This window comes from Squalius cephalus, assembly GCF_949319135.1.
Source record: "Squalius cephalus genome assembly, chromosome: 11".
In the NCBI taxonomy this organism is placed as follows: Eukaryota; Metazoa; Chordata; class Actinopteri; order Cypriniformes; family Leuciscidae; genus Squalius; species Squalius cephalus.
Genome location: NC_137132.1, coordinates 40,428,071 through 40,500,159, shown reverse-complemented (window position 1 = coordinate 40,500,159; position 72,089 = coordinate 40,428,071). Strand labels below are relative to the sequence as shown.

The following is a 72,089-nucleotide window of genomic DNA, read 5'->3' as shown; positions in this document are numbered from 1 at the left end:
AAAAAGCAGTCTCTGTCATTTGGACACATTTTGGCTTCAGTAAGGATGAAATCGAACAAAATGAAGTCAGATGTAGACACTGTAGAAAAACAGTTTCGACGTCCAAAGGTAACACCACCAATTTGTTTCAACACTTGGAGCACAATCACGTTACTGAATATGAACAGTGCATGGCTCAAAAAAATCAAAAAGAGACTGACTAGCGCCCAGCAACAAGTGCCTCCGCAAAGATTACCTCATGCAACAGTGTATTTTCATTACAACAATCTGTTGTTTACATTGATACATTGCACATTAAAATATTTGTTTACAGTATATGCAAGAAATGCACTGTTTAAAATATTATTTACAGGATATACAAGAGTTATTTTATTTAGAAGAGATACTGCTTATTTTCTACTTTTAATAAGAAAAACGTTGAAAGTAATTTATTTTGTTTCCAAAAGTGCAAGTTATTTATTTTTACTTTTTTATAAGAACAAAGTGACTGTTCGTTTAAGCCAATGTGTGCTTTAATTTAAGTTGTTTAACATTGATGTTCAATAAATAATCATAGATAGTAGATAGTGTGTGTTTCCTTCAATTATTTTAAAATCAAGTAATGCACCCTTCATTCAAAAATCTCTCACTTGTAATATGTGAGCATATTTACTGTAAAAAAACTTGTCAGTGAACCATGAGGGCAAAAAAATAAAAAATAAATAAAATAATCGTTCATTAATCGTAATCGAGTTAAAATGTTCAATTAATCGAGATTTTGATTTTAGGCCAAATCGCCCAGCCCTACTATCAGTCTATCTGTCTATCCATCTCTCTCTATCAGTCAGTCTATCCATCTCTCTATCAGTCTATCTGTCTATCCATCTCTCTCTATCAGTCTGACTGTCTATCCATCTCTCTCTCTCTATCAGTCTGACTGTCTATCCATCTCTCTATCAGTCTGTCTGTCTATCCATCTCTCTCTATCAGTCTGACTATCCATCTCTCTCTATCAGTCTGACTGTCTATCCATCTCTCTCTCTCTCAGTCTGACTGTCTATCCATCTCTCTATCAGTCTGTCTGTCTATCCATCTCTCTCTATCAGTCTGTCTGTCTATCCATCCCTCTATCAGTCTGTCTATCCATCTCTCTCTATCAGTCTGTCTGTTTATCCATCTCTCTCTCTATCAGTCTGTCTGTCTATCCATCTCTCTTTATCAGTCTGTCTGTCTATCCATCTCTCTCTATCTGTCTGTCTGTCTATCCATCCCTCTATCAGTCTGTCTATCCATCTCTCTCTATCAGTCTGTCTGTTTATCCATCTCTCTCTATCTGTCTGTCTGTCTATCCATCTCTCTCTATCAGTCCGACTGTCTATCAATCTCTCTCTATCAGTGTGACTGTCTATCCATCTCTCTCTATCAGTGTGACTGTCTATCCATCTCTCTATCAGTCTGTCTGTCTATCCATCTCTCTTTATCAGTCTGTCTGTCTATCCATCTCTCTCTATCAGTCTGACTGTCTATCCATCTCTCTATCTGTCTGTCTGTCTATCCATCTCTCTCTATCAGTCTGACTGTCTATCCATCTCTCTATCTGTCTGTCTGTCTATCCATCTCTCTCTATCAGTCTGACTGTCTATCCATCTCTCTCTATCAGTGTGACTGTCTATCCATCTCTCTCTATCAGTCTGACTGTCTATCCATCTCTCTATCAGTCTGACTGTCTATCCATCTCTCTCTATCAGTGTGACTGTCTATCCATCTCTCTCTATCTGTCTGTCTGTCTATCCATCTCTCTCTCTCTATCAGTCTGACTGTCTATCCATCTCTCTATCTGTTTGTCCATCTATTATATGTGGTCTTGACTCTTACACACTGTTTCTAGTGTAATGTACTTTGTGGGGACCTGTATTGTCTCAGGAATGCCATATAAACCCCTCTGTGATTAAATACACACACTTCCTACAGGTTTAGCGTAATGGGGACCTTGTCTGATGAGTATCAATTATAACTCATTTTTTTAACTCTTTTATTATAGGCTACATGCACGGATGATGAAGACATGATGACAATAAAGAACTGCTCTGGGGATTCTGTTACAACTGCTGGCATTTCACGACGTACAGTTGAGGTACATATATTTAATATCTATGTCTATCCATCTCTCTCTCTCTCTATCAGTCTGACTGTCTATCCATCTCTCGCTATCAGTCTGTCTGTCTATCCATCTCTCTTTATCAGTCTGTCTGTCTATCCATCTCTCTCTATCTGTCTGTCTGTCTATCCATCCCTCTATCAGTCTGTCTATCCATCTCTCTCTATCAGTCTGTCTATCCATCTCTCTCTATCAGTCTGTCTGTCTGTCTGTCCATCTCTCTCTATCAGTCTGACTGTCTATCCATCTCTCTATCTGTCTGTCTGTCTATCCATCTCTCTCTATCAGTCCGACTGTCTATCAATCTCTCTCTATCAGTGTGACTGTCTATCCATCTCTCTCTATCAGTCTGACTGTCTATCCATCTCTCTTTATCAGTCTGTCTGTCTATCCATCTCTCTCTATCAGTCTGACTGTCTATCCATCTCTCTATCTGTCTGTCTGTCTATCCATCTCTCTATCAGTCTGACTGTCTATCCATCTCTCTCTATCAGTGTGACTGTCTATCCATCTCTCTCTATCAGTCTGACTGTCTATCCATCTCTCTATCAGTCTGTCTGTCTATCCATCTCTCTTTATCAGTCTGTCTGTCTATCCATCTCTCTCTATCAGTGTGACTGTCTATCCATCTCTCTCTATCTGTCTGTCTGTCTATCCATCTCTCTATCTGTTTGTCCATCTATTATATGTGGTCTTGACTCTTACACACTGTTTCTAGTGTAATGTACTTTGTGGGGACCTGTATTGTCTCAGGAATGCCATATAAACCCCTCTGTGATTAAATACACACACTTCCTACAGGTTTAGCTATGTCTATCTCTCTCTATCAGTCTGTCTGTCTATCCATCTCTCTATCTGTCTATCCATCTCTCTATCAGTCTGTCTGTCTATCCATCTCTCTCTCTATCAGTCTGACTGTCTATCCATCTCTCTCTATCAGTCTGACTGTCTATCCATCTCTCTATCTGTCTGTCTATCCATCTCTCTCTCTATCAGTCTGACTGTCTATCCATCTCTCTCTATCAGTCTGACTGTCTATCCATCTCTCTCTATCAGTGTGACTGTCTATCAATCTCTCTATCTGTTTGTCTATCCGTCTATCCATCTCTCTCTATCAGTCTGACTGTCTATCCATCTCTCTATCTGTCTGTCTATCCATCTCTCTCTATCAGTCTGACTGTCTATCCATCTCTCTATCTGTCTGTCTATCCATCTCTCTCTATCAGTCTGACTGTCTATCCATCTCTCTCTATCAGTCTGACTGTCTATCCATCTCTCTCTATCAGTGTGACTGTCTATCCATCTCTCTCTATCAGTCTGTCTGTCTATCCATCTCTCTATCTGTCTATCTGTCTATCCATCTCTCTCTCTATCAGTCTGACTGTCTATCCATCTCTCTCTATCAGTGTGACTGTCTATCCATCTCTCTATCTGTTTGTCTATCCGTCTATCCATCTCTCTCTATCAGTCTGACTGTCTATCCAGCTCTCTATCTGTCTGTCTATCCATCTCTCTCTATCAGTCTGACTGTCTATCCATCTCTCTATCTGTCTGTCTATCCATCTCTCTCTATCAGTGTGACTGTCTATCCATCTCTCTCTATCAGTGTGACTGTCTATCCATCTCTCTCTATCAGTCTGACTGTCTATCCATCTCTCTATCTGTTTTTCTATCTATTATATGTGGTCTTGACTCTTACACACTGTTTCTAGTGTAATGTACTTTGTGGGGACCTGTATTGTCTCAGGAATGCCATATAAACTCCTCTGTGATTAAATACACACACTTCCTACAGGTTTAGCGTAATGGGGACCTTGTCTGATGAGTATCAATTATAACTCATTTTTTTAACTCTTTTATTATAGGCTACATGCACGGATGATGAAGACATGATGACAATAAAGAACTGCTCTGGGGATTCTGTTACAACTGCTGGCATTTCACGACGTGCAGTTGAGGTACATATATTTAATATCTATGTCTATCCATCTCTCTATCAGTCTGTCTGTCTGTTTGTCTATCCATCTCTCTATCAGTCTGACTGTCTATCCATCTCTCTATCAGTCTGACTGTCTATCCATCTCTCTATCTGTCTGTCTGTCTATCCATCTCTCTCTCTATCAGTCTGTCTGTCTATCCATCTCTCTATCAGTCTGACTGTCTATCCATCTCTCTCTATCAGTCAGTCTATCCATCTCTCTCTATCAGTGTGACTGTCTATCCATCTCTCTCTCTCTATCAGTCTGACTGTCTATCCATCTCTCTATCTGTTTGTCCATCTATTATATGTGGTCTTGACTCTTACACACTGTTTCTAGTGTAATGTACTTTGTGGGGACCTGTATTGTCTCAGGAATGCCATATAAACTCCTCTGTGATTAAATACACACACTTCCTACAGGTTTAGCGTAATGGGGACCTTGTCTGATGAGTATCAATTATAACTCATTTTTTTAACTCTTTTATTATAGGCTACATGCACGGATGATGAAGACATGATGACAATAAAGAACTGCTCTGGGGATTCTGTTACAACTGCTGGCATTTCACGACGTACAGTTGAGGTACATATATTTAATATCTATGTCTATCCATCTCTCTCTATCAGTCTGACTATCCATCTCTCTATCTGTCTGTCTGTCTATCCATCTCTCTCTCTCTCTATCAGTCTGACTGTCTATCCATCTCTCTATCAGTCTGTCTGTCTATCCATCTCTCTATCAGTCTGTCTGTCTATCCATCTCTCTCTCTATCAGTCTGACTATCCATCTCTCTCTATCAGTCTGACTGTCTATCCATCTCTCTCTCTCTATCAGTCTGACTGTCTATCCATCTCTCTATCAGTCTGTCTGTCTGTCTATCCATCTCTCTCTATCAGTCTGTCTGTCTATCCATCCCTCTATCAGTCTGTCTATCCATCTCTCTCTATCAGTCTGTCTGTTTATCCATCTCTCTCTCTCTATCAGTCTGTCTGTCTATCCATCTCTCTTTATCAGTCTGTCTGTCTATCCATCTCTCTCTATCTGTCTGTCTGTCTATCCATCCCTCTATCAGTCTGTCTATCCATCTCTCTCTATCAGTCTGTCTGTTTATCCATCTCTCTCTATCTGTCTGTCTGTCCATCTCTCTCTATCAGTCTGACTGTCTATCCATCTCTCTCTATCAGTCTGTCTGTTTATCCATCTCTCTCTATCTGTCTGTCTGTCTATCCATCTCTCTCTATCAGTCCGACTGTCTATCAATCTCTCTCTATCAGTGTGACTGTCTATCCATCTCTCTCTATCAGTGTGACTGTCTATCCATCTCTCTATCAGTCTGTCTGTCTATCCATCTCTCTCTATCAGTCTGACTGTCTATCCATCTCTCTATCTGTCTGTCTGTCTATCCATCTCTCTTTATCAGTCTGACTGTCTATCCATCTCTCTATCAGTCTGACTGTCTATCCATCTCTCTATCAGTCTGACTGTCTATCCATCTCTCTATCTGTCTGTCTGTCTATCCATCTCTCTCTATCAGTCTGTCTGTCTATCCATCTCTCTCTATCAGTGTGACTGTCTATCCATCTCTCTCTATCAGTCTGTCTGTTTATCCATCTCTCTCTATCTGTCTGTCTGTCTGTCCATCTCTCTCTATCTGTCTGTCTGTCTATCCATCCCTCTATCAGTCTGTCTATCCATCTCTCTCTATCAGTCTGTCTGTTTATCCATCTCTCTCTATCTGTCTGTCTGTCTATCCATCCCTCTATCAGTCTGTCTATCCATCTCTCTCTATCAGTCTTTCTGTTTATCCATCTCTCTCTATCTGTCTGTCTGTCTGTTTATCCATCTCTCTCTATCTGTCTGTCTGTCTATCCATCCCACTATCAGTCTGTCTATCCATCTCTCTCTATCAGTCTGTCTGTTTATCCATCTCTCTCTATCTGTCTGTCTGTCTGTCCATCTCTCTCTATCAGTCTGACTGTCTATCCATCTCTCTCTATCAGTCTGTCTGTCTATCCATCTCTCTCTATCTGTCTGTCTGTCTATCCATCTCTCTCTATCAGTCCGACTGTCTATCAATCTCTCTCTATCAGTGTGACTGTCTATCCATCTCTCTCTATCAGTGTGACTGTCTATCCATCTCTCTATCAGTCTGTCTGTCTATCCATCTCTCTCTATCAGTCTGACTGTCTATCCATCTCTCTATCTGTCTGTCTGTCTATCCATCTCTCTCTATCAGTCTGTCTGTCTATCCATCTCTCTCTATCTGTCTGTCTGTCTATCCATCCCTCTATCAGTCTGTCTATCCATCTCTCTCTATCAGTCTGACTGTCTATCCATCTCTCTCTATCAGTGTGACTGTCTATCCATCTCTCTCTATCAGTGTGACTGTCTATCCATCTCTCTCTATCTGTCTGTCTGTCTATCCATCTCTCTCTCTCTATCAGTGTGACTGTCTATCCATCTCTCTCTATCAGTCTGACTGTCTATCCATCTCTCTATCTGTCTATCTGTCTATCCATCTCTCTCTCTCTATCAGTGTGACTGTCTATCCATCTCTCTCTATCAGTCTGACTGTCTATCCATCTCTCTCTATCAGTCAGTCTATCCATCTCTCTCTATCAGTGTGACTGTCTATCCATCTCTCTCTATCAGTCTGACTGTCTATCCATCTCTCTATCTGTTTGTCCATCTATTATATGTGGTCTTGACTCTTACACACTGTTTCTAGTGTAATGTACTTTGTGGGGACCTGTATTGTCTCAGGAATGCCATATAAACCCCTCTGTGATTAAATACACACACTTCCTACAGGTTTAGCGTAATGGGGACCTTGTCTGATGAGTATCAATTATAACTCATTTTTTTAACTCTTTTATTATAGGCTACATGCACGGATGATGAAGACATGATGACAATAAAGAACTGCTCTGGGGATTCTGTTACAACTGCTGGCATTTCACGACGTACAGTCGAGGTACATATATTTAATATCTATGTCTATCCATCTCTCTCTCTATCAGTCTGACTATCCATCTCTCTCTATCAGTCTGACTGTCTATCCATCTCTCTTTATCAGTCTGTCTTTCTATCCATCTCTCTCTATCTGTCTGTCTGTCTATCCATCCCTCTATCAGTCTGTCTATCCATCTCTCTCTATCAGTCTGACTGTCTATCCATCTCTCTTTATCAGTCTGTCTGTCTGTCTATCCATCTCTCTCTATCTGTCTGTCTGTCTATCCATCCCTCTATCAGTCTGTCTATCCATCTCTCTCTATCAGTCTGTCTGTTTATCCATCTCTCTCTATATGTCTGTCTGTCTGTCCATCTCTCTCTATCAGTCTGACTGTCTATCCATCTCTCTATCTGTCTGTCTGTCTATCCATCTCTCTCTATCAGTCCGACTGTCTATCAATCTCTCTCTATCAGTGTGACTGTCTATCCATCTCTCTCTATCAGTCTGACTGTCTATCCATCTCTCTATCAGTCTGTCTGTCTATCCATCTCTCTTTATCAGTCTGTCTGTCTGTCTATCCATCTCTCTCTATCAGTCTGACTGTCTATCCATCTCTCTATCTGTCTGTCTGTCTATCCATCTCTCTATCAGTCTGACTGTCTATCCATCTCTCTCTATCAGTGTGACTGTCTATCCATCTCTCTCTATCAGTCTGACTGTCTATCCATCTCTCTATCAGTCTGTCTGTCTATCCATCTCTCTTTATCAGTCTGTCTGTCTATCCATCTCTCTCTATCAGTGTGACTGTCTATCCATCTCTCTCTATCTGTCTGTCTGTCTATCCATCTCTCTATCTGTTTGTCCATCTATTATATGTGGTCTTGACTCTTACACACTGTTTCTAGTGTAATGTACTTTGTGGGGACCTGTATTGTCTCAGGAATGCCATATAAACCCCTCTGTGATTAAATACACACACTTCCTACAGGTTTAGCTATGTCTATCTCTCTCTATCAGTCTGTCTGTCTATCCATCTCTCTATCTGTCTATCCATCTCTCTATCAGTCTGACTGTCTATCCATCTCTCTCTATCAGTCTGACTGTCTATCCATCTCTCTATCTGTCTGTCTATCCATCTCTCTCTATCAGTCTGACTGTCTATCCATCTCTCTCTATCAGTGTGACTGTCTATCCATCTCTCTATCTGTCTGTCTATCCATCTCTCTCTATCAGTCTGACTGTCTATCCATCTCTCTATCTGTCTGTCTATCCATCTCTCTCTATCAGTCTGACTGTCTATCCATCTCTCTCTATCAGTCTGACTGTCTATCCATCTCTCTCTATCAGTGTGACTGTCTATCCATCTCTCTCTATCAGTCTGTCTGTCTATCCATCTCTCTATCTGTCTATCTGTCTATCCATCTCTCTCTCTATCTGTTTGTCTATCCATCTCTCTCTATCAGTCTGACTGTCTATCCATCTCTCTCTATCAGTGTGACTGTCTATCAATCTCTCTATCTGTTTGTCTATCCGTCTATCCATCTCTCTCTATCAGTCTGACTGTCTATCCATCTCTCTATCTGTCTGTCTATCCATCTCTCTCTATCAGTCTGACTGTCTATCCATCTCTCTATCTGTCTGTCTATCCATCTCTCTCTATCAGTCTGACTGTCTATCCATCTCTCTCTATCAGTCTGACTGTCTATCCATCTCTCTCTATCAGTGTGACTGTCTATCCATCTCTCTCTATCAGTCTGTCTGTCTATCCATCTCTCTATCTGTCTATCTGTCTATCCATCTCTCTCTCTATCAGTCTGACTGTCTATCCATCTCTCTCTATCAGTGTGACTGTCTATCCATCTCTCTATCTGTTTGTCTATCCGTCTATCCATCTCTCTCTATCAGTCTGACTGTCTATCCAGCTCTCTATCTGTCTGTCTATCCATCTCTCTCTATCAGTCTGACTGTCTATCCATCTCTCTATCTGTCTGTCTATCCATCTCTCTCTATCAGTGTGACTGTCTATCCATCTCTCTCTATCAGTGTGACTGTCTATCCATCTCTCTCTATCAGTCTGACTGTCTATCCATCTCTCTATCTGTTTTTCTATCTATTATATGTGGTCTTGACTCTTACACACTGTTTCTAGTGTAATGTACTTTGTGGGGACCTGTATTGTCTCAGGAATGCCATATAAACTCCTCTGTGATTAAATACACACACTTCCTACAGGTTTAGCGTAATGGGGACCTTGTCTGATGAGTATCAATTATAACTCATTTTTTTAACTCTTTTATTATAGGCTACATGCACGGATGATGAAGACATGATGACAATAAAGAACTGCTCTGGGGATTCTGTTACAACTGCTGGCATTTCACGACGTGCAGTTGAGGTACATATATTTAATATCTATGTCTATCCATCTCTCTATCAGTCTGTCTGTCTGTTTGTCTATCCATCTCTCTATCAGTCTGACTGTCTATCCATCTCTCTATCAGTCTGACTGTCTATCCATCTCTCTATCTGTCTGTCTGTCTATCCATCTCTCTCTCTATCAGTCTGTCTGTCTATCCATCTCTCTATCAGTCTGTCTGTCTATCCATCTCTCTCTATCAGTCTGACTGTCTATCCATCTCTCTCTATCAGTCAGTCTATCCATCTCTCTCTATCAGTGTGACTGTCTATCCATCTCTCTCTCTCTATCAGTCTGACTGTCTATCCATCTCTCTATCTGTTTGTCCATCTATTATATGTGGTCTTGACTCTTACACACTGTTTCTAGTGTAATGTACTTTGTGGGGACCTGTATTGTCTCAGGAATGCCATATAAACTCCTCTGTGATTAAATACACACACTTCCTACAGGTTTAGCGTAATGGGGACCTTGTCTGATGAGTATCAATTATAACTCATTTTTTTAACTCTTTTATTATAGGCTACATGCACGGATGATGAAGACATGATGACAATAAAGAACTGCTCTGGGGATTCTGTTACAACTGCTGGCATTTCACGACGTACAGTTGAGGTACATATATTTAATATCTATGTCTATCCATCTCTCTCTATCAGTCTGACTATCCATCTCTCTATCTGTCTGTCTGTCTATCCATCTCTCTCTCTCTCTATCAGTCTGACTGTCTATCCATCTCTCTATCAGTCTGTCTGTCTATCCATCTCTCTATCAGTCTGTCTGTCTATCCATCTCTCTCTCTATCAGTCTGACTATCCATCTCTCTCTATCAGTCTGACTGTCTATCCATCTCTCTCTCTCTATCAGTCTGACTGTCTATCCATCTCTCTATCAGTCTGTCTGTCTGTCTATCCATCTCTCTCTATCAGTCTGTCTGTCTATCCATCCCTCTATCAGTCTGTCTATCCATCTCTCTCTATCAGTCTGTCTGTTTATCCATCTCTCTCTCTCTATCAGTCTGTCTGTCTATCCATCTCTCTTTATCAGTCTGTCTGTCTATCCATCTCTCTCTATCTGTCTGTCTGTCTATCCATCCCTCTATCAGTCTGTCTATCCATCTCTCTCTATCAGTCTGTCTGTTTATCCATCTCTCTCTATCTGTCTGTCTGTCCATCTCTCTCTATCAGTCTGACTGTCTATCCATCTCTCTCTATCAGTCTGTCTGTTTATCCATCTCTCTCTATCTGTCTGTCTGTCTATCCATCTCTCTCTATCAGTCCGACTGTCTATCAATCTCTCTCTATCAGTGTGACTGTCTATCCATCTCTCTCTATCAGTGTGACTGTCTATCCATCTCTCTATCAGTCTGTCTGTCTATCCATCTCTCTCTATCAGTCTGACTGTCTATCCATCTCTCTATCTGTCTGTCTGTCTATCCATCTCTCTTTATCAGTCTGACTGTCTATCCATCTCTCTATCAGTCTGACTGTCTATCCATCTCTCTATCAGTCTGACTGTCTATCCATCTCTCTATCTGTCTGTCTGTCTATCCATCTCTCTCTATCAGTCTGTCTGTCTATCCATCTCTCTCTATCAGTGTGACTGTCTATCCATCTCTCTCTATCAGTCTGTCTGTTTATCCATCTCTCTCTATCTGTCTGTCTGTCTGTCCATCTCTCTCTATCTGTCTGTCTGTCTATCCATCCCTCTATCAGTCTGTCTATCCATCTCTCTCTATCAGTCTGTCTGTTTATCCATCTCTCTCTATCTGTCTGTCTGTCTATCCATCCCTCTATCAGTCTGTCTATCCATCTCTCTCTATCAGTCTTTCTGTTTATCCATCTCTCTCTATCTGTCTGTCTGTCTGTTTATCCATCTCTCTCTATCTGTCTGTCTGTCTATCCATCCCACTATCAGTCTGTCTATCCATCTCTCTCTATCAGTCTGTCTGTTTATCCATCTCTCTCTATCTGTCTGTCTGTCTGTCCATCTCTCTCTATCAGTCTGACTGTCTATCCATCTCTCTCTATCAGTCTGTCTGTCTATCCATCTCTCTCTATCTGTCTGTCTGTCTATCCATCTCTCTCTATCAGTCCGACTGTCTATCAATCTCTCTCTATCAGTGTGACTGTCTATCCATCTCTCTCTATCAGTGTGACTGTCTATCCATCTCTCTATCAGTCTGTCTGTCTATCCATCTCTCTCTATCAGTCTGACTGTCTATCCATCTCTCTATCTGTCTGTCTGTCTATCCATCTCTCTCTATCAGTCTGTCTGTCTATCCATCTCTCTCTATCTGTCTGTCTGTCTATCCATCCCTCTATCAGTCTGTCTATCCATCTCTCTCTATCAGTCTGACTGTCTATCCATCTCTCTCTATCAGTGTGACTGTCTATCCATCTCTCTCTATCAGTGTGACTGTCTATCCATCTCTCTCTATCTGTCTGTCTGTCTATCCATCTCTCTCTCTCTATCAGTGTGACTGTCTATCCATCTCTCTCTATCAGTCTGACTGTCTATCCATCTCTCTATCTGTCTATCTGTCTATCCATCTCTCTCTCTCTATCAGTGTGACTGTCTATCCATCTCTCTCTATCAGTCTGACTGTCTATCCATCTCTCTCTATCAGTCAGTCTATCCATCTCTCTCTATCAGTGTGACTGTCTATCCATCTCTCTCTATCAGTCTGACTGTCTATCCATCTCTCTATCTGTTTGTCCATCTATTATATGTGGTCTTGACTCTTACACACTGTTTCTAGTGTAATGTACTTTGTGGGGACCTGTATTGTCTCAGGAATGCCATATAAACCCCTCTGTGATTAAATACACACACTTCCTACAGGTTTAGCGTAATGGGGACCTTGTCTGATGAGTATCAATTATAACTCATTTTTTTAACTCTTTTATTATAGGCTACATGCACGGATGATGAAGACATGATGACAATAAAGAACTGCTCTGGGGATTCTGTTACAACTGCTGGCATTTCACGACGTACAGTTGAGGTACATATATTTAATATCTATGTCTATCCATCTCTCTCTCTATCAGTCTGACTATCCATCTCTCTCTATCAGTCTGACTGTCTATCCATCTCTCTTTATCAGTCTGTCTGTCTATCCATCTCTCTCTATCTGTCTGTCTGTCTATCCATCCCTCTATCAGTCTGTCTATCCATCTCTCTCTATCAGTCTGACTGTCTATCCATCTCTCTTTATCAGTCTGTCTGTCTGTCTATCCATCTCTCTCTATCTGTCTGTCTGTCTATCCATCCCTCTATCAGTCTGTCTATCCATCTCTCTCTATCAGTCTGTCTGTTTATCCATCTCTCTCTATATGTCTGTCTGTCTGTCCATCTCTCTCTATCAGTCTGACTGTCTATCCATCTCTCTATCTGTCTGTCTGTCTATCCATCTCTCTCTATCAGTCCGACTGTCTATCAATCTCTCTCTATCAGTGTGACTGTCTATCCATCTCTCTCTATCAGTCTGACTGTCTATCCATCTCTCTATCAGTCTGTCTGTCTATCCATCTCTCTTTATCAGTCTGTCTGTCTGTCTATCCATCTCTCTCTATCAGTCTGACTGTCTATCCATCTCTCTATCTGTCTGTCTGTCTATCCATCTCTCTATCAGTCTGACTGTCTATCCATCTCTCTCTATCAGTGTGACTGTCTATCCATCTCTCTCTATCAGTCTGACTGTCTATCCATCTCTCTATCAGTCTGTCTGTCTATCCATCTCTCTTTATCAGTCTGTCTGTCTATCCATCTCTCTCTATCAGTGTGACTGTCTATCCATCTCTCTCTATCTGTCTGTCTGTCTATCCATCTCTCTATCTGTTTGTCCATCTATTATATGTGGTCTTGACTCTTACACACTGTTTCTAGTGTAATGTACTTTGTGGGGACCTGTATTGTCTCAGGAATGCCATATAAACCCCTCTGTGATTAAATACACACACTTCCTACAGGTTTAGCTATGTCTATCTCTCTCTATCAGTCTGTCTGTCTATCCATCTCTCTATCTGTCTATCCATCTCTCTATCAGTCTGACTGTCTATCCATCTCTCTCTATCAGTCTGACTGTCTATCCATCTCTCTATCTGTCTGTCTATCCATCTCTCTCTATCAGTCTGACTGTCTATCCATCTCTCTCTATCAGTGTGACTGTCTATCCATCTCTCTATCTGTCTGTCTATCCATCTCTCTCTATCAGTCTGACTGTCTATCCATCTCTCTATCTGTCTGTCTATCCATCTCTCTCTATCAGTCTGACTGTCTATCCATCTCTCTCTATCAGTCTGACTGTCTATCCATCTCTCTCTATCAGTGTGACTGTCTATCCATCTCTCTCTATCAGTCTGTCTGTCTATCCATCTCTCTATCTGTCTATCTGTCTATCCATCTCTCTCTCTATCTGTTTGTCTATCCATCTCTCTCTATCAGTCTGACTGTCTATCCATCTCTCTCTATCAGTGTGACTGTCTATCCATCTCTCTATCTGTTTGTCTATCCGTCTATCCATCTCTCTCTATCAGTCTGACTGTCTATCCATCTCTCTATCTGTCTGTCTATCCATCTCTCTATCTGTCTGTCTATCCATCTCTCTCTATCAGTCTGACTGTCTATCCATCTCTCTCTATCAGTCTGTCTGTCTATCCATCTCTCTATCTGTCTATCTGTCTATCTGTCTATCCATCTCTCTCTCTATCAGTCTGACTGTCTATCCATCTCTCTATCTGTCTGTCTATCCATCTCTCTCTATCAGTCTGACTGTCTATCCATCTCTCTCTATCAGTGTGACTGTCTATCCATCTCTCTATCTGTTTGTCTATCCAGCTCTCTATCTGTCTGTCTATCCATCTCTCTCTATCAGTCTGACTGTCTATCCATCTCTCTATCTGTCTGTCTGTCTATCCATCTCTCTATCTGTCTGTCTGTCTATCCATCTCTCTCTATCAGTCTGACTGTCTATCCATCTCTCTCTATCAGTGTGACTGTCTATCCATCTCTCTCTCTATCAGTCTGACTGTCTATCCATCTCTCTATCTGTCTGTCTATCCATCTCTCTCTATCAGTCTGACTGTCTATCCATCTCTCTCTATCAGTGTGACTGTCTATCCATCTCTCTATCTGTTTGTCTATCCAGCTCTCTATCTGTCTGTCTATCCATCTCTCTCTATCAGTCTGACTGTCTATCCATCCCTCTATCAGTCTGACTGTCTATCCATCTCTCTATCTGTCTGTCTGTCTATCCATCTCTCTCTATCAGTCTGACTGTCTATCCATCTCTCTCTATCAGTGTGACTGTCTATCCATCTCTCTCTATCAGTGTGACTGTCTATCCATCTCTCTCTATCAGTGTGACTGTCTATCCATCTCTCTCTATCAGTCTGACTGTCTATCCATCTCTCTATCTGTTTTTCTATCTATTATATGTGGTCTTGACTCTTACACACTGTTTCTAGTGTAATGTACTTTGTGGGGACCTGTATTGTCTCAGGAATGCCATATAAACTCCTCTGTGATTAAATACACACACTTCCTACAGGTTTAGCGTAATGGGGACCTTGTCTGATGAGTATCAATTATAACTCATTTTTTTAACTCTTTTATTATAGGCTACATGCACGGATGATGAAGACATGATGACAATAAAGAACTGCTCTGGGGATTCTGTTACAACTGCTGGCATTTCACGACGTACAGTTGAGGTACATATATTTAATATCTATGTCTATCCATCTCTCTCTCTATCAGTCTGACTATCCATCTCTCTCTATCAGTCTGACTGTCTATCCATCTCTCTCTATCAGTCAGTCTTTCCATCTCTCTATCAGTCTGTCTATCCATCTCTCTCTATCAGTCTGACTATTCATCTCTCTATCAGTCTGTCTGTCTATCCATCTCTTTCTATCAGTCTGACTATCCATCTCTCTCTATCAGTCTGACTGTCTATCCATCTCTCTCTATCAGTCTGACTGTCTATCCATCTCTCTCTATCAGTCTGACTGTCTATCCATCTCTCTCTATCAGTGTGACTGTCTATCCATCTCTCTCTATCAGTCTGACTGTCTATCCATCTCTCTCTATCAGTCTGACTGTCTATCCATCTCTCTATCTGTTTTTCTATCTATTATATGTGGTCTTGACTCTTACACACTGTTTCTAGTGTAATGTACTTTGTGGGGACCTGTATTGTCTCAGGAATGCCATATAAACCCCTCTGTGATTAAATACACACACTTCCTACAGGTTTAGCGTAATGGGGACCTTGTCTGATGAGTATCAATTATAACTCATTTTTTTAACTCTTTTATTATAGGCTACATGCACGGATGATGAAGACATGATGACAATAAAGAACTGCTCTGGGGATTCTGTTACAACTGCTGGCATTTCACGACGTGCAGTTGAGGTACATATATTTAATATCTATGTCTATCCATCTCTCTATCAGTCTGTCTGTCTGTTTGTCTATCCATCTCTCTATCAGTCTGACTGTCTATCCATCTCTCTATCTGTCTGTCTGTCTATCCATCTCTCTCTCTATCAGTCTGACTGTCTATCCATCTCTCTATCAGTCTGTCTGTCTATCCATCTCTCTCTATCAGTCTGACTGTCTATCCATCTCTCTCTATCAGTCAGTCTATCCATCTCTCTCTATCAGTGTGACTGTCTATCCATCTCTCTCTCTCTATCAGTCTGACTGTCTATCCATCTCTCTATCTGTTTTTCTATCTATTATATGTGGTCTTGACTCTTACACACTGTTTCTAGTGTAATGTACTTTGTGGGGACCTGTATTGTCTCAGGAATGCCATATAAACTCCTCTGTGATTAAATACACACACTTCCTACAGGTTTAGCGTAATGGGGACCTTGTCTGATGAGTATCAATTATAACTCATTTTTTTAACTCTTTTATTATAGGCTACATGCACGGATGATGAAGACATGATGACAATAAAGAACTGCTCTGGGGATTCTGTTACAACTGCTGGCATTTCACGACGTACAGTTGAGGTACATATATTAACTGTGGCATTTTAGTAAGGATGATGTAAAGTAAGCCCATCATTGTTGGTAAATAAACCCTGACATGATCAGGACCCTAAATTGGAGTTGTCTTATGGTGCTTCAAGAAAGTCTTAAATAATTTGCCCTAAACTGTTAGGACAGTTTTTCAATTTTTTTTTTCTTTTTCTTAACAGCCTTTGGTTGATTACTCAGACAGTGAAGATGACATTTCGTGTTCTAAAATGATGACATCTTATAAACAGGTATTTATTTTTCATTGCTATTACCATTTCTTTTTAATTGCCTCATACTTCAAAAGCACTTTTTTTTTTAAACTACATAATATTGTATTTTTATTTTTCATTATATGATAAACATAGTTCTATAAGCATATATTTTCCTAGTTTATTTGAAGGCTTGCCATTCTGACGTTTGTCTAATTTGTCTTTTTTAGATGAGACCTGCAACTCATGAGGACTCCGATATTTTTTACTCTGAAAATTCCAGTGGAGATGACAGTACAGACATTCAAGATGACATCAGACTGAAACATACACCATTTGCAATGAGTGAACAACATTCCACTTGTGCCACAACATTCAAAAGACCAAAAAACACCAGAGTAAGTGGGGTTTTTTTTGTTTTTTTTTTCATTTTATTTATTAATCTATGAAAGAGGATTAACTAAACTGGATGGTCATTGTCTTTCAAGGCTAGAAGGAAGATTGCTGAGCACTCAGATGTTTTTGATTCGAGCGAAGATGAGTTATCTGAAGTCAGTGAGGAAGAGTACATCCCTGACACATCAGAAGAGAGTAGTGCATCAGATAGTAGCACAAGCCTTACTGTTTCACCTAAAGGTAAAGGAAAGCTCCAGACTTTGCCAGTCCAGTGCAGTTCAGCTGAGAACAGAAGTACAAACTACAATCCTCAAAGCAGCTGTGACTTAGGGAGCTTCCAGAGCCATGGTGCAGCCTCAGTTCCTGACAGCACAAGTTCAGTGATTATCCCAGCTATCATTAAAAAGAGGGATGGACTGAGAATGTATAGCAAGAGACAACATTGCTTTTTTTGTGACAGTGCTTTTACGAAAATTGCTAGACACCTAGAGCGCAAGCATAGCAATGAAGTAGAGGTAGCAAAGGCTCTAAGTCATCCAAAAGGCTCCAAAGAAAGGAGAATGCAGCTTGAGTATCTACGCAACAAAGGTAATTTTGCTTACAATGCTACTGTTATTAATACAGGCTCAGGACAGATGATTCCACGGAAACTGCCTAAAAAGAATTTGGATGGGGAAAAATTCATGCATTGCATTTACTGCCAAGGACTCTTCTTAAAGAAAACCCTGTGGCGACATGTGAAAGTTTGCAAATTCAAGCCTTCTGACGTGAAACCCAAACCTGGAAAAACCCGTGTGCAGGCTCTCTGTAGCTTTGCACAACCTCCCCCACCAGGAGTAACTCATGGTGTTTGGAAGCTGTTAAATGCTATGAACCAAGACCAAGTGGCACTTGAAGCTAGAAATGACTGGTGCATTTTAGAGCTGGGAAAGCATCTTTACAACAAGTATGGATCAAGAGTTAAAATGCATGAATACATCCGTCAAAAGATGAGAGAGCTTGGAAGACTCCTCATATGTACTAGAGAGGTAACACCCCTTACATCTATTAAAGAGCTCATCCATCCCACAAACTTCATGCATGCCGTTAATGCAGTTAAAAGAACAGCTGGATACATTGAAGAGACCAATGTGTATGAAAAGGCTAGTGTTGCTGTGAAACTTGGTCATAGTCTGAACAAAATCGCAATGCTTATTGAGAGCCATTCTACAATCAATGGAGACAAAGCAAGTGCAAACTTTGCGAGCAGCTTCCAACAGCTGTATCAAACCCGATGGCCCGAGTACATTTCTTCAACAGCACGGCGAACAATGGAGGAAGCCAAGTGGAACTGCCCACATTTGCTCCCGTTCACTGAAGATGTCAAACGTCTCCATGTGCATCTTGATGAGCAAGAGAAAGTGTACCGCAAACTCTTGTCAACACAGCCATCATCTCAGCATTGGTCAAAATTGGCAAAGGTTATATTAACTCAGGTTATGCTTTTCAATCGTAGGCGAGAAGGGGAAGTGTCACAAATGCCTTTGTCCGCATACACCTCCAGCAACCAAACAGAAGCTCATCCGGATATTAGCATGGCCCTCACAGAGTTGGAAAATAAACTGTGTCAGTACTTCAAGCGTATAGAGATCAGAGGCAAAAGAGGCAGAAAAGTTCCAGTGCTTGTTACTCCTTCAATGCAAGAGTCGATCAGCCTGCTGATTAAAAACCGGAGCAAGTGTGGAGTACTGAATGAGAACCCTTTCCTCTTTGCACGTCCTTCTGCAATTACCTTTTTCCGTGGCTCTGACTGCATCCGTGAATTTGCAGGTGCATGCAATGCTAAGAATCCTCAAACTCTAACTTCCACCAAGTTGAGGAAACAGATTGGTACCCTCTCTGAAGTGTTAAATCTGAGCAACACTGAGCTTGATCAGCTGGCTGACTTCCTAGGCCATGATATTAGGATACACCGTCAGTTTTACCGCTTACCTGAGGGGACCCTTCAGCTGGCCAAAATGAGCAAAATTCTTCTGGCCCTCGAAAAAGGACGCTTGGCAGACTTTAAAGGGAAAAATCTTGATGAAATCATCATTGATCCAGAAGGTACTATACACTGTTACTGTGACCATTGTCTGAATTGAATTAATTTAGAGATATTGGTTCCGGTTTTTTTTTTTTTTTTTTTTTTTTTTTTTATTCTGTAATAGTTTACATAAATTGTAATATAGGTTTTTGGGAATGCTTTGGAATAATATGCATGTATTACCTTGTGTTTTTAAATTAAATGTTTATTTAAAATTTAAATAAGTTAAATGATTAATTTCTGTGTTTTCTACCCTCAGAGAACGTTACAGTGGACAGTGATTTAGAGGAGTCTACTTCCAATCCGAAAGGTAACAATTTCATTTAGCCAGTTTGTTCCAATTTATTTTTGCCTAATTCTAAATTGTTGTTTCTAGGGATGGCAAATTGGTTTGAAATGGGTGGTTCATCTTTAGATTATTTTTCTCACTTTCTACTGACTACATGCACAAATTACTTTAGCATGTTGCTTAGGCATTTCCAGTTTAGTTTTTTCCCTCGTGGTTTGCGCATGAGCCCGCACACACCCCAAAACACTTTTGCCAACTTCTAAACCCTGCTCAAAGTTGCTTTATGTTGTTAAATGACATCATAAGCTAATTAGCATAATCATTACATAATTTATATATTAATATTTGTCAAAATACAACACCAATTGAGATTGAGAGAGCGGCTTTATTCGCTAGACTTAAACCTAAAAATACTCCTGTATATATGGTGTATTTGGAAAATGCAGTGTTTTAAAATTATCATTCTGCTTTCTATGCACAAAATACAGATTATGTGTGTTTATCAACCAGTATAGCTATTTTCCTTAAAGGATAATTCTGGTATTTAGCACTTTGAGTCTCTTTTCTGGTTTGTTTTGGGTGAACTAGAGTGGTGGACACAGAAATGTTGACGATGGGTCCTGTCTCGACTTTTTGACTCGTTTAGAATCGCCTTTGACCGCTTCAGAGTGGCTGTCTATGTATGGGCCTGCACGAACATCCTTAAAACAACCCTTAACGTTCGTTTTCAAAACTGTGCAACTCACCGAGTGGTTAGTGGTGTTCGTTGATGTTCCAAAACAAGTAGCGTAGCGAAATACAGTTTCTGTCGTGTTTTATTTGGCATTTTGTAAAATCCCATTGATCTCTTTTGGAGGACTCATTGCTCGTTGATATTACTGCGCTACCGGGAAAGGAAAAGATGCTTCAGACTCAAATAGCGAGCGGAAGTTTATACTCGGTTGTGAGGTATCTGAAAAAATAGTTCCACTATAGCAAACAATAACATGGATTGAAATCATACATTGCGCTGATATATTTGTTTTTAATCATCAACGAACACCACTAACCACTCGGTGGGTTGCACAGTTTTGAAAACGAACGTTAAGGGTTGTTTCAAGGACATGTTCGTGCAGGCCCATACATAGACAGCCGCTCTGAAGCGGTCAAAGGCGATTCTAGAAGTCAAAAAGTCGAGACAGGACCCATCGTCAACATTTCTGTGTCCACCACTCTAATTCACCCAAAACAAACCAGAAAAGAGACTCAAAGTGCTAAATACTGGAATTATCCTTTAACACGCCCATCTTGGTTTTGGTACAGGAATGCAGTCAACTATATTTTCCAGCCGCTGAATAATGTAGACTTTTCCAGATTCTGACTAAGCTAGCTTGCTGCAATAGTGACGTCACATGCATGCAATGATTACAAATGTGAATAGGGATGATTGGATTGTTAAATTGTTTAGCAATTAGATTTGTTTTTTAGAAAGTGTGACTTTTTGGATGGTGAGTAATATTACTGAAATTTTATTAGTAATTGGTTGCACTACTAGTTACCAGGGAAAGTAATTGTATTGCTGTGCATTACAAGTACTCAGTGGAAGTATGATCCCCCATGGGTTAGAAGTAAGTTTAAATAACTGATTAAAAAATATTACAAAGTCCTCTTTTTATTCCAAAAAGGAATACAATTTAATATTTTATTTTCATTGTTTTATTCCAGTCCCCAGGACACACCTCCCAGAATATTTTAGATGACTCCCTAATTAAACACTAAGAAGCTAAGTTGAATCAGGTGTTTTAAATAGTGAGGCATGTAAAACACCTCAAAATTCTGGTAGGTGGGTCCCCAGGACTGAAGTTGAGAACTGCACTTTATGTTCTCAAGTTATTTTGGTTGCACTTAAAACAGCAGTGATAAATAATAACAGATGCGGGGTAGCTTTGTCAGTTTAATGAAGATATGTGTTCATACTCAGACTGGCATAATTTTTACTTTCAGAGTGCACTACAGGATCATCACCACAGCACCCTGAATGTGAAGACAGCACACTTCCAGCAGACCCAGTGTCCAAAAAAAAGAGGGGTATGTTCATTTTAATTTCAACTGATTGATGGTTAATATGTTCTCCAGTTGCAGTAGGTTTCTATTTACAACATGATTTTTGAAGCATTTCAATATACTAACTACGGAAGATTGAGATTATTTCAAACATTGAATGTCTCAAGCTGATCTCAAGGATCCGTATCTTGGACCGATTAAGCATTTAAGCAACTTCTTACTAGTGAAATGCTAAGATATATGATGTAGACCTACTTGTTCCCTCTACAGGTCACATCAAGAGGACAGCCTGGAACAAACACGAAATTGATGCAGTAGAGAACCACATGATGAGGTTCATAAAGAACCGCAAAGTTCCAGGGAAGGCAGACTGCGTAAGGTGTTTGGAAGCTGAACCATCTGCTCTAAAACAGAGAGAATGGTCTGCTCTGAAGTTTTATATAAAAAATCGAATCTCTGCTCTACAAAGAAAAGATCTAACACACTAATATGGAAGTAAAATAATGACAAATGTTTTTGAAACTAAAAAGCTTGTTGAATTGCACTAAGTAAAAATATGCAGTGCATTAACCCTGCTTGCATTTTAATGCATTGTATTTTCAGGCCTTGCATTTGTATGGGCTGAAATTCAACGTGGTTGTATATTTAAGCTGTGAATATTTCAATGCAAAACATTTCACACATGTTTTCATTCTTAAAAATTCAACAATCCATATTCACCTTTCAGATTGCACTTCCAAAATGTTCATTCGGTTTAAAAATACAACCTATAATATTCGACTGGCAATTTTCGGTCCATTTTATTCCACTTCCACAAATTCAGTGGTTCAAATTCGATCTGCAGGAAAAGCAGTAGATTGCCGATTGATGATCTCCATAGCTGTTAGTCGGCCTCACCAGCAGGGGAGCAAGCAGCCGTTGACGAAGAACACTATAGAGCAACGGGTGAGAGACTCACTCATTCGTTGAATTACAGAAATGGAGCGAGCAGTAGTTGGCCATTTGTGATTATCATCAGGGCAATGAATTGTGATGATTATCATATGGAAAAGCTGATAAAGACACAAAAGCTGTGTTTACATTGAAGTCTTCACTGTTACTTTTGTACATGCAAGTTTTGCACAGCTTTCTCTGTCGTGACCGAGATTGTTTTTCCCCGATGCTGATGCACAGATCAAACGTTAAATCTGAGGTAGTAGACATATATTTCTCTCGGTTGTTTAGTTTTCTTAACTGTATATTGCGCCGCTGTGCTGCAGAACTGGGGATTCCCTTAATACGTCACTCTCCAGGATTCCCCTGTGGTCTCAGGACACTCAAAGTTACTCAATGGACAAAATACAGTGATATAAAAGACCAAACTCGCAGGCAAGCAGATGGACTCAGAATAACGCGCAAAGCTTAATGCTGAGCGTTTCCCAGTGATAGACTGGCATAAAGTTAGCTTGGCGTTGGACATTCGCACATTTAGGGACCGTCTCTAAACTTACATACGACATTGGTACACATGTTTCTAACTTCAATTGCATTTGAAGAGAATGACTTGGTCATAAAACCAACTGTAAAGTGTTAATAGGTGCCATGATGCACACTTTTACTTTACAGTTGGTTTTATGACTGTAAGTCATTCTCTTCAAATGCTATTGAAGTTAGAAACATGTGTACCAATGTCTTATGAGAGACGGTCCCTAAATGTGTGAATATCCAGTTTCAGGCGAACTTATGCCAGTACTTCACTGGGAAACGCTTAGCATGAAACTTTGCGCGTTACATTCATATTCTGGTCCATCTGCTTGCCTGTTGCCTATTAATATCGCCCTCATCCCCAATAAGGTGGGAGTTTGGTCTTTTATATCACTGTATTTTGTCCATTACTTTGAGTGTCCTGAGACCGCAGGGGAATCCTGGAGAGTGACTATTGAGGGAATCCCCAGTTCTGCAGCACAGCCGAAAGGGTTCTCATTCAGTACTCCACACTCGCTCCGGTTTTTAATCAGCAGGCTGATCGACTCTTGCATTGAAGGAGTAACAAGCACTGGAACTTTTCTGCCTCTTTTCCCTCTGATCTCTATACGCTTGAAGTACTGACACAGTTTATTTTCCAACTCTGTGAGGGCCATGCACAAGCTGTTTATGAGTCAAGATACTTATCTATCATTAAATCTTTACATTTCATTCTGATGATGACAAACTGAAGTGAAATGAAGAGACTGACTGTATGTGTTAATATTTATGAACACAAATCATAGTTACATTTGAAAAATTCATTCTCTACTTCACTTTCATCTGAAGTGCTGACATGTTTTTTCTCTCTCTCTCTTTTAGCTTTTCTGCAAATATGTGTTCACATGCACTAATATATACTTTCTTTAATTGTTCAATTTATTTAGCATAAAAATCAACATATCATTAAGAATCAGACTACATCAAAACGACCCGTTCACATACAACATCATTTTATTAAATCATTCTTCGTACAAAAGTAAATCTTCTGAAATCTTTACACAGATCTCTCTGATCATAAACTGAAGTGACATGAGATGATATGAGGAAACTGACTGTGTTAATATTCGTTAGTTTAGATGAAGGGGAATACTCACAATATAAAGTTAAGAAAACTAAACAACCGAGAGAAATATATGTCTACTACCTCAGATTTAACGTTTGATCTGTGCATCAGCATCGGGGAATAACATAATCTCGGTCAGGACAGAGAAAGCTGTGCAAAACTTGCATGTACAAAAGTAACAGTGAAGACTTCAATGTAAACACAGCTTTTGTGTCTTTATCAGCTTTTCCAAATGATAATCATCACAATTCATTGCCCTGATGATAATCACAAATGGCCAACTACTGCTCGCTCCATTTCTGTAATTCAACGAATGAGTGAGTCTCTCACCCGTTACTCTATAGCAGTGATCATCAACTGGCGGCCCGCGGGCCGAATCTGGCCCGCCGAACCGTTCAATCCGGCCCGCGACTGGATTCGAAAATTGTGAGGAGAAAAAAAAAAGAGGAGAATATATCATGTGGTCCACACTATTAAAGCAACTGAAAATAGCAACAACGACTGAGACTCTTAACTATCAGTAATCCCCACCAATTATGACTCTATTTAGGCTTTATTCCGAAATGAGGACAAACTCGCTCCACTTTTTTTTTTTTTTTTTTACATTTATTGTTTCACACAGTTCTTGTTATTTTCCACACATAACTTTTCCTTATGCCCCCTACTTAACGTTTGGTTTTTATTTCAAAGTCTCAACAAACTTCAAACCAGACTTCTCCGTACAAAAAAAGGAGAGAAAACCAACTGGCTGGCATAACTTAAAATAGCATGGTAAATAAATACTAACCTGGTATCCGAACAAAAACAGGATACAAATAATGTTTGCACATCAAATAAAACGTTAAGTGGGCTATAGCGATTTCAAATCACAAGGCTGAAATAGGTTACTCACACTGCTCAATGGCTAAAATTACATTTCCCCTCTGACACCAACTTTTTTACATCAGGCTTGGCCGCTGTCAGACTTATGCGCAAAGAGTCATCCAAGGACTGGTGTGACAGCCGGTTCCTCTCATGTGTTTTTATGTTGTTCATTTTGGAGAACGCAGCCTCACAGGTGTACGTCGAACCGAACATGGTGAGCACATACATAGCCAGCGTCTTCAATGTACCATACTCCTCGGGACAGGACAACCAAAATGCGCCCAGGTTTTCAGCACCACGGAGAGCAGCCTTCAGGTCCCCTGCGGCCTGGATTTCAGCCAGCTCGCTCTGAATGGCCGCTTCGTCCAAAGACATCATTTTCACTGCGTTTGTGGAGAATTCTCCACTTGGGTTGATGCTGAAAGGATCACGCACAAATCCAATGACATCCCTGGGAATTAAAAAGTCATCGAACCTGGAGGAGAAGTTGTCTTTTAATTGTGTGATGAATTTCTTCATCCTGTCTGTTACGTGGCTTTGTCCCACCTTCTTCAGTGTGCTGAAATGCAACAGCCTCCCCGACAACAAATCTGCGTTAAAAAGGTCAAGTTTGTTCCCAAACGCATCGAGTTTTTCCACCAGATCCACCACTGATTTCTCTTTTCCTTGCAGCTGGAGATTAAGTGCATTCAAATGTGAGAAAATGTCTGTCAAAAATGCAACGTTGGACATATATTCGCTGTCCTGCATGGTGCGGAGATGGTCAGCTGCCGCTTTTGCTTTGCTTTGTTTCAAAAACTCCACTACCTGGGCACTGAGTTCAACGAAGCGCTCCAGTGCTTTGCCCTTACTGAGCCAGCGCACGTCATTGTGGAGTAACAGGTCATCATGAGAAGCCTCGGATTCGAGCACAAATTTGCGGAACAGGCGATGCTGTGTGCTTGAGGTTCCTCTGATGTGGTTGATAATTTTCATTGTTTTCTCCATCACCTCTTTGAGCTCCCCACTTAGCTTTGCGCACAGCACACTTTGATGGATAATGCAGTGAAGCGCGTTAGTTTTAGGAGCGACAGTCTTTATTCTGCTCACCAGACCCTTGTTTTTGCCAATCATAGCAGGTGCTCCATCTGTCACTATCAGGTTGATTTTATCAAAGGACAATCCATGACTTTTAAAAAAATCCTCCAGTTTTCCGAAGATGATGTCAGCAGTGGTGTTGTCCTCCAGCGGAAGCAATGCCAGCAGCTCCTCTCGGAAATCTTTGCCATCAAAGAATCTGACAAAAACGCACAACTGTGAGATATCCGTATTGTCCGTGGACTCATCAATGGCCAACGAAATGTATTTGGCTTCCTTGATCCCTTCAATGACAACTTGCTGGACATGCTCTGCCAAGACGTGTACACGACGCGCGGCAGTTGAAGCAGAGAGAGGTATTTGTTTGACAGCTGCAATAATTCTGTCCATGGATTTGTCGGTGGCAAGTTCCTCCAGAACTGTGACCATGCACTCCTTGAAAACCTCACTTTCTGTGAAAGGTCGATTATGTTTGCAAAGCACCCAGGCAGCCTGCATTGATGCACACGTTGCTCTCTCTTGATCAGTTAAAGCTCGAGTAATAATGCCACTTGCACGGGAGTACGCAGATTTCAATGTGGCAATTTTTCTCTTCCGGGCCTCTGACTGCTCAGGATATGAATCCTTGAAATTTGTGTGTTTAGTGTTGTGGTGTCGGCGCAGATTATATTCTTTTGCAACAGCAACAGTTTCGTTGCAAATGAGGCACACAGGTAACGCATTTCTGAAGGTTGGCATGATAAATGCGTACTTTTCAGTCCATTCGTCATTAAAGGATCTGTTTTCCGCGTCAACTTTTCGTTTCATGGCCTTTGAGAGTGCCATTTTAGCCTACCTGTGTTAAGAGGCCTTTTCCTTCCACTAACTGAAACTGTATTAGCACTGAAGCCAGGGACGACAGCCCTATATCGACTGAGACAAAGTATCTCTATCACTCCTGGTGGTTGACTGTGGTATAAGTGATAGGAGCCTGACTCATAAAGGCTAAAAATGCCTTCAGTTTTGTAATGAAATGAAAAAATATAAACAAATAATAAACATTAAGTGATAATTTTATGCCAAAATTATATTTTTATTTCAATTTTTTGGTCCGGCCCCCAAGGTGAGTGTCCAGTAAAATTCTGGCCCTCCGACAAATGTAGTTGGTGACCCCTGCTCTATAGTGTTCTTCGTCAACAGCCGCTTGCACCCCTGCTGGTGAGGCTGTCTACAGCTATGGAGATTATCAATCGGCAATCTACTGCTTTTCCTGCAGTTCCCGGATATCAATGTTGAATTTTCTGTCGAATTTGAACCACTGAATTTGTGGAAGCGAAATAAAATGGACCGAAAATTGCCAGTCGAATATTATAGGTTGTATTTTTAAACCGAATGAACATTTTGGAAGTGCAATCTGAAAGGTGAATATGGATTATTGAATTTTTAAGAATGAAAACATGTGTGAAATGTTTTGCATTAAAATATTCACAGCTTAAATATACAACCATGTTGAATTTCAGCCCATAAAAATGCAAGCCCTGAAAATATAATGCATTAAAATGCAAGCAGGGTTAATGCACTGCATATTTTTACTAGTGCAATTCAACAAGCTTTTTAGTTTCAAAAACATTTGTCATTATTTTACTTCCATACACTAATATTGACACCATGTTGAGTATTAGTCACCAGGTTATATCTTAATCTTGCCTGTATGGATTTGTTGATTCAGTTCTTTTCAAATGTTTTTAAAGTGTTTCAAATAACTTTTATACTGCAGTTAATGATTTGTTTTGTTTTTTTAGCAAGTTTTCATAATTGTTTTTTTAATGCCAAATGTTTACTATACACGCAGGCATGCAAAAGTTTCATGCTGAAGTTTTACTTGACGATACGTTTTGAGAAACTGTTTAGAAGTGTTTGTCAAGGGTTTTATTAATTAATATGAACATGAGCATGGAATAGTCTTATGCTAGATCTATTTGTTGACAGACATTTGATGCAAGTTTTGAAAATGTTAACATTACATGTCACAGATAATTATTTATACACGCATGTACATGTCTACATATATGTACGTATGTTTGTGTATGTAGGTTATACTTTTTTAGAAGTAAAAACATTTAATGTTGCTTTCTATAAATAAAGAACTCAAAAAAGTAGATTCTCTTTTTACACTGCTTTTTAAAAAGTGCCTTTTAAAAATTGTTACTGGGGCAGTCTTCTCAAAATTAGTTGATACAAGGATACAAGTAGCTATGTACGTTTGACCCCACGATGACCTAAAACTAGTTTGGTGTGTGTACGTTTGACCCCACGATGACCTAAAACTAGTTTGGTGTGTGTACGTTTGATCCCCACGATGACCTAAAACCAGTTTGGTGTGTGTACGTTTGATCCCCACGATGACTAAAAACCAGTTTGGTGTGTGTACGTTTGATCCCCACGATGACTAAAAACCAGTTTGGTGTGTGTACGTTCGATCCCCACGATGACTAAAAACTAGTTGTGTGTGTGTGTGCGTTTGATCCCCACGATGACCTAAAACCAGTTTGGTGTGTGTACGTTTGATCCCCACGATGACTAAAAACCAGTTTGGTGTGTGTACGTTCGATCCCCACGATGACTAAAAACTAGTTGTGTGTGTGTGTGCGTTTGATCCCCACGATGACCTAAAACCAGTTTGGTGTGTACGTTTGATCCCCACAATGACTAAAAACCAGTTGTGTGTATTGGCGGACCTCAGATTTACACAAGACCTGAAATGACCCCACAAGTAGCCACTGTGTCATGTTTGAAAATTTTATAGCAAAATATTTGTAATCTGAAAGGACATTTTCTAAACTGATATTGTATTAGTTGTCATAATATTTTTTTTAGGTCTTAAAGTTTATTAGAAAGGGTGGTCCCCATTATGTAGCATTTCTGACAGGTGACCCCCACAATGCATATAAACAAGTGTGTGTGAGTGTGTGTGTGTGTGTGTGTGTGTGTGTGTGTGTGTGTGTGTGTGTGCGTGCGTCCTCCTGAGTGTGTGTGTGTGTGTGTGTGTAGGACATTCATAAGCACGTTCTCTTTTGTCATGTCCGCTTCAATGGTTTAAGCATGTGCATGAAGAAGAATGTGATATTATAATACAAGGCAAAATAAACGGATGCTGCATTAATTGCGTTACATATTGTGAACTGTTAAACTGAAACATATTAATCGCATGCGTTACTGTGGACAGCAGGGCATTACAGATGTGTTTATGTGAATATGCTGCAAGAAGAGCGCTGTGACAAGTGTGTATTTGACCGCAGACTGAGTACAGTTGAGACACTTTCTGCGTTTTGACTTTTCACACAAAAATAGATACTGAAAAGAAGTGAATTTCCACATGACATTACTTTAGCTTGTAGACTAAGATATTATCAATCAATAATACCCATAAGTAGTTTATATTTTCCACAATTAGCTCATAAAAATAAGGTGCTTTTTGTCTCAACTTTGTCTCAAATGTACCCATATGTAGTACAGCTGAGACACCCATTGTTAATGATGTAAAGGTAACCAACCGTTCATTGCAAATATAATAAAGAAAGACTAATAAAGAAAATAACAATTGGGCATGTCCCACACAACAAAAGGACTCCGCAGCGGATCGGCCGCGGAGGTATCGCGGCTTCCGGAACGGACCCGTATCGGCGTCCACTTGCGCGCAGTGACGGATCCGCGATTAAAACCTTGCATCCGCGGCAGGTGCGTTTGGGACCCGCAAATTGATACATTCATCCGCCGCGGACCCGCAACGGACTCATACAAATTCTGGCTCATCTGGCCCGGGTCCGTTTATCTCATTTTCAAAATCCCTTGTGTTCTTGCTGTAGGATAAACTAAACAATAGGATAAAACCAAAACTATCACTGGGTCTAGCCTAGGCTACTACATCAATAGACCTAAGCTTAAATCTGCATTGCCTTGTATTTTTAACCTAACAATATTGTAAATAGGCTTAACAGAAAAGTTTCAATACAAGACATCGATTTACTGTACAAAAATAATCACTACTCAATGGAAATATAAAATTGACATTTATGGAAAGTTATAGGTTATAGCCTATTCTGTTTTTTGTTAAGTAGCCTATGTTGGCTAGGCTAATCTACATTCATTTTGTGGTCAAAACCTAATTTAGTGCTTTATAGGCCTAGGTCGGTGCAAACATAAAATATTTTATCTTTTTCAGGCTACAACTTCAATGAAATGCTGCACTATGCACAGCTATAATATCAGAAAATGAATAACTGGTGAACGACAAGAAGTTCAATAAAAAGATGGTTTATTACTCCTATTAATCAGTTTGTGTGGATGGAGGCGGGACACGTCTTCTCGTAGCCCGATCTGCCGCCAGGTTGAACCACCTGATTGCATGATGGTGACCTCCGCATCTGTAGCTGAGCGGGTCAGTGTTTTTTCTGAATCAAACAGACAGATATGTTTATGTTTATGGTATGTAGCGTCCAAAGCCAAGTATGCTTACACAATACAATATATGAGATAGGTATACACAGCCAGAGTGGTCTTTAACGAGCCGAAAAGGGCACATGTCACTCCTCTCCTCACAAAATTGCACTGGTTGCCAGTTGCCGCTCGCATCAAATTCAAGTCACTGACGTTTGCCTACAGAACAACCACTGGTTCTGCTCCCTTTTACTTTAACTCTTTACTTCAGACTTATGTGCCTTCCAGGAACTTGCGCTCTGCAAGTGAACGGCGTCTTGTGGTGCCATCTCAAAGAGGCACAAAATCTCTTTCTCGGACCTTCACCATGACTGTTCCCTGCTGGAGGAATGATCTGCCTAACTCAACCAGAGCTGCTGAGTCCATAGCCACTTTTAAGAAACGGCTGAAGACACTTCTTTTTCGACAGCACTTGATCCAGTAATACTAACACTTTCTCTCTACTACTCTATTCTGTTCTATTAAAAAAAAAAAAAAAAAAAAAATGCGTTGATTTAAACTGAGAAGGGTCATAGCACTTGCATTTTGTTGTCCTACTGCTAGTTTAACTGCTTCTATTGTTCTCATTTGTAAGTCGCTTTGGATAAAAGCGTCTGCTAAATGAATAAATGTAAAATTAAGGAGATTAAATTTAAAAAGAAACATGACTTACAAAGTCATTGTGGTGGTTAAAATTAGAGGTGGGTATATGAATTCGTGATCAGGGTAAGGTGTGCCGTGCCTTTCGCTATCAGATGTTTAAAAAAGACATCCAAAATGTTCAAACAATATCAGTGGTATTAAATGGTTCCTTGATCAGATCACATATTGTATGTGGATAAATCAGTGTGGTTGTGTAATGTTTTAAGTTTGTTAGGGTCCTATAAATTTGGAGGTAAACTCTTAACATTACATTACATAAACAGATGGATAAACTCTGACATTTGAGCAGTAGGTAAACTCCATTTACTTGCATTTAGTCTCCACTACAGCCCTGGTTAACATTACATTACATACATTACATTACATGGTTGTATTTGTCAGTTATTGCTCACCAGAGCAGGGAATGGTATCGGTCATTCTTCCCCCTCGCCATGCTGGTCTATAGGTCAGGCTTGAACAGGCTTCCTCTGTTCGCCGCATGTTGAGGGCTGGTGCGGGGGGTGGAGGGACTGCCGTTCCTGGCCCATAGTGAGGTGGGTGGTGTGCGAGTGTCACGGTTCATAGATCCAATGTCTCTCTCTCGTCTCGTGCTTTGTTTGTTTACATGTGTGTGAGCGCGTGAGTGGGTGTGTCCGGCTTGTTATCACTGATCAGCGATCCAGCTGCAATCACTCATCATCAGCTGCAGCCCATCTCATCACAGTATATAAACTCACCACTTTCTCATCTCCCCTGTCAGATCGTTGTATGAAGTCCTTGTGTTGTGTCTGATCCTGTTCCCGTTCCTGTTCATCGTCTCCGTCCTGAGTTCCTGTGTTCCGGTCACCGTCTTGTGGATTCGTTTCATGTCAGGATTTTGTCGGCACTTCAGAGCACTTCCCACACAGCAAAAGGACTCCGCAGCGGATCGGCCGCGGAGGTATCGCGGCTTCCGGAACGGACCCGTGAAACGGACCCGTATCGGCGTCCACTTGCGCGCAGTGACGGATCCGCAACGAAGGCGGATCGCGGATCCGCTGTGGCTCCGCGCTGCATCCGCTCCGCATCCGCGATTAAAAACTTGCATCCGCGGCGGGTCCTTTTGGGACCCGAAACGGACTCATAAAAATTCTGGCTCATCTGGCCCGGGTCCGTTTTGGACCCGTTTATCTCATTTTCAAAATCCCTTCTTTTCTTGCTGTAGGATTAACTAAACAATAGGATAAAACCCGAACTATCACTGGGTCTATAGCCTAGGCTATTACAGCAATATAGACCTATATTAAGCTTAAATCTGCATTGCCTTGTATTTTTAACCTAACAATATTGTAAATAGGCTTAACAGAAAAGTTTTAATACAAGACATCAATTTACTGTACACAAATAATCACTACTCAATGGAAATATAAAATTGACTGTAGAAAAGGAACTGTATTGCACTAATTACTAATACGATGCCAACCGTTTCAGAGGGTCGATTACCACATCTTGATGTCCAATGACCACGAGAGTAATGAAGAGCAGGTAGACTTACTATGTTGTACTATTTTACTTTAAGAATGTTGAATAACAAATCAAATACAATGTGTATATGCACAGTCAAAGGATCACATAAATGTAAATAAAAAGTACATATGAAGAGCATAGGCCTACGCAAAATAATAAACAAATAAACAATGAATTATTTCAACAGAGTTGAATTTCAAGGATACAGCTGGTCTGTGATTCGGTAGTGAAAACAATAATTACAAGAGTCCGTGTTAGTCTCTTCAAAATGCAACCTATCGGTGATGTGAAGCTGTCGTCTCAGACCCTTCGATGAATGATGAATCCTCTGCGACAATAAATGCAAGTAGACCTAGGATATATATCACTCGATGTATGACTCTCAAATGTGGTTCTACAATAAACAAATAATGTAATCAGTATCAGAAAACTGTATAGATATGCAATTAACACGGCAGAACTGCTCAGACGTTACAACTCTATAATGGTTGATCACGTATGCCACTATTAACATAATATCTCACACGATCAGTAACCACACACTCATATAACATAAAATATAATGTAATAGCCGTACATCAAGCTAAACAGTGAATAAGTGACACAATAATAATATAATGAATACTCAAAATGTAACTCACAATCTTCAATGACGCACATTCAAGAATCGTCACCATGGAAACTTCAGCACGAAGTTTAATACCATCCGCTGCCAATGAAGACCACAAATATTCTTTCCTGCAGTTCACAAAGTGAAGGCGCTGCAGAAAGTGATTTTAATCGATCTTATTTACTGCCTTTCAGGTAAGATTGCAGGACTTCAACTTTCCCTCAGGATCCAAACCGAAACAATGATCCGCTCTCTCTCGCGCGCGCGCTTAGCTTAAGCCACGCCTCCTCACATTCAAATCAATGACCAACATAACAGCTGCACAGCCCTTATAATAAATGAACACAAACTGAACATGGCCTTTTTTACAGCCGCCCCCAAATTTGGTAGACAAATTTGCCTGTAGTAAAATCTACTACTGTGTATAATCTGAGCCCTGCGGCAAACCGGGTAATCTAATCAATCGGGCAACTGGTCGAGTGTAAGTATGATCTTTCACTTTAACAACAGCAGTTCTAACTCTACCATCAGAGCTAGGAATGATGGATGAAACAGTACCCACTCGCCAGAGCGCTCTCGGTAACTGCTCGTCAGCTATAAGGACTACAGTTCCAACTGTAATGTTCTCTCTCTCTCGATTCCATTTCTGACGTGACTGTAAAGTAGGCAGAAAGTCATGCACGAAATGCTTCCAGAAGTGATCACTGAGAATCTGGCTGTGTCTCCACCTCTTCCGGCTAAGCAGATCAGACTCAGGATAGACCACCTGAGGTAATGAGGAGTCAGGCCGCCCCATCAGCAATGAATTCGGAGTCACAGGATCTGGATCGGCCACATCACTAGAGACATACCCCAAAGGTCTTGAATTTAAGATGCCTTCAACCTCTACTAATACTGTCCTCAAAACCTCTTCAGTGACAATCTGAGCACCCAGTGTGGTCCGTAGGGCTGTTTTCACAGACCTCACTTCTCTTTCCCAGGAGCCCCCAAAGTGAGGAGCACTGGGAGGATTAAAGCGAAACCTGATCTGTTCTTTAGCTAGTTGTTCTCTGAGAGTGGGTTGTATCTGACTGAAAACTTCTTCCAATTCACGACTCCCACCTTTGAAATTGGTTCCCTGGTCAGATAAAAGTTCGTAGGGCTTCCCCCTACGTGAAATAAAGCGTCTGAGGGACAACAAGAATGAATCAGTGTCCATATGATCAAGTAGATCAAGGTGAACCGCTCGAGTGGTGAGACATTTATAGAGAATACCCCACCTTTTCTCTGTACGACGACCCACCTTTATTGTAAAGGGACCAAAACAATCAACCCCAGTGGAATAAAAGGGAGGTTTGAACAATCTAAGGCTGGAAGGTGGAATGTCTGCCATCCTTGGAATTTCTGGTTGAGCCCTCCACTTTTGGCACTCAGGGCAGTAACGCTGATGTTTCTTAACTGCCTCTCTCCCTCGTAAAATCCAGAACTTCCGTCGTAGTTCGCCGAACACCCGTCCAGGACCAGGGTGAAGTAGTTGAGTGTCATAGTGCTTAATGAGGAGTTTCACCACTGGATGAGTCGGAGATAAAACCACAGGATGTAGAACATCTTTGGCCAAGCTGTCACATCTTCTAAGTCTGCCACCCACTCTGATCAGGTTGGAATCTTTGTCATGCTCAGGTGCAAGTCCTATCAGCCGACTGCTGGTTGAGAGTGTCTTTCCTTCCTTGAGCAAGGCAAAATCTTCAGGGAAGTCTTGCATTTGACAATGCCTCAGAAGAGTCAATTCTGCATCATGGAATTCATCTGCATCTGGTGATTCTCTACTGCCAGCCGCCCCATGCAGGGACTGCACTGTGGCTTCTAATAGCTCTTGATAGCTGTTGAATTGATGGTAGTCTGGAAGGTCAGGTGTTGCAGTCTCGTTAATCAATCCACTGAATACAGGTCTCTTAAGCTCCTGACTATCATCAAGGGTTTGACCTTCAGGTGCCTTTGGCCAGTTGCAGCTGGATTGCATCAAGAAGGCTGGACCCTTCCTCCAGCGAGTGTCTTGAGCCAGTTGAGTCAATGCCAAACCTCGTGTGATGTCATCAGCAGGATTAGTTGATGAATCAACGTAGCGCCAGGATTTTGGATCAGACAACTCTTGTATTTCACAGACTCTGACTCCAACAAATACTTTGTACCTGCAAGAATCAGATTGCAGCCACGTGAGGACTGTGGTAGAATCTGACCAATACACAATGTTGTGGATGTCTAAAGTCAGCTCTTTCTTCAATACAGCACCCAGCTGTGCTCCTGTCATTGCAGCACAAAGTTCTAAGCGTGCGATGGAGAGCTGCTTCTTTGGAGCGACTCTGGATCTTGCGGCCAAAAAGGCTACCTCAATATTGTTCTGATCATCCTCGGTACTTAAGTACGCAACAGAGCCATAAGCTCTCTCAGAAGCATCGCAGAATACATGAATACTGCGGCTCTTGACTGCATTCTGTATGCTGGAGCTGTAGCATCTGGGCTGAGAGATCTCTGATAGCTGAGGGAGCTCATTCTCCCATTGTTGCCAAGCAGTCAGTAATTCAGCAGGGAGGCAAGGGTCATCCCAGCCTCGTTTCTTGCCCCAGAGCAATTGCACAATGATCTTAGCCCTTGTAGTGAAAGGAATCAGATACCCAAGGGGATCATATTGCTTTGCGAGTGTGCGGTAAATCTTGCGCATGGTGGTTTCACCTTCCTCTTTCTGGTATGGTTTGTAGCCCAAAGTATCAGATTTGCAGTGCCATATCAGTCCGAGGGTACGCTCTTGAGGATTGGCTGTTTCTTGGTTAATCCAGATCTCACTGCTCATTGATTTTAGCTCAGACGGGAAGTGGTTAATGACCGTAGGAACATTACTGGCCCATTGTCGCAACTCAAATCCACCCTCCATTAGTTGGTGCTGTAATCTGTGTACTAGTTTCTCTGCCTGTTCTTCGTTTGGTACACTTTTTAGACAGTTGTCTACATAAAAACTGTGTTCAACAGTTTGACGCACCTCATCTGTTGGTTCAAGGTAGTTCCCTACTTGCGACTGAAGGGCAAATGTAGCACAACAGGGGCTACAGGTGGTTCCAAAGGGCAAAACTTCCCACTGATAGATTGTTGGAGGCTCAGCAGTATTGCCATTACGCCAAAGAAATCGGAGGAAAGGCTTGTCTTCATCAAGGAGACGGACTTGATGAAACATGCCTCGCACATCGCTACAAACAGCTACAGGGTGCTCCCTGAAGCGAAGGAGAACTCCCAACAAGCTTGCCCCGAGAGTAGGCCCAGGTAAGAGATACTCATTCAGAGACTGGCCTTGGAACTCAAAGGAGCAATTGAATACAATACGGTCCTTACCATTATGATGGACCATATGGTGTGGTATGTACCACGAATGAGGACTCAATTCACACTCCTTGGATGATAGTGGGGAGACGTAGCCTGCCTGCAGCAACTTCTGGATTTCAGCATTATAAGTGGCGGCCCTTTGTGGCTCTCTGGATAACCGTCTCTCCGTGCTACATAGGAGAGCCAGGACAGCTTCCTTTGGCGCATTCAACGGGGGAAGTGACTCTTTCCAGAGTAATGGGGTAGCGTATCGATTGACTCCATCCACACTAACTCTAATGGTCTTTTCTTCCAGAATACGGATGGCTTCTGAATCTTGACGCGAGCGTGTGACCACCTTATCGGATCGATAAGGCAAAACGTCCAGTTTCCACAGCTTTTCAACCTGGTTAAAGAGGTCAGAATCTGGTGTCACACAAGAAACAAAGAGACATTCCTGTGGCTGAAGACGAGGGCGAAGAAACCTTGATGGACCTTGCAATGTCCACCCAAGTCTCGTATGCACAGCTGCTGTTCCACCTTTAGGCCCCAATATCACTGGCTCCACCGGCGTGATCAAATGTGGATAGTCTGAACCGATAAGCACTAATGGTTGTGCTTGATTGATATCATCCAAGGGCAGGTCTCTAAGATAGCGATACTTTTGCTGCAGGTCAGTGATGGGATAAGAATGCTGAACAAGACCTAGGTCCTTGGCTGTAAAGGCTCCATGAATTTGGAATGATCTGTCAGGTTGCGAAGCTGGAGCTATAGAGAAGGACACCGAACTTCCCCGTATGGTGTGAACCTCATGCCTCACAGTACGAAGAGCTAGATCTTCAACTGTACCTTGAAGGCCTAAACGTTGAGCGGCCTCATGCAGCAGAATCGTTCGCTCTGAACCGTCGTCCAGTACAGCGTAGGTCTCTAGCGACTTGTCTCCATTCTGAATCACAACTCGACTCAATTTAAGTAACACCTGCTTTCCGCTTGTAGAACGGTCAAGATACAAGGTCTGAGAAGTGGAACTCACGGGACCTGTGCCCTCTGACTCTCTGATGTTGCCTTTCCCACTTGAATCTGAGCTGGCATTAACATCATGAAGAACCTCAAGATGTTTTCTATCGCATTTCTTGCACTTTGCTTTCAATGTACACTTTGAGGTCTGATGACTTCGGCCGCATCTCCAGCATCTACGGCCCATTTTGATCCAATTCTCAACCTGCTCCTTGTTCAAAAGCTTAAAGTTTGAACACTGATTCATGTAATGCTGTATGGTATCGCAGAACGGGCAATACCTTTTGGGCTTCTCCTGCATCCTATCTGAGGACACTGACCCTGTCTTTGAGTTCTCTACTGACTCTCCCTTATGCTCACCTCCATGCAGAACGGTAGTCAGCTTTCGAGGTGGGAAACCATACTTCTTGTCTTTGCGGGGGGCATGTTTCTCATAATCAGGGTATGAGCTGTACTGGGTTCCCTCCACCTGCACGCGAACCTCATATTCAAGCCAATCTGCCAAGTCAAGCAAGGTAGGAATCGGAGTCTGAAGAGGGTTAACAAATCTCTTAAAGTTGGCTCTTAGGTCATAAGGTAACTTAGCTAAGAGGCGAGATACATGAGAACCGCACTTCAACTCAGTCCAACCTGGGCTACCCAACTGATTCAACATTCCAACTAATGCCCGCACACGAAGAGCGAATCCCTTGAATGCCTTTACATCACCACTCTTAATTGTGGGTCCATCCATTAAACTGGTGATCCGCTGCAATGCCAGCTGATGTGGTTGCCCATACATGTCGGTAAGAGCTCGCATAGTGTCACTAAAGGGAAAACGACTGTGACTGTAAGAATCTGCAACAAGTAAAGCATCTTCCAATTTCAAATGATCCATTAATATTTGAAACTTAAAAGATTCAGAAGCGTCGTCAGGCAGTACGTTGCCTAAAGCGAGCTTAAGTCTGGCGAACTCTCGTGGGTCATCATGAATGAAATTTGGGATTGTTGGTGTAGGCCCACGATATTGCACTGGCAGTGTGTGCAAAGAACGGTTAAGATCTTGATCCAAAATTGGATATGAACGATCAGACGGATATAGCCGTCCGTTGCCAGGATAGTTCTCAGTTTTAAGATCATGTTGAAATGGAGGAATAGAACGGTCAGCTAAGGCAGTTCCTTGCAAAGTGTGCACTTGGTCCCCATAGTATGTATCATGAAGATTTCTAATGGGCCGATACTCTGAATGCGAATGACAAGTATGTGGATCTGCAGGAGCACGACCGAAAACGCGAGGGGGGTAAGATGACGGATGGGGCTGCAACATGTCATCATCATACTGACAATAAGGAGGATTCGACTGACTCTGCTGCGAACCACGGACTTTAGCAGCTCGACCAGGAACATGTTGCGGTGAGTCATTCACCCGATGAGGAGGTTCAGTATACTGAGGTGTTGACTGACCTGAATGTAATTGGCTACCACTCAGTCCACCTACTCTATTTAGACGATTAGTAAGATCTTCAATAAGATCTTGATAACCATCATGACGTGTGTGCAGAGAATCATCCCTAGGAGGCACCAATGGCACATACTCAGATTGACCTGGATTTCGATCATCCTGATGTGAGGCCAACATACTTGTAGCCATCGGTGTAGACGATACCTCATTTCCCGCACTAGGTGATTGCCGTGAGGGTGATGAAACCTGTAGTGGAGCTGACACAGGAGAACTAGCGATTATGTCTGAAATACGTTTCACATCTTGCCGCAACTGCTTACTCTCCTCTCTCATTTCACGAATACATGAGAGAATATCAGCATTCATTACCGTATTGACCTGCTCATCTGCAAATGTGAGTTGCCTCTGAGGATGACTAACCTCATAGTCCTGAAGATACAACGGCTGTCGAGTAATTCTGCGTGGCCTTACCACCTCATCCTCTATCATTCCCCCTCTAAGTCTGGACATCATCGCCGAAACGGTAAAGCATCCGGCTCGAAGGACCATTAAATGTAGAAAAGGAACTGTATTGCACTAATTACTAATACGATGCCAACCGTTTCAGAGGGTCGATTACCACATCTTGATGTCCAATGACCACGAGAGTAATGAAGAGCAGGTAGACTTACTATGTTGTACTATTTTACTTTAAGAATGTTGAATAACAAATCAAATACAATGTGTATATGCACAGTCAAAGGATCACATAAATGTAAATAAAAAGTACATATGAAGAGCATAGGCCTACGCAAAATAATAAACAAATAAACAATGAATTATTTCAACAGAGTTGAATTTCAAGGATACAGCTGGTCTGTGATTCGGTAGTGAAAACAATAATTACAAGAGTCCGTGTTAGTCTCTTCAAAATGCAACCTATCGGTGATGTGAAGCTGTCGTCTCAGACCCTTCGATGAATGATGAATCCTCTGCGACAATAAATGCAAGTAGACCTAGGATATATATCACTCGATGTATGACTCTCAAATGTGGTTCTACAATAAACAAATAATGTAATCAGTATCAGAAAACTGTATAGATATGCAATTAACACGGCAGAACTGCTCAGACGTTACAACTCTATAATGGTTGATCACGTATGCCACTATTAACATAATATCTCACACGATCAGTAACCACACACTCATATAACATAAAATATAATGTAGTAGCCGTACATCAAGCTAAACAGTGAATAAGTGACACAATAATAATATAATGAATACTCAAAATGTAACTCACAATCTTCAATGACGCACATTCAAGAATCGTCACCATGGAAACTTCAGCACGAAGTTTAATACCATCCGCTGCCAATGAAGACCACAAATATTCTTTCCTGCAGTTCACAAAGTGAAGGCGCTGCAGAAAGTGATTTTAATCGATCTTATTTACTGCCTTTCAGGTAAGATTGCAGGACTTCAACTTTCCCTCAGGATCCAAACCGAAACAATGATCCGCTCTCTCGCGCGCGCGCGCTTAGCTTAAGCCACGCCTCCTCACATTCAAATCAATGACCAACATAACAGCTGCACAGCCCTTATAATAAATGAACACAAACTGAACATGGCCTTTTTTACATTGACATTTACATTTATGGAAAGTTATAGGTTATAGCCTATTCTGTTTTCAAGTAGCCTATGTTGGCTAGGCTAATCTACATTAATTTTGTGGTCAAAACCTAATTTAGTGCTTTATATGCCTAGGTCTGTGCAAACATAAAATATTTTATCTATTAAGCTACAACTTCAATGAAATGCTGCACTATAAACAGCTAAAATATCAGAAAATGAATAACTGGTGAACGACAAGAAGTTCAATAAAAACATGGTTTATTACTCCTATTAATCAGTTTGTCTGGATGGAGGCGGGACACGTCTTCTCGTAGCCCGATCTGCCGCCAGGTTGAACCACCTGATTGCATGCTTGGTGACCTCCGCATCTGTAGCTGAGCGGGTCACAGTATTTTTTCTCACAGCACCTGTAATCAAACAGACAGATATGTTTATGTTTATGTAGCGTCCAAAGCCAAGTATGCTTACACAATACAATATATGAGATAGGTATTAAGGAGATTAAATTTAAAAAGAAACATGACTTAAAAAAGTTATAAACAGGGCTGTGGTGGTTAAAATAAGAGGTGGGTAAACTATGAATTCGTGATCAGGGTAAGGTGTGCCGCGCCTTTCGCTATCGGATGTTTAAAAAAGACATCCAAAATGTTCAAACAATATCAGTGGTATTCAATGGTTCCTTGATCAGAGCACATGTTGTATGTGGATAAATCAGCGTGGTATATTTAAAGTGTTACCAAAAAAGGACATCAAACATCAAAAAAGTCTATGGTATAGTAGCCAGTCTAAAAAAGGCTACACGGTCATATTGGCAAGACCGTTGCTGCGAGGCCGCCCTAAAATTTACAAACTATTTACTTTGTATTAAATATTACTTCGAATTATATACTTACTGAAAAGCAAGGTCTTTGTTGCCATTCTACTGAAGGGCTTTTTGTTATGAACACCCTTCCAGTTTATCTGATGGGACACCTCATCTGTGAAGAGCCTGCCCAAGATGTTCCAGGTCACCCTCTTCACATCCTGGCCTCCAATGGTGGCCAAAGAAGAAATCTAAAAGTCAAAGACATATTTTTTCAAATAGACAGCAAGGTAAACATTTCTAAGCTCAAGTTGAATTTAAAGGTGCATTTAAAATGTTTTGTTCCTTTTGAAAGTGTCCAGAGACGTAGAAAAAGATAGAAAACTTCTATGTTTCTACTTTTTCCATTAAAGAAAAAAAACTGGAAAACTTTTTCTTTTCTAAATGATGTTTTATTAACAAAGTTCGGGAGGAGCACGTTCAGATAATTAACACGAGTGGAGAGCACTAAGCAATCAATGGTAAAAGGTGTATATATACATTCAGCAGTCTCACCTCAATCCATTGACAGTTTTGCAGTATCCCTCCACCTCCACGGGTAGTTCACCTTTGCCATAAGCTGGTCTTGTTGCTGTTTAATGGTTTCCAGCAGGCTTAGGATGTGTACCTCAGCTGCTGTTGACAAACATGAAATATAGCTAAAATGCAGTGTATAAAATATATCACGTTTCAGTGTTTATCCTCATTACTCATAATACTGACATTAGTTATTGACATTAGTTAATGACAAAAGTTATTGACAAAGTTTGAAGAAAACATGTAATGGTTGTATTTGTCAGTTATTGCTCACCAGAGCAGGGAATGGTATCGGTCATTCTTCCCCCTTGCCATGTTGGTCTATACGACAGGCTTGGGCAGGCTTCCTCTGTTCGCCGCATGTTGATGGCTGGTGCGGGGGGTGGAGGGAGTTGTGGAGGGACTGCCATTCCTAGCCCATAGTGAGGTGGGTGGTGTGCGAGAGGGGGGATTTTTTTTATTAAATGGTAGTCATCTGTTAACCATGACTGATAATACACATGGGTTATTTTCTATTCACTAATATTTCCGAAATCAGTCCCTACCTTGAGTAACTCTCCGCATGTTAAATGCCGGTGCAGGGAGTTGAGGTGGTGAAGGGTGTTGCTGCCCTGCCCCATGGTCAGGTGCTATGGGAGAAATGCTATGCTTGGCACTCGGCGAGATGGTGGCGCTGAAGGAATGGATACAAGGAGAGGGGAATATCTTTAGCACTAAGAATGGTAACCATAATATTAATATTATGATTTGTTATTTCAATGTTAAGAGATTATTCCTTACTCTGCCAGTGCAATTGGCTTGGGTTTGAGGCTTCAACTGATACACCAGGCAAGTTGGAAGGTTGTGGCATCCTCAGAGTTGCAAAGTCACCATTTTCTGGCTCTTCTTCACTCTCATCAGAGTCCCCAAAACGATGGCTGTTAAGTAACCATTATGGTTATTGCAATCCCAAAATTGCCAAATATACATATAGTACAAGCATCTCTGGTCTATTTTTGAATGCTACAGGAAATAACCTTCCTATTACTGTAGAAACATAACAAAAACAAAACAGAACACAGTTACACTGGCTTCCTGGCTCTTTTCTCTGGCACTCCCCCTCCTGCTCTGCCTCAGACTGCAGCTTAGAGGTGTTGCAGCCGGTCTGATATTGATTCATTAGCCTAATGGCGTCATTGTAGTTGTCTAAAATTGAATATGTTAAAATGAACATGAGTTTCAAATTAGCTGTAGAGCTGCATATAATTTTATTATTATTGATGATGATGATGATGATTATAATAATTATTATTATTGTCATCTTTATTTAACCAGGTTGGTCTCATTGAGAACACAAAATATATCAATTGACAATTGACAATATATTGCACCTCCACTATTGATGTTGGCATAGATCCAAACGCCATCATTGGACACCATGGAAAGAATGCCACAAATGACTTCCTCATTCTCCACAACACCTTTGCTGACTTCAAAATGACTTGTCCAGGGGATTTCTAACAGTCTCTTGAGATACGGGCGGATCTCTGACAGATAAACTGATGGCTGAAAAACAGAGTAGGGAGCCTGACAAGTCAAAGGCTTAAGGTTTACTTTGAATTGCATGTATGTGTAACGATCACCAGTGAGAGTGCCCGGGATTACCACCAGAGGGCACTTCAACTTGGACAGTCACAACACATCCACAGACTCCATTCCCCATAATCCTTTGCCCAGACCATCATCCATTATCACTTTCACCTGTGTCTCATTACTTTAACCCTATAATAGCCTGGTTTTCACATTCAGTCCCTGTGAAGTCTTGTTTAGTGTTTGTACTGCACTTCTGAGTGTGTTTGTGTCCTTCATTCTGGATGGTTTTGGAAGTACACTTGGTATTTTGTGGGATATTGGATGTAATGTAAGCATATTTACCTTTTTCCCAAAAAACCCTGCATTTACGCTATCCTCCTCATTGTCAATGTTTGCCGGTCCCCATGTAGTGGAAGCTCATTGGCCGCTATAAATATCACGTCACCTGCCATGCTTTTCATGTTCTTAGCGATTCGAGCTCTGATGCTAAAACCGCCTGCAGGCGAGTCGTTCTTTCAACTGATTGATTGACATGGCTGGCTGAGGAACTAAAACCGCTGTATGTTGCTCAGAGATGCTCAACGGTTCTGTTGAAGCTTTGCCTGGAACTATTTTCATCTGCAGAACAGACCAAGCAGCGGAACAGTATCACACTATATTAACTTTTTTATTTTAACTGTTATATAAAATCAGTTTCACGTGCTGATATTTGGGAAAAACAATACGCTTGTTTGTGTGATATTGCTTAACTATATCATATAGAAATGTAAGAAAAAGGCATTTTTGCTCCATGTATTGAATTTCAAGGTCATTCTAACTGCATTCAACTAGCAGTATTTAGTTTGTTTTTTTGCAAAGTGAGTGACAGCTCACACATTATTAAATGAACAGTTGCGATATTATCGTAGACGATACACATCGTCAACCATTAACATATTTACTGACATATTTCTTGAGACTAATTGATATAAATATTATAATTAAACTTTATTGGAGTACTTCTTTATTGCACAATGCACATTTCTTATTATTAAGCCTAAAATGTGTTTTAACCTCACTACTATTATGGATAGTATGATATTTGTATACTATCAGTTTTTAAATGCAAGATATTTAAAGTGTACTTAAAGTATACTTGCAATAGTTCAATTTTAGCAGACTTTAAGTATACCAATTTAGTAAATGTATTTGTGGAATACTTAGTCAGTCTTTGTGATGCTTAGTGAGTCAGTCCTAGAGCTCCTCCTGTCCTATTTTAGGGGAAAATCGGGTCCATCGGAGATGTCCGTTAGATTTCTTAGGCGGGCCGAAAGAACCCCACAGACACAGTGTAATCACCATGGGAAAATCAGTTTTGCCAGATGAGAAGTTTATCTATGTATCATCTTTTTACTCTTAATTAATTTTATAACTGTATCATATATTAGGGTGACCAAACGTCCCGTTTTCCCAGGACATGTTTTCACGTCCTGTCCTGGCTGTTTTTTATAAAGTGATGAAAATGTCCTGGTTTTCATTATTTTTCGTTGGGCCATTAAATAGACCGCCACTAGGGCAATCTACACCTGCGGTGCTGCATGTGACGTAATCCCTGAGAGGCTGCCGTGTGGCCGGATCTCTTTACACTCACAACGAGCGAGCAGACAGCCGTCCGAGCACTTCTGCCTGCAACATGCCGAAGCGCAAGTGCACATTTACCAATGAGTTACAGAAGAAATTCCCCACTTACTCTCCCGGTCGGGACAAGTGGGAGGCTGTGTGCACCGTGTGCAAACCTGGCACATATGTTTCGGTGTCCAATGGGGGTGCCACAGATCTCAAAGCTCGGGAAATCTGAGGATGCTGTGAATGCACCAGAGGGTGCACTGTCATTTCATACAGTGAAACACCACAACAGCTACAGGTCCATGGATTGCACTAGTGCATTGCTAAAAAAGGTATTCCCAGATTCTGACATGGCCAAATAGTTTAATAGTGCCCACACTAAGACCGAAGCCATTGTGAATGGTGTTTTAGCGCCCCACTCTGTTGAAGTCACACGTGAAGCACTGGAAGAAATCCAGTATTGTGGTATTTGTACACAGACGGGAGTAACCACGGAGCAGTGAAAATATTCCCGATCATAATCCAGTACTTTGATTGGAAGAAGGGTGGTGTGCAAACAAAATTAATTGAGGTGAAAGACACACCTAATGAGAAAGCAGAAACCATTGCAAATTATCTCACTGAAACGCTGGCAAAAAACAATTTGTCTGAAAAATGCATTGCATTTACTGGAGACAATTGCAACACACATTTTGGTGGAATCCGACATGATGAAGGGGGAAACAACGTGTTTGCAAATTTGAAGAGGTTGCTGCAGAACAAGACTCTGATTGGTGTGGGTTGCCCAGCACACATATTGAATAATTGTGTTCATCATGGGTCAGTCACAATAGAGGTTGACCTTGAGAATAGCATGTTTAAAATCTACCAGTACTTCCACATTTACACTGTGCGGACTGAGAACCTGAAGGAGTACTGTGATTTTGTTGACATTGAGTACAGGAGGATGCTTTCTCACAGCAAGACAAGGTGGCTGCCATTGTTCCCAGGCATCGAGAGGATGCTACAGATGTTTCCAGCTTTAAAGGCATCCTTTCTGTCACAGCAAAAGCCACCCATAGTGATCAAGAAGTTTTCTGAAAACGACTTCAGTGAGATCTACCTGTGGCACATGCACTCACTCATGTCTGTGTTCCACACCTACATTCAACAAATGGAAAAGGAGAACAACTCCATCATGGAGGTGAAGAAAATATTGAACAGCATCCACAACATTCTTCTTGAATGTCTCAAGTCTCGTTTATTTATATAGCCCTTTCTACTACAACGTAGACCAAAGGACTGTACATCTAAAAACAAGAAAAAACATACAAAGAACAAAATAAGCAATGACAGAGTCAAGAATTAAAAGAAGCAGAATACAAATACGTTTTCACACGAATTTTAAAAACATCAACTGACGGTGCAGATCTAATATCAGGGGGAAGAGCATTCCACAGTCTAGGGCCAATGACTGAAAAAGCTCGATCCCCTTTAGTTTTAAGACGAGTTCTTGGAACAAAGAGCAGTAAACAATTAAAGGACCTTTGAGATCTACCAGAGTTCATAAGCACCAAATCCTTGATATATTCCGGGGCCAACTCGTGAACAGCTTTATAAACATATAGCAAAACCTTATACTGTATCCGATATTTCACAGGGAGCCAATGAAGCCTTTTCAAAACAGGTGTAATATGCTCCCTTTTCTTAATACCAGTAAGGAGCCTCGCTGCAGCGTTTTGAACCAGCTGCAATCTTGAAATAAGAGATTGACTAATTCCTACATATAGAGCATTACAGTAATCCAAGCGTGTGGAGATGAATGCGTGAATCACTGTTTCCAGATCAGGAACAGACAAAAAAGATTTCATTTTCGCAATAGTCCTTAACTGATAAAAACAATTCTTTACCACATTTTTAACCTGATGGTCAAATATAAGAGCAGAGTCAAAAATTACACCTAAATTTCTTATCTTAGGCTGAACATATGTTTCCCATATTCCTAGAAAATCGGTTAAACCACTGTCATCCTTCTTCATCCCAAACACCATGACTTCAGACTTGCTGGCATTTAACTGCAAGCAGTTTTGCTGTAGCCAACTTGTCACCTCCTTTAAACAAGCAACCAGGGATAAATTAGGCCTTGATCCTCCAGCTCCAATCGGTAAGTAAATCTGAATGTCATCGGCATATAGGTGATAAAATATACCATATTTCTTGAAAATTTGGCCTAGAGGCAGCAAAAACAGAGAAAAGAGAATAGGTCCCAGAATTGAACCCTGAGGTACTCCACAATCCAGAGAAACTGACCCGGAGGAAAAATCCCCAACCCTGACAGAAATTGAACGCCCCCTTAAATATGAGGAAAACCATTTTAAAACCGTCCCTCTCAGCCCTACAACGTGTTCCAAACGATTAATAAGAATATCGTGATCAATTAAATCAAAAGCTGCACTAAGATCCAACATGATTAGAGCCCCAGTATTGCCCGAGTCTGCAATAAGTAATAGATCATTTGAGACTCGCAGTAAAGCTGATTCAGTACTGTGTCCTGCCCGAAAACCAGACTGAAAGACATCTAACACCTCATTTCTCGCCAAAAAAGAACTTAACTGAGATAAAACTACCTTTTCCAAAATTTTAGAGATACAAGGCAGCTTTGAAATGGGCCGATAATTATTAAAATCCAACGGGTCAAGAGTAGGCTTTTTAAGAAGGGGCTGAATAACCGCCTGCTTAAAACTTAAAGGAAAAGTGCCTGTATAAAGACTGCAATTAACAATAGCAGTAATACAAGGCCCAGTGTAATCGAATGTCGCAGCCAACAAATCAAAAGGCAAAACATCCCAACTAGCAGCTGGGCGTTTTAACTTACCGATAATAAGACTAATATCCTTAATTGAAACCAAATCAAATTTATCAAACGTGCTGACATTTTTTAAAATGTCTCCTGTCAAACCATTCCAGTCATGAAAACCAGATCTAATTGTGTTAACTTTGTCTAAGAAGACATTTAAAAACTTCTCACAACACTCAGTAGATGGTAGTATTGAGACAGTATTTGAGTTTAAAAACCTATTAATAGATTGAAACAAAATCTTAGGTGATTTTGAATGCTGTGATATCATTTTGGAAAAGAATGCTGATTTAGCATCCTTTACAGCCTTCTGATATCCCATACGTAAATCACGTAAAATCTGTTGCGAGATCATAAGTTTATCCTTTTTCCAAACCCGTTCTGCTCGCCTACACTGCTGTCTAGTGTAATGTAAAAGTGAATGTAAAAGTAAGAATTTCATGTCCCTTAAAGTTAAGGGACTACTGGCAGAATATCGCAGAGATGGATTTGGTGAGTTCTGTGCTGATGTACAAGGCCTGTACAGTGCTAGTCTGGAGTATCTTGAGAAGTGGATGACTCCCATGGGAGAGTTCTCAACATTTATGTGGATGGATATGAGTGAGCCACCAGATTGGAATGATGTGGAGGCCTGCATCAAAGAGAGAAGGGGGTGCCAATTGACGCTGTCAAGTGTTTTGACCAGGTCGCCAATCTGAAAAAATTCATAGAAAGGTACAACAGTGATGAGGAGTTCATTGGCCTGTAGGTGCACCAGAAGTGGACCAAATGCTTTGAGAAGGCCAAAAGCATTGGATGCTACTCAGAACTACTGAAGATTTCACAGTTTGTCTTCGCACAATGCAAATGTTGAGAGGGTTTTCTCACTGATGCCAGTGGACGGAGGAGAGGAACCAGCTCTCTGAAAAGTCATTGAGTCATTGAAAGGGATTCTGTTTGTGCAATACAACTTCAGAGACACTTCTTGCAAAGACTTTCATGCTTATTTGTTAAGCAACAAAAAACTGCTGGGAAAGATCAGCTCTACAGCAAAATATAGATGGGCAAACAAGGAGGATGAGGAAGAAAAACAGGATAAAGAGGAAGAAGAAAACTAAAGATAGAAATATTAATATTAGTTTTTGTAAGTTTGTGAGAGCTATTTTTGTTCAATGTGGAGGTATTTTTTAGTTATTTATATTTTATTTATTTTTCTAATACAGAAGAGACATTATTTCATTCATTATTTTTGAAACCTGTCATAATAAAACATGTTGAGTAACCTCTGAGAAGCCTATCTGAATTTGTGTCTTTGGTTATAGATAGTATTTTGTAATATAACAATTTTCTATCCATACAGAGGAGGCATCGCTATACTTTAAAATGTATTGAAATTAATAAGGCATGTTTGAGTAAACTTCGAGGATCATTTGAGTATCTCATTGCCGGGCCGAGTGTCCTGGTTTTCGGTAATCAAAATATGGTCACCCTATCATATATCCCTTTTAATTCCTTTTATAACTGTTTTAATTTTCCTTGCTTTTATTTTGTGATTATTTTAATTCCTTTTTTGTGTAAAGCACTTTGAATTGCCACAGTGTACGAAATGTGCTATAAACTTGCCTTGCCTAACTTAGCATAAAATAAATATATTTCAAATGTATTTATTTTTCATTTGGGCATTTCTGTGTGAAATGTTTTACAGAACGAGAGAATTGGCCATGTAGTGTGTTCCTCCTCATTCAGGCTGTCAAGTCTAGTTTTAAACCCTCTTTGCCAATAGTTTTGGCGATTACATACGTATATAGTATTGAGTTGGATGTAGTTAGGAGGTTCTGCCATATTATAAACAGAAACAGGAACTGACTAGCAGGCACAATGTGACGCATTATTAGAGCTGTCTCATGACTTCACACATAACATCTTTATTATGTCATCTCTTTGCCAGCTGAAAACCCTCCAGTCCCTGACCAGATAGACAGGTTTGTCAACCTTCCTCTCATTTCTCTCCCACTATGTCATTTTGGCCATGGAAAATGTGTGTAGTGCTTAGCTAGAACCATCCAAAGAACCTGTAATACTAGTTTAAACCACACCCGTTCGGGTTTAAAAGGAAATGTACCTCAGCCAGCATCTGTACTTTACCTTGGATTGTCCTTCTCCAGTGTCTCCAGCCTTGGATTGTCCTTCTCCAGTGTCTCTAGCCTTGGATTGTCCTTCTCCAGTGTCTCCAGTGTCTCCAGCCTTGGATTGTCCCTCTCCAGTGACTTCAGTCTTGGATTGTCCCTCTCCAGTGACTCTAGTCTTGGATTGTCCCTCTCCAGTATATTTCCAGTGCCATGGCTTCGTGGGCTCCGGAGGCGTTTGCGTGCCCGATATGCTTGGAAACTCTGAGCGACCCTGCCACCCTTCCCTGTGGACACACGTACTGCCTCCTGTGTATCCAGAAGCACTGGGACCAGCCCTCGACCAAGGGCTCCTGTGAGTGTCCTCAGTGCAGACAGCGCTTCACCCCGAGGCCCGTCCTGGCCAGGAGCAACGTGCTGATGGAGGCGCTGGAGAAGCTGAGGCTGAGCGCGGCTGAGCACCCTGTCCCCGTGTGTGCGGAAGCGTCCCCCCCGTCCGGCCTGTATCCCGCTCTTCCCACGGGATCGCCGGATCTCTGTCCGCTTCATCAGCAGCTGCTGGAGCTCTACTGCTGCCACGACCAACAGCGCATCTGTGACGAGTGTGGCCTTCTGGGACACAAAGGCCATCAGGTGGTGCGTCCGGATGAACAACAGCACAAGATTCAGGTGCGCGACTGCATTTTAACATTTATTACATTTGAGTGTGAATCATACACGCCTTAATTTACCCCAAACTTTTAAAAAAGAAGTAATTATGTGATTATGTGTGTATTCTCACTAAAAGGCCTGGACCGGGTCACATAAACACTGTCTTAAGAACTAGTCTGACCAAATAGCAGTCAGCCAAGAGGGAATCTTACTTCACAGATTCAAGAGAGACCAGTCTACGTTTCTATCTTAACTAATCACCAAACGACTGTGAACATCATATACTAAGATCTTTCTACGAACGCTCCACAGATTAGGGCTGAATGATCATATATTGTGATTATTTTTGTTCCCTCACTATATTGTATCAACACTTTAGGTCTTTGTATCAATATTTTTGAGCTTATGTATTCATCAGTGAATTAAAAAGTAATTATTCCTTATGAAATGAGCAGTATGCGGTCAGCTTATGGTTTAGCGGTATACATGACAGTGAGGTGCACCAGAAGAGCTTCTCTCTAACAGGAGTGACCCCATCTGCTGACTGAAAACAATATAATACTTCTGAATGAATGTGAGGACTTCCTGATCTCACGTGTGGCAATGACACAAAAGAAGCAAACGTGTCTTGAAGTGTCAAGAAAAAATCACCAAAACCTGCACTACTGCTGAAAACTGCACTGCCATACTGTGTCCACAAACAACTTCTTAACAGGGAATCATCTGAATTCAATGAGTAAACATTACTGACCACTAGCTCTGTTTTCAGGGACACTTTTTGATTCAATCCGAATGCAATGATTGGATGGAAGTAGAGATTTAGATTGACTGACTATATGTGTTTAGAATTTCAAAACCATTTACTGCTGCTTGACTCTTATAATATACATTGGCTGATGGCTATTTTGTGTTTTTGTTGTGTGTATGTGTGTCTTGGACTTTGGTACATTGACATTATACTGTATATCTTTGTGATTATTCAGCAAGAGCTGATAGGGTTGAACGCCCGGATTCAAGGGAGCATTGAAGACAGAGAGAGGGTTATTCAGAGCCTTCCCCACGTTTCTCAAGCACACAAGGTAAAAACATCTCTCAATAACCGTGTCAGAAGTATTGCAGCTGTGTGTAGACCCCGTCTGTGTGTTGACCCCGTGATGGGCTGTGTGTTGAACCTGTCTGTGTGTTGACCCTGTGATGGGCTGTGTGTTTGATGGGCTGTGTGTTTGATGGGCTGTGTGTTTGATGGGCTGTGTGTTTGATGGGCTGTGTGTTTGATGGGCTGTGTGTTGAACCTGTCTGTGTGTTGAACCTGTGATGGGCTGTGTGTTGAACCCGTCTGTGTGTTGACCCTGTGATGGGCTGTGTGTTTGATGGGCTGTGTGTTGAACCCGTGTGTGTGTTGACCCCGTGATGGGCTGTGTGTTTGATGGGCTGTGTGTTGAACCCGTGTGTGTGTTGACCCCGTGATGGGCTGTGTGTTTGATGGGCTGTGTGTTTGATGGGCTGTGTGTTGACCCCGTGATGGGCTGTGTGTTTGATGGGCTGTGTGTTGAACCCGTTTGTGTGTTGAACCCGTCTGTGTGTTGAACCCGTCTGTGTGTTGAACCCGTCTGTGTGTTGAACCTGTCTGTGTGTTGAACCTGTCTGTGTGTTGAACCTGTCTGTGTGTTGACCCCGTGATGGGCTGTGTGTTTGATGGGCTGTGTGTTTGATGGGCTGTGTGTTGACCCCGTGATGGGCTGTGTGTTGACCCCGTGATGGGATGTGTGTTTGATGGGCTGTGTGTTGACCCCGTGATGGGCTGTGTGTTGAACCCGTCTGTGTGTTGAACCCGTCTGTGTGTTGAACCCGTCTGTGTGTTGAACCTGTCTGTGTGTTGACCCCGTGATGGGCTGTGTGTTTGATGGGCTGTGTGTTGACCCCGTGATGGGCTGTGTGTTTGATGGGCTGTGTGTTGACCCCGTGATGGGCTGTGTGTTGAACCCGTCTGTGTGTTGACCCTGTGATGGGCTGTGTGTTTGATGGGCTGTGTGTTTGATGGGCTGTGTGTTTGATGGGCTGTGTGTTTGATGGGCTGTGTGTTTGATGGGCTGTGTGTTTGATGGGCTGTGTGTTTGATGGGCTGTGTGTTTGATGGGCTGTGTGTTTGATGGGCTGTGTGTTTGATGGGCTGTGTGTTTGATGGGCTGTGTGTTGAACCCGTGATGGGCTGTGTGTTGAACCCGTGTGTGTGTTGACCCCGTGATGGGCTGTGTGTTTGATGGGCTGTGTGTTGAACCCGTGTGTGTGTTGACCCCGTGATGGGCTGTGTGTTGAACCCGTGTGTGTGTTGACCCCGTGATGGGCTGTGTGTTTGATGGGCTGTGTGTTGAACCTGTGTGTGTGTTGACCCCGTGATGGGCTGTGTGTTTGATGGGCTGTGTGTTTGATGGGCTGTGTGTTGAACCTGTGTGTGTGTTGACCCCGTGATGGGCTGTGTGTTTGATGGGCTGTGTGTTTGATGGGCTGTGTGTTGAACCCGTGTGTGTGTTGACCCCGTGATGGGCTGTGTGTTTGATGGGCTGTGTGTTGAACCTGTCTGTGTGTTGACCCCGTGATGGGCTGTGTGTTTGATGGGCTGTGTGTTTGATGGGCTGTGTGTTGACCCCGTGATGGGCTGTGTGTTTGATGGGCTGTGTGTTGACCCCGTGATGGGCTGTGTGTTTGATGGGCTGTGTGTTGACCCCGTGATGGGCTGTGTGTCCCCCAGGTCTCCCTGCAGCAGCTGATCGAGGACAGCCAGGCCGTGTTCGTGGATGTGTTGAGGAGTGTTGAGCTCAGTCGATCGCAGGTGCTCGAGCTGCTGCACACACACGAGAGCTCGTCCTCTACACACACCCAGGCCCACACACACCAGATACAGCAGGAGATCCTCCTGCTACGCCAGAAGCAAGAGCAGCTCAGAGGACTGGAGCGCATTCAGGACCCAGTCACTTTCCTCAATGTAAGTGCGCAATTCACCTTCAGTAACGGCAGATATTAATAGAGCAGGCGTATAACACTGCTCTACGCAAACAGATGCTAGCGTATGAAAAGATTGCTCTGTTTTTGTTTTGTTTAAAATTGCTACATCTGAAGCTATATATATATATTTACTGTCATACATTAAATCAGAGTAAACTTTTTCTGTTTTAGATCAATAAATATTGACATATTTTTTGCATTTGTTAAATGTCAGAATCGAGCGAGGGAGAATTTTTATGTATTTTTTTGATAACTTTCATCAAAGTCAGAAGTATACATACACTTCCTTAGTATTTGGTAGAATTGCCCCGAAACTGTTTCGCTTGGGCCAAATGTTTTGGGTATCCTTCCACAAGCTTTCTACAATAGTTTGCTGGACTTTTGGCCCACTCCTCTTGACAGAACTGGTGTAACTGGGTCAGGTTTGTAGGCCTTCTTGTCTCGCCTTTTCAGTGCCGCCCACAAATTTTGTATGGGATTGAGATCAGGGCTTTGTGATGGCCACTCCAATACCTTGACTTTGTTGTCCTTAAGCCACTTTGTAACTAATTTGGAGGTATGCTTGGGGTCATTGTCCATTTGGAAGACCCATTTGCGCCCAAGCTTTAACTTCCTGGCTGATGTCTTCAGATGTTGCTTCAATATATCCACAACATTCTCTTTTCTCATGATGCCATCTATTTTGTGAAGTGCACCAGTCCCTTCTGCAGCAAAGCAGCCCCACAACATTATACTGCCACCCCCATGCTTCACAGTTGGGATGGTGTTCTGAGGCTTCAAAGCTTCGCCCTCTTTCCTCCAAATATACCGTTTATCATTATGGCCAAACAGTTCAATTTTTGTTTCATCAGACCACAGGACATGTCTCCAGAAATTAAGATTTTTGTCCCCATGTGCAGTTGCAAACTGTAGTCTGGCTTTTTTATGGTGGTTTTGAAGTAATGGCTTTCTTCTCCCAGAGTAACCTTTTAGCTCATGGTGGTACAGGACTCGTTTTACTGTGGATAATGACCAGTCTTACCAGTTTCAGCTAGCATCTTCACAAGGTCTTTTGCTGTTGTCCTGGGATTGATTCGCACATTTCGCACCAAAAAACTTTCCTAGGGAATCCGTCTCCTTCCTGAGCGGTGTGATGGTTGTACATTCCCATGTTTTTTAGACTTGCGTATTATTGTCTGAACAGATGAACGTGGGACCTTCAGGCATCTGGAAATTGCACCTAAGGATGAGCCACACTTGTGGAGGTCCACAGTTCTTTTCCTGATGTCTTGGTTGATTTCTCTTGATTTTCCCATGGTGTCAAAGAAAGAGGCTCTGTGTTTGAGGTGTGCCTTCATATGCATCCACAGGTGTGCCACCAATTAACTCAAATGGAATCAATTAACCTATCAGAAGCTTCTTAAGATCAGAATGGAGTCATCTGGAGTTTTCTTTTTGTTTAAAGACACAATAAACTTAGTGTATGTATACTTCTGACTTTGATGAAAGTTATCAAAAAAATACATAAAAATTCTCCCTCGCTCGATTCTGGCATTTAACAAATGCAAAAAATATGTCAATATTTATTGATCTAAAACAGAAAAAGTTTACTCTGATTTAATGTATGACAGTAAAGAAATAAAAGTTTTTGTGTTTTTTTCTGAAGTGTATGTAAATATCTGGTTTCAACTGTATATATATATATATATCAGTACAGTACTGTTTAATAGTTTGGTTGCAGTTCGGTCTGCTCACCAAGGCTGCTATTATTTGGTCAACAATACACTAAAACCAGTAGGTAACCGTTTACTATAGGTAACCGTTTGAAACAACATGAATAAAGAGAAAATACATTGTTGTTGTTGTTTTTCTGGCTAATACAGTTAATGGAGATTATGAAACCATAGACATTTATGAGATTATGCAAACACTTGTAATTGTATACTGGTTATTTAACTTGTGCTGATATCTCAGGCGTGTGTGGCTGGTATTATAAAGGACAGTATGATCATTGTGAACAGGCCAGAGGATGAAGGCGTCTTGAATACCTCTGCGTATCTATCGATCGTATCTTACCATGGTATAATGTCTGAGACTCATGAGACTGAAAATCCTGCAGAAAATGATGCTTGTCATGATTCCTCAGGCGTTCACGAGCGTGGACTGTGCGGATCCGCCTGTGAGCATCGCAGCGATGGAGACCTGGACCCCGCAGGCGCTGGTGTCAGGGGTCAGGTCGGCTCTGGAGGCTTTCAGAGAGGCGCTGGAGGACCTCACCAAAACCAGCCTGGCCCGTGTCTTCAGAGTCGGTGAGTTGTGGAGCAGCTTCATCTGCAATATCCTCTGGTCCTCCTCCATCCGCTCTACCCACTCTCTGCTGCTTCAAACCAGTCCTGTTCAGACTCTAATCATTTCTGTTCAGACATTTATCATTTCTGTTCAGACTTTAATCATTTCTGTTCAGACTTTAATCATTTCTGTTCAGACTTTAATCATTTCTGTTCAGACTTTAATCATTTCTGTTCAGACTTTAATCATTTCTGTTCAGACTTTAATCATTTCTGTTCAGACTTTAATCATTTGAGAAGCGACAAACTCTCTGCGTTCACATAACTGTGGTAAAGTCACATGGTCTTTCATAGCTCATTGATTTGAACTAGAATAAAGTGTATGGTTGCCAAGCAACATAGACATTTCGTAGATTATTACAGAAATGCTTCAAACACATTTATATTTATTTGTGTTTTACTATAGCAGAATTTAGTATCTGAATTATTTGCTTTCTATAATAATCTATGAGCCATTCTACCGAATGGGTGACATTTGCCTGTTGTAAGTTTTAAAAATTAAACACATTTTTTAATCTTATTTCCAATACTGAATCTAATAACACACATTTCACAGTTCAAAATGTATATTGGTCAATATCAGGTAACTTTATTTCATTTTTTACAAGGTTTCAAAGTGTGAGATTTTTCGGTCCGTGTACTTTTTCGTTCATTCATTGTTCTATTTCGGAATGAAAGATGAAATTTAAAAAAGGGTGCAGCTTTGTTTTTTGTTTAAAAGAAAAAAAGCAGAAATGGCGGTATTTTGTTTTCCAAATGTATTGTTGTCATCAAATAATAGTATTAGAAAATTGGACGACATTTCCGATCGTTTTTTAATTTGTAATATTTATTTGTACGTTTATTGTATTTCATTTGACTGATCCTATCTTTACCCGGAAGTAAATTACACCGTCGTGCGAAGTCATAGATATATACACTAGATGTCGGACATGTAACCTATTTATGTCCGACACGGTCAGACACGTATTTATCATTGAGTCCAGAGAAAATTTAAGGTTTTGATATTAAGATAATCTACTTCTTTTTCAAAATATAATGCATAGTGTTAGTAGGCCTAAGTTTATTAGTCACATTCTTCCATTTGAGTAAACTTGGGGATGCGTGGGATTTCCCCCTTTCTGGTCAATGTATCCCTGCCTCTGCTTAATAATTTTTATCCTCGGTGGGGATAAATTTATCCCCCCCTCAAAGTGATCAGTGCTATACACTAGTGGCGAGACGGATCACAAAACTTATCACGGATCCGTGGTTTGATTAAAGTCAATTTTATTTTAAAATGCGCTACTTTGGCTGGCTCTGATATAGCTGCCGCAGCCTCTCTGTAATCACCACGCACTCTGCAGACTTGCTCAATGTCCCGCCCACGGCGCTATCTGATTGGTTACATCTCACGAGTAATAGCCTATCAACACTTGCGAGACGCCACCCACTTTTCAACAGGCCCACCTAAAACTTAAAAAAAAAAAAAAAACTTTTAATATATTCTAATTTTGTCAAGAATTATAAAAAATCGTCAATAAGCTGTGTTGGATGTGTACTAAAATAGTCTAAATTTTTAGTTTTAAAAACAATTTTAAAAAGCTGGCTATGTCTATTTTGATGTTTCTGCACAAGTTCAGCAGACAGTAGGCTAGTTTGGGTTTGTTCCGATCAGAGCTCGTGAGCAGAGAGTGCATTTCTGAATATATTCCGCTCCGGTCGGTCATTACGCAGGGTCGCTCGCCCAACCCAGAATGGCCTGAGACTGGTTCGAAAATATGCGGAATAAGGGCTGCCTCTGACTAAATTTTTTTTTTTTTTCTAGTCGGCTAGTAGTTGTTCATTTAAGCCATTCGTTGACAAATCGCCTCTTTATATTAATTTAATTAGCCTACTTAAATATGCTATATAGCCTACAGGATAATGAGCGTTATGACCGCACGCATAAAGCTTGCAACAAAGAACGGTTAAAGTAATGATTATGAATGTGTCTAAATTAGCAAGGAGACATTTAATTGTTTATTAATAAACAAGTGTTTTCTGTGTCGCTGCAAAGATGAAGTTCTTTTGAAGTCGACTCCCATGAACGCCAGAGAGAAATGCACATTTTATATGGATTTCATAATCAGAGAGTATAGCCTATTTCTTTTGGTTTTGAATATTTTCGTTTAAAAGTAGACATTTCAAGCTTTCTGTAATAGATAGCCCATATTTCTCAAATCTGTGATGCACAAGCTGAGTTTCGGCGCCCTCCAGTTCACGTGCAATGCAAGTGATTGTGCTTTAATTATTACATTGTCTGCTATATTTGCTTCTTATTTATACGGGCAATTGGTTGATAAAACATTGATCAAAATTAAGATACAATTTATACAAAACGAAAATCTTTTTAAATTAGTTTTCTACAAAACAAAACTTAATGAAGTGGTCAAAATCATGTTTTACCAAAAACAGCGCCGTTGCTAGGAGGGCGCCAGCGCCTCTGCCTCGCGAGTGGATGATAGCCCTGAAGACGCCTAGCAATGGTATACCTTTAGTGGTAGTATACCTTTAGTTAAGTTATACCTTAAGAGTCTTAGTAGCGCGCTAAGAGACAACATCAATGGAAAACGCAGCCCAGGTATGATGCGTATGATGCATAATGGAGATTCCAAAGCACTCTTCTTTGGTCAGAACCATGGAGAGCGAACGCGGATAGGTCCGTCCTATGCACCGAAACTTTTAACTATGCAACAAAATATTTAAAGAGCATCAAGCTATTCAAATCTAGATTATATATACGCACAGATGATATAACAGTAGGCTATATTAGTCAATATTTTTTATTAGGTTAAACAGTGATTGGATAACATTTTTAATTTTACATTTTTAATTTAAGGCCCACTCACAATTGGGCTGGCCCATCCAAAACTGAAATCCTGGCGCCGTGCCTGGGCTAAAGCAAAGGTTTTTTGATTGCTCACTCACTCTTGAGCGTCTGGCGCGAGTGATTTCAATGTCAAGACGCGTTTACACGCGTCTAGAGGTCCTGAATGAGGCGTTGAATGAGGCGTTTAGCGCGGAGCGGTAGACGCGAGTGAGGCGAATTGACAGATTTATAATGCATATGTCTTTTCTATCATTTCACTGTATCTCAGCATCGCGATGTAAAGTTAACGTTATTACTTTAACAGCAGCAGTAAAACTGTTTCTACTGTGATGGTTTAACTTTGCAATCAATCCGTGGTTCAGCAGAGGCTGATATATGACAATAGATGACATTTCGGCTAATTTATCTGATCCTGTCCATTAGCTTTGATCCATGTACGGCTTTTCAGAATATCACCAAGTACAAATATTTATGTAATATTTCAGCGCGAAAACTCTAGCTAGCTAGCTGGGAACAATGAAAAGGGTCCAGAGCAGCATATCATATTTTACAAGACCGTCACAAAAAACAAAAAACAAAAACAACAACCTAAAACTGCAAATGAGAATGTTACTACAGGTAGCCTACGATGGACGGCAACTCCCAGCTTCAGCAGAACTCACAGTCCCAGGTTGACTCAAATGAACAAGGACCACAGTGTTGGGAAAGATAAGATATTAGAGTAAAAATATTGCGTTAGGCTACTTCATGAGTTAATAAGAAAAAAGATTTTACAATTCCTGCAAATGTGATGAAGTTCATGTTCTCATGATTTATTTTTATGAATAAAAATGTTTCAAAACATCCCCCCCTCTGTTTTTTTCTCAAATCGCACCCTGTATATACAGTATATATATATATATATATATATATATATATATATATATATATGTAAATATATATATATATATATATATATATATATATATATATATATATATATATATATATACTGTATATGCTAGCCTATATATTTAAGTAGCAATAGTTAATTCTAAGTTTACTCAAGTGGAAGAATGTGACTAATAAATTTAGGCCTACTAACACTATGCATTATATTTTGAAAAAGAAGTAGATTATCTTAATATAAAAACCTTAAATTTTCTCTGGACTCAATGATAAATACATGTCTGACCGTGTCGGACATAAATAGGTTACATGTCCGACATCTAGTGTAAATTCGCACGACGGTGTAATTTACTTCCGGGTAAAGATAGGATCAGTCAAATGAAATACAATAAACGTACAAATAATTTGTTACATTTTTTTTTCAAATAAGTATTACAAATTAAAAATCGATCGGAAATGTCGTCCAATTTTCTAATACTATTATTTGATGACAACAATAGCCTACATTTGGAAAACAAAATACAGCCATTTCTGCTTTTTTTCTTTTAAACAAAAAACAAAGCTGCACCCTTTTTTAAATTTCATCTTTCATTCCGAAATAGAACAATGAATGAACGAAAAAGTACACGGACCTTTTTCTCAGTCCTGTTACCGAAACTCATGTGTCTTTTTAAAAGCATGTCAACTCTTTTCTTTGTTTTCCTGTGTTTATTTGAAATGATCTAGTTTGAATTATATTTATCACTAAAAATCACTGTATATGCACACAAGGGTGAATTAAAAAAAACTGCAAAGCCATTTTTCATTTTAAATGAGACCCAAACCTCAAGTTTATATATATATTAAGTCAAGTCAAGTTTATTTATATAGCGCTTTTCACAACATAGGTTGTATCAAAGCAGCTTCACAGTATTAAATTAAAACAATACATCAATGTTTGTTTCTAGTGGAAACACGCGTGGTCCACGTTTGGTAATGCTGATCAATAGTGTTGTTGATTGATTAATTAAATTAAATATCCCCAAATATCCCCAACTGAGCAAGCCAAAGGCAACAGTGGCAAGGAACCGAAAAACTCCATCAGGTGACCTAATGGAGAAAAAAAACCTTGGGAGAACCCAGGCTCAGTCGGGGGCCAGTTCTCCTCTTACATGATATATCTATCATGTAATTAATTAAGCCTAGACGCAGCTGAAGAGAGCCATCTGTCATGTGCTGCAGTGCCCTGACACTGAGAGTAATGCTTCATTCTGACACCACAACCAGGAGTCTAATTAATGTGCGTGTGAATGTGACTTTTACCATGAATGTAAAGCAGATGTATCAGTGAAATAGTGCTCTAGTGTATGTGTAAGTGTATTAGTGTATTAATGATCTAGTGATCTAGGGCCCTATTCTAACGATCTTAAGAGCATGGTCTAAAGCGCAGGGCACAGGTTCACTGTAGGCGTGTCTGAATCCACTTTTGCTAGTTTAACGATGGGAAAAATGGTCGGTGCTCCCGGCGCATGGTCTAAAAGGGTTGTCCCTATTCACTTTTACGTGCGTTAAACCAATCAGAGTCTCATCTGTGTAGGAGGAGTTCAAGTATCTTGGGGTCTTGTTCACGAGTGAGGGAAGGATGGAACGGGAGATTGACAGGCGGATCGGTGCAGCTTCTGCAGTAATGCGGTCCCTGTGCCGATCTGTCGTGGTGAAGAAGGAGCTGAGCCGCAAGGCAAATCTCTCGATTTACTGGTCAATCTACGTTCCTACACTCACCATGAGCTGTGGGTCATGACCGAAAGGACAAGATCCCGGATACAGGCGGCCGAAATGAGCTTTCTCCGCAGGGTGGCTGGGCGATCCCTTAGAGATAGGGTGAGAAGCTCGGTCACTCGGGAGGAGCTCAGAGTAGAGCCGCTGCTCCTCCACATCGAGAGGGGTCAGCTGAGGTGGCTCGGGCATCTGTTCCGGATGCCTCCTGGACGCCTTCCCGGGAAGGTGTTCCGGGCATGTTCCACCGGGAGGAGACCCCGGGGAAGACCTAGGACACGCTGGAGACACTATGTCTCCCGGCTGGCCTGGGAACGCCTCGGTGTCCCCCCGGAAGAGCTGGAGGAAGTGTCTAGGGAGAGGGAAGTCTGGGCATCCCTGCTTAGACTGCTGCGCTCGCGACCCGGCCCCGGATAAGCGGAAGAAGATGGATGGATGGAGTCTCGTCTCCCATTCCCTTTAAATGCCAGTTGCGCTCGCGCCATGGCGGATTCGCTATTTACATGACGGACTTTGATAGTGGAAAGACTGAAGCCGTCTCCAGGGCGCAAACGGATCTGCTCGTACGCGAGGTAAAAGTGCGCAAGCAGAACATCTATGGGACAAGCCGGATTCACCATATCTTTATGTACACAGTAATAATCTTTTACATTGTAATCCTTTTAATTTTAATATTTGTCATGTTTGTGTGCTGCTGTGCGTCCCTGTGTGTGTAATAAGCAGAGTGTGTGTGTAATAAGCAGAGTGTGTGTGTAATAAGCAGAGTGTGTGCGCGCTGTGGACCCGCCTATAGGCGCACATTACAACAAAATAATATTGTGCCATTGACTTTAGACCAGGTCTCAGTCGGTCAATGGCTCAGTCTATTTCTGTTGCCTCAAAATAGCAACGGTCCAACAATGCACCTGAACACACACTCGTTCTCAGACCAGCAGCCCAGGGGCGCAGATGCATTTGCTGTTTAAACAATGTGGCGCAGGACGTGAAAATGAAAACTGCGTTGGACTGAAACTAGCAAAAAACACTTGCGTCGCGCTTGGCGCTGCATTGCGTCGGGTGTAAGATAGGGCCCTAAGTGTATTAGTGATCTAGTGATCTAGTGTATTAGTGATATAGTGATCTAGTGTATTAGTGATATAGTGTATTAGTGATCTAGTGTATTAGTGATCTAGTGATCTAGTGTATTAGTGATATAGTGATATAGTGATCTAGTGTATTAGTGTATTAGTGATATAGTGATCTAGTGTATTAGTGATATAGTGTATTAGTGATCTAGTGATCTAGTGATCTAGTGTATTAGTGATCTAGTGATCTAGTGTATTAGTGTATTAGTGATATAGTGATCTAGTGTATTAGTGATATAGTGTATTAGTGATCTAGTGATCTAGTGATCTAGTGTATTAGTGATCTAGTGATCTAGTGTATTAGTGATCTAGTGTATTAGTGATCTAGTGATCTAGTGTATTAGTGATCTAGTGTATTAATGATATAGTGATCTAGTGTATTAGTGATATATTGTATTAGTGATCTAGTGTATTAGTGATCTAGTGTATTAGTGATATAGTGTATTAGTGATATAGTGATCTAGTGATCTAGTGTATTAGTGATCTAGTGTATTAGTGATCTAGTGTATTAGTGATCTAGTGTATTAGTGATATAGTGATCTAGTGATCTAGTGTATTAGTGATATAGTGTATTAGTGATATAGTGATCTAGTGATCTAGTGTATTAGTGATCTAGTGTATTAGTGATCTAGTGATCTAGTGTATTAGTGATCTAGTGATCTAGTGTATTAGTTATCTAGTGTATAATGATCTAGTGTATTAGTAATCTAGTGATCTAGTGATCTAGTGTATTAGTGATCTAGTGATCTAGTGTATTAGTGATCTAGTGATCTAGTGTATTAGTGATCTAGTGATCTAGTGTATTAGTTATCTAGTGTATAATGATCTAGTGTATTAGTGATCTAGTGATCTAGTGTATTAGTGATCTAGTGATCTAGTGTATTAGTGATCTAGTGTATTAGTGATCTAGTGATCTAGTGTATTAGTGATCTAGTGATCTAGTGTATTAGTTATCTAGTGTATAATGATCTAGTGTATTAGTGATCTAGTGATCTAGTGTATAATGATCTAGTGTATTAGTGATCTAGTGATCTAGTGTATTAGTGATCTAGTGTATTAGTTATCTAGTGTATTAGTTATCTAGTGTATAATGATCTAGTGTATTAGTGATCTAGTGATCTAGTGTATTAGTGATCTAGTGTATTAGTGATCTAGTGATCTAGTGTATTAGTGATCTAGTGTATTAGTGATCTAGTGTATTAGTGATATAGTGATCTAGTGATCTAGTGTATTAGTGATCTAGTGATCTAGTGTATTAGTGATCTAGTGTATTAGTGATCTAGTGTATTAGTGATCTAGTGTATTAGTGATATAGTGTATTAGTGATATAGTGATCTAGTGATCTAGTGTATTAGTGATCTAGTGATCTAGTGTATTAGTGATCTAGTGTATTAGTGATCTAGTGTATTAGTGATCTAGTGATCTAGTGTATTAGTGATCTAGTGTATTAGTGAAAGTGTATTAGTGATCTAGTGTATTAGGGATCTAGTGATCTAGTGTATTAGTGATCTAGTGTATTAGGGATCTAGTGATCTAGTGTATTAGTGATCTAGTGATCTAGTGTATTAGTGATCTAGTGTATTAGTGATCTAGTGTATTAGTGAAAGTGTATTAGTGATATAGTGATATATCCCATGTTCCCCTGCAGTGAACGATGCAGCCGCTCTGGCACAATCATCCAGTCAGTCATGTGACCCAGCCGTTGTCTCCAGCCAATCACAGCCGCCGAATACAGGGGTCTAGTGATCTAGTGATCTAGTGTATTAGTGATATAGTGATCTAGTGTATTAGTGATATAGTGTATTAGTGATCTAGTGTATTAGTGATCTAGTGATCTAGTGTATTAGTGATATAGTGATATAGTGATCTAGTGTATTAGTGTATTAGTGATATAGTGATCTAGTGTATTAGTGATATAGTGTATTAGTGATCTAGTGATCTAGTGATCTAGTGTATTAGTGATCTAGTGATCTAGTGTATTAGTGTATTAGTGATATAGTGATCTAGTGTATTAGTGATATAGTGTATTAGTGATCTAGTGATCTAGTGATCTAGTGTATTAGTGATCTAGTGATCTAGTGTATTAGTGATCTAGTGTATTAGTGATCTAGTGTATTAGTGATATAGTGATCTAGTGTATTAGTGATATATTGTATTAGTGATCTAGTGTATTAGTGATCTAGTGTATTAGTGATATAGTGTATTAGTGATATAGTGATCTAGTGATCTAGTGTATTAGTGATCTAGTGTATTAGTGATCTAGTGTATTAGTGATATAGTGATCTAGTGATCTAGTGTATTAGTGATATAGTGTATTAGTGATATAGTGATCTAGTGATCTAGTGTATTAGTGATCTAGTGTATTAGTGATCTAGTGATCTAGTGTATTAGTGATCTAGTGATCTAGTGTATTAGTTATCTAGTGTATAATGATCTAGTGTATTAGTGATCTAGTGATCTAGTGATCTAGTGTATTAGTGATCTAGTGATCTAGTGTATTAGTGATCTAGTGATCTAGTGTATTAGTGATCTAGTGATCTAGTGTATTAGTTATCTAGTGTATAATGATCTAGTGTATTAGTGATCTAGTGATCTAGTGTATTAGTGATCTAGTGATCTAGTGTATTAGTGATCTAGTGTATTAGTGATCTAGTGATCTAGTGTATTAGTGATCTAGTGATCTAGTGTATTAGTTATCTAGTGTATAATGATCTAGTGTATTAGTGATCTAGTGATCTAGTGTATAATGATCTAGTGTATTAGTGATCTAGTGATCTAGTGTATTAGTTATCTAGTGTATAATGATCTAGTGTATTAGTGATCTAGTGATCTAGTGTATTAGTGATCTAGTGTATTAGTGATCTAGTGATCTAGTGATCTAGTGTATTAGTGATCTAGTGTATTAGTGATCTAGTGTATTAGTGATATAGTGATCTAGTGATCTAGTGTATTAGTGATCTAGTGTATTAGTGATCTAGTGTATTAGTGATCTAGTGTATTAGTGATCTAGTGTATTAGTGATATAGTGTATTAGTGATATAGTGATCTAGTGATCTAGTGTATTAGTGATCTAGTGATCTAGTGATCTAGTGTATTAGTGATCTAGTGTATTAGTGATCTAGTGTATTAGTGATCTAGTGATCTAGTGTATTAGTGATCTAGTGTATTAGTGAAAGTGTATTAGTGATCTAGTGTATTAGGGATCTAGTGATCTAGTGTATTAGTGATCTAGTGTATTAGGGATCTAGTGATCTAGTGTATTAGTGATCTAGTGATCTAGTGTATTAGTGATCTAGTGTATTAGTGATCTAGTGTATTAGTGATCTAGTGTATTAGTGAAAGTGTATTAGTGATATAGTGATATATCCCATGTTCCCCTGCAGTGAACGATGCAGCCGCTCTGGCACAATCATCCAGTCAGTCATGTGACCCAGCCGTTGTCTCCAGCCAATCACAGCCGCCCTCACTAAACCCAGGTAAACACACACTATCCTCAGTGGACAATGAACTCATCTTGCTAGATTGTTATTTCTGAAGCCGGCTTCTTCTCAGCTTTTCAGATTACAGAAGTAAAGTCTGACTCTGCAAAACCGGATGTTAAACCCAAAGTCCAAGCTTCTTCTCCTGCAACACAAGAACACCACACGAATCGAGGCTCTGCCAGTCCTGGTAAATAATCAAGAGTATTAGATTACACAGTACTTTTGACTAATCACAGGAATAAAGTTACTCTTACTAATAATGAGAAATACAAACCCAAACTCAAAAGATTTGCATTATGGGGCAGAGGCTTGTGTAAATAAATGTTACAATGCAAAAATCTTAATGGTACTAAAAGTAGTGTGTGTCATATATTTCACATGATTTCTATATATGATAAATAATGACATATTTTTATAATAAAAGAGAAGAGTTGACGTTAAAAGTCTCTTATTGGTCTTATTAACCAAGCTCTCCATAAAAAAACAAAACAAGGTCTACAGTTTAATAAAATAACACATTATAAAGACACTTCATATTTAATGATTTGTTAATGGCATTTAATAGATTACAACCTTCAATAAGACAGTTGCAATTGGTTTGTAAAAGGTGTTTTTATTCATAATTCATATTTATTTATTTTAGTTTTTGCTGCATTTACACACTCTGACCAGCATGTGGCGTTTTGAGCGCTTCGAAACAGTGAATAATTTTGCGAAGCAATTTCTGAAATTGATTCAAAGTTTAGAAAAGCTTTGGTTCACCCATCGCTACCTAAAATATGCATATATTATGTATAGTACACACAAGTTTTGTAGGCGTAAAATGTGACCTAGACGTGTTTTCCTGAGATGTGCCCTATTACACATCTTCACTGTGTCTCTACAGCGGAGGGGTCAGCGGCGTGCTGTCTGGCTAAACCAGCACCTAAAACCCGAGAGGAGATGCTTAAATGTGAGATCAACTGGTACTGATTTTGCACAAATATGTCCTTTCTCTTTCTTTCAGTAATGTTTAATGTTGTGTTTTCTTTCAGTCCGCACAGAGCTTACTCTGGATCCCAATAGTGCTTTCCGTCAGATCCGTCTGTCTGATGGCTATCGCAAGGCGACGCTGTGCGCGGAGAGCCAGAACTACCCGGCTCACGCGGACCGCTTCGTGTTCTGGAGGCAGGTGATGTGTGCGGAGCCGCTGGCCGGGGGCCCGAGCTACTGGGAGCTGGAGTGGACCGGGCACAGGGTAATACAGCACACTTCAAATCAAGCGTAGCGTCAGTTCTGGCAGGGCACGCTAGTCAAGCTCGCATCAGTGACTCTCAGCTGACCCACACCTATAGGAATACGACACTATCACCGTACTCATATATCAGCCCCTTCAGTATTATCAGCTGCTACCGCGTTTCTCAGGAGCGATTACCCTCCTCCCTCCCCAGCTCCTCCTCTCGCCCAGTCAGGATCTGGCCTTCTGACTCCCCTTGAATCAGAATAAATTCTCAAATTATGTTGTACTTTAAAATCTTGAATTAAATATATTTGCAAACATTCATGTTGGTTCTGTTGTGTTTACCATAAGGGGGGTTATTGCTGCTCTTATCCATGCTAGGCCTCATGGATGCGCAGGGAGTTCTCGCCCAGAACAGAACCGGACCACCAATCCACACTGTATGCAATTGCCAATCGGATTTAACGATAGTGGTCCTGACAGAACTGACTATTCCCATATTTATATTTATATTTCTAACATTAATGTTTAGTTTTTGACACACAAAAGCCTTACTGTCCATAGGGTCCATAGGAACTATTGTTTGTATTGGGAAATTGTACCATTTTTATGTTTAAATCCCAAAGTTTATCTCTTTATCATACGCGTACAGTCTGAGTCCGCAATAGTCAAGTAGATCAACAATATAGATTGTTCAAAGCAGCTTTACAGTAATAACAGGAGATTACAGTAACAGAGAGTGTTTAGGCTTTACAGCAGATCTAGAATAAAGTTATTGTCCAGATAAAGTTAGTTTGATTGATTCACTTCCGTTGTAAAGATCATTAGTTATTAACTTAGGGGCCGCTAACACACACCGTTCTCACAGAAAACAGAAAACTTTTAATGTGTTCTGGCCGTTCATTCACACACAGCAGTGTTAGGTGGCTCGAGAACACACACACTGAAACAGGTTACTAACTGCCTTCGCCAAATCACTCGTCTGGCCAGAGGAAAAGCTCTGAAAAGTTTCAAAGATTAACGTGCACGTAACCCAGCAAACACACTATTGCAGTAGTCAAGCCTAGACGTGACAAATACATGCAGAGTTTCTGATTGTCAGAAGGGCAGTGAATGTCACATACTGTAGAGATGATAGACAGAGATAGACTGACCCAGGTCTGAAGCTGGTGGAGTAGGATCTCCTGATCAGCGGTGGCAAAAGCAGGGGCACTTCTGAGATACTAGCGCAGGCACATGATCTGAGGCTTTCTCTCGCAGCACTTGGTTGTAATGAAGCCAAATTTGGTAAGAATCATTACAGCTACACCTGAGAATTAGACTACATTATAATCAGATCTTCATCTAACTAGAAAAAGAGAATCCTATCAAACTGACAATAAATAAGTCTAGTCGTGAGATTTCTCTTCCTCCTTCCATCTGTGTGTGTGTGTGTGTGTGTGAGAGGCAGATTAATGTTGATGACGCGGATCATTGCTGTGTGCAGGTGACGGTCGGCGTGGCGTATAAAGACATGGATCGCTCCTCAGCCGAGGACAGTGCCAGACTGGGCCACAACACACACTCCTGGAGCCTGTACTGGTCCGGCAAGGCCTTCTCCCTGTGGCATGCTGGGAGAGAGACGGCTCTGGCGGGTCCTAAAGCCCGGCGTGTGGGAGTGTATGTGGACCAGCAGGCCGGAGAACTGGCTTTCTACCGCGTCTCACACACTCAGGCCCAGGAGATCTGCTGCGTTCACACACACTTCCACAGGCCGCTGTTCGCCAGCTTCCGCTTCTGGTCTGGAGTCGGCTCCTCCGTCTCCATCTGTGAGCTCAACTAGGAGGAGGACAGGTTTACTGACGGAGAAGATGAAGAGCTCCTCCTTCACTCTCCTCTATCAGCCTCAACTGAAGAGAAGATCATCTTTAGAGACAAAGAAGAATATCAGCTGTTAAACATATGCATTTATGCCTTTCTATATCTGTTTCTTGTCACTACTGGACTATGAAAATAAAAGCTAATACTAATGCATCAAAAGGTTTTGTGATATATGATGAATTTGTCTGTAACTTGGATTCAAATAAGAGCAGATGTGATCATTAAGCTCAATTATCTGTACTCTACACACACACACACACACAGCAGTTACACAGGGGTTAAAGTGGGCACCTGGCACCTCAGATAAATTAATAAGAAGAAATAGGGCAGGATGAGGAGACTGAGAGAAAAAGAAAGACTGGTGGATGAGGAGAGAGCAGGTATTGACAAATAATCGAATGCTCACTGACATGGTTTTAAAGCTATTTCTTATCCATTTTTGGATAAAAAAAATTGCACATATGTAGGTCAGAGAAATCCAGATTTTCTCGGGGGAACATGGGGGGGGGGGGGGGGGGCTGTGGATGGTAATATGGATGGTAATATGGGCTGGCGTGGCCAGGGCTGAAGTTTTGTCCCAGTCCATTTTCAGCCCAGCCAATTTTTCACATAGTATCGTCATCATATCAGTGTAGGTGTAGATGGACCAAAATAAAACCATTCAAATATCAAGTAAATAAGTATTGTGATAGTTAGTGCCACAGTGACACTCTTGTTCCATAAAGTATTGCTATAGGGTTAGTCAATATCACGATACTCAACATCATCCATTTTTGTCCGGAACAGTATCCACAATTCTTCCTGTAATCCAAGTATTGCCATATCATCCACTAGCACCACCAGGTCTTAGCACCACCAGGTCTTAGCACCACCAGGTCTTAGCACCACCAGATCTTAGCACCACCAGATCTTAGCACCACCAGGTCTTAGCACCACCAGGTCTTAGCACCACCAGGTCTTAGCACCACCAGATCTTAGCACCACCAGATCTTAGCACCACCAGGTCTTAGCACCACCAGATCTTAGCACCACCAGGTTTCTTCTGGCAGTATTCCACTTCTGGCGCTCCTGGAGTCCTGAAGGTCCTCCTCCACCCAGCGTGTCCAGCGATGACGAGCATACACATCCTCCTTCTCGAACAACCCTGATGGCAGCAACGGCCGTGACTTAAGCAGAAGCAGATGGTTAGGGGTCAACGCCTCTGAGTCTTGAGGATCTGTTGATCTTTCGTTATTGGACGGCTATCAACAATCGCTTCAGCCTCACAAAACACCGTCGCCAAGCTTTCCTCGTCCAGTCTGAGTCTGAGTCTGAGTCTGAGTCTTCAAAATGGAGTTTAGCACTTTACGGACTGACCGAATCACCCTTTCCCAAGCGCCTCCATGGTGTGACGCTGCTGGGGGACTGAAAACACACTCTTCTGTAACAGCACGTCATTGATGAGGCTGTGGTTCAGATTCTCGATGGCCTCCCTCAGTTCACGTTCAGCGCCCACGAAGTTAGTACCATTATCCGAACGGATTTCCAGGACTTGACCACGTCTCGCCACACACCTTCTAAACCCATTGATGAAGGAGTCTGTGCCTAAAGATGAAAGCACTTCAAGGTGTATGGCTCGCATCGCCAAGCTCTTCCACGTTTAACCTCGAACGGTCCAAAGCAGTCCAACCCGGCTCGCCTGAAAGGAGGCCCGCCAGGAGCTACTCTGCTGTGAGGAAGGCCATTTCCTGATGTCCGGGTGAAGCAGACAATCTACCACAGACGACACACTCACTCACACCCTTTCTAGTGGCAGCACAGGCCCCAGGACTCCAATGCTTCTGACGCAGACGAGGAAGCGTGTGGTTTCGTCCACCGTGGCCTGGTTCTGGGTGTACATGCCAGAGAATACGACTGGAGATGTGCTGACCTTCAGCCAGTATAACCGGATGCTCTGCTTCAGCTGAGATCTCCATCCAGGGTCGGGTTAGGCTTGTAGAGGTGACTCCTTACACACTCTCCTTTCTTCCAGTTGGCCAGTTCTTCCGGAAACCTTATTTTTCGGATGATATCTGACTCTGCTATACCCCCATATCCTCATGGACAGAACTTGAGCCTGGACTCGCTCCGTCTGCACCCGCAGCTCTTCTCCAGCCGCTCAGCCTGAGGTCCGGTCCAGAAAGGTCTCAGCAGCCTTCGATGTCACACCACATTTAATGTCGCTGATTTACTTTCTGTAAGCACCTTGGTCATGTTAATTCTATTAATCAAGATGGAAAAGTTTTTTGTGATTCTCCAATTACTGTTGATGAGGTTAAGGAAGCAGTTCCTCAACTTAAGTGTAAGAAGTCTCCTGGTAACGACGGGATAGCGGCTGGGTTGTGCAGGGCTTATTCTGAGGTCTTATCCCCTTTCCTCCTGGAAGTGTGTATAGAGAGCTTGAGCTTACAGCAAGTATGAAGCAGGGTGTCATTTGCTTAATGCCGAAGCCTAAAAGTATACGCTTTTCTTGGAAAACTGGAGACCCATCAGCTTAACTTAATGATGATTATAAATTGTTTGCCCTCATTTTCTCAAGCCGTTTCAAGTCGATTTTGAACTCCATTATTGATGCAAATCAATCAGGTTTTATGAAAGGCCGCCATATTTTTAATAATATTAGGCTTGTCTTCGACCTGATTGATTACTCTAATCTTATCGAGGATGACAGTGGGACTCTTTCAAGGCCGTTGACACTGTTGAGCATCCTTTCATTTTCTTCCGTTTAGAGCGTTTTGGTTTCGGTTCCTACTTTTGTGA

General features: G+C 41.0%; 2 protein-coding genes and 1 long non-coding RNA gene across 4 annotated transcripts; 2 read left to right on the top strand and 1 right to left on the bottom strand.

Annotated features, from left to right (window-relative positions):
• Positions 1-18,441: 18,441 nt before the first annotated feature.
• LOC307167255 (uncharacterized protein) lies at positions 18,442-22,016 on the top strand (the record flags this gene model as incomplete). The annotated part of the gene is made up of 4 exons (XM_079886240.1): positions 18,442-19,216; positions 19,456-19,506; positions 21,469-21,552; positions 21,799-22,016. 4 exons carry the CDS (start codon positions 18,442-18,444, stop codon positions 22,014-22,016), a joined length of 1,128 nt encoding a protein of 375 aa, XP_079742366.1.
• An 18,929-nt stretch (positions 22,017-40,945) lies between these two features.
• Positions 40,946-42,659, bottom strand: LOC307167733. 2 transcript variants are annotated; one of them, XR_013822853.1, is made up of 3 exons: positions 42,579-42,659; positions 42,308-42,445; positions 40,946-41,062 (listed from the first exon to the last, which is right to left on the bottom strand). It is a non-coding gene; the product is annotated as an uncharacterized lncRNA (long non-coding RNA). The 2 variants fall into 2 exon arrangements; XR_013822854.1 differs by lacking the exon at positions 40,946-41,062 and adding an exon at positions 42,089-42,132.
• Positions 42,660-50,127: 7,468 nt separating this feature from the next.
• Positions 50,128-69,466, top strand: ftr86 (finTRIM family, member 86). Its single transcript, XM_079885366.1, has 9 exons — positions 50,128-50,820; positions 51,786-51,881; positions 53,552-53,785; positions 55,931-56,093; positions 66,134-66,226; positions 66,303-66,419; positions 67,119-67,184; positions 67,267-67,469; positions 68,938-69,466. The coding sequence occupies exons 1-9, from the start codon at positions 50,365-50,367 to the stop codon at positions 69,271-69,273; spliced, it is 1,764 nt and encodes a 587-aa protein (XP_079741492.1). The 5' UTR covers positions 50,128-50,364; the 3' UTR covers positions 69,274-69,466.
• The last annotated feature ends 2,623 nt before the right edge of the window (positions 69,467-72,089 follow it).

Bases quoted from the DNA above. Each gene is read 5' to 3' on its own strand.
- ftr86 (XM_079885366.1), top strand. From the start codon at position 50,365: ATGGCTTCGTGGGCTCCGGAGGCGTTTGCGTGCCCGATATGCTTGGAA. The intron at 51,882-53,551 runs GTAAAAACATCT...TGTGTCCCCCAG, and splicing joins ACGTTTCTCAAGCACACAAG to GTCTCCCTGCAGCAGCTGAT. The intron at 66,420-67,118 runs GTAAATAATCAA...GTGTCTCTACAG, and splicing joins TCGAGGCTCTGCCAGTCCTG to CGGAGGGGTCAGCGGCGTGC.